Raw genomic sequence first — 72,089 nt, forward strand, 5'->3', positions numbered from 1 at the left:
TGCTGGGAGAAGTGAGCTCTGCATGTTTCCCTAGCATTACCCTTACTCCATACTTGGTAATCCAGATTAATGTTTTCAAAAACGTCCAGCAAATCAGGGTATCAAATTCAAATGTTTTTCTGAAGACACCACTCTATTCTCAACAGCTTTTTTCAATTAAGTATTTAGAGTTATTTTCTTTAATTCTTAGCTCTGAGGCTTACTGGGACTATAGCGTGTTCATTCAGTAAAGACAGCAACTGGTTTTTGATAAAGCTCTTCCTAACAACTTGCTCTTATGAGCAAAGCAAGAAGCTTGAACACTGCATATTTCCTTATAATCCATCTACTCATCATAGAATAGTTTGAGTTGGGAGACACTCTTAAAGGCCATCTGGTCCACCTCCCTGCAATGAACAGCAACACCTACAGCTCCATCAGGTGCTCAGGGCCCCGTCCAGCCTGGCCTTGAGCATCTCCAGGGACGAGGCACCCATCACCTCCCTGGGCAACCTGTGCCAGTGCCTCACTTACTTAGTCTGCATTGAGCTCCGTCTTGATTTGCATGGACAATATGGTTTCTGTTCACAGCTGGAAACTAATGCACTGGAGCGGCGGACTTTGCAATCTATAGACTACGTTGTCATCTTTGTTACAGACTGGAAACCTCCTTCTGTGGTTACATGCAACCTAAAGGGCTGGAGGTTTGTTTTTTCCTTTTGAGCAGCTTCGTTTTGAGTACTGGAACAACACTGAGAGAATCTGCATGGTACCATTAAGGGGAAATGTCAAAACTGCTGCAAGTCACAGCAGTGCATTTAAACCCTGTGCCACAGCAATCCCAACATCTGTCAGCAGGGTTTGGTCTCCAGCGGCAATACTGCTATCTGAAGTGCATCAGTGCACTCATCTATGTGCACACTCCATCAAGGCAGAAATGGAGATGGACTTGGCCGCGCTGACCTTCGTGATGGCCATGGAGGGCTGTGGGGAGAAGGGGCTGATGCTGCAGTGGCGTGAAAGACTTGATGTTGGCCACGCTACTTTCAGCATTTGATGTAAGACAGAGTGATCCTAAAAACACTGCTGTCTGCTTTGGGTTTCTGTTCCACTCCCTGCAGCTTTATCCCTGAGGATAAAGCACTAAAGATGGCTGCGCTCTTGCAAGAACGTGGCTGAGCTGCCGGCTTGTTCTCGGAAGGCCCAGGAGTGCCGATGCTCTTCAGAAATACTGCTCAGCTCCCATCCTGGCGGCTCGGCTGAGTCCCTCTCCATGAAGCACAGAGCTGCTGCAGCTTTAGCTTTTGTTTGAGGTTGGTGTGAGAGCACTTCAATGGGGGAAATGCTCCCAGCGGTTGGAGCCTTCCTTCTTTGTCTCCTAATCCCACTCGAAGCTTTCAATAATCTTGGTTTTTGGTAGTGTGCTGATGGAAGAAATGATCCTTAATACCTTCTTGTTTTCTTGCTGGATTTTGCGTGGCATGGTCTGACGTTCTGAGGTTATTTGATGATGTACAAGTGTCCTATTAGTCCACAATATATTCAAGAGTTTAAAGAATGATTACCATGACAGAATAATAAATGTGACTTTTTCCATGTGATAAGGACAACAGGTGATCAGGAAAGAGGTCAGGAATGACTTTTACATGCTTATCGTTGCGCGTGCAGGAATACTGAAGGCAATGATGAAGCATACTGAAAAGGGATGGTTTGTGGAAGAAAGATGGTTAATGTTCACGCAATCCTCCCCGCTATAAGGAGGACTGCATTTTGTAACTCCATTTCATAAGCAATTGCAATCCTGGTATGGGTGCACACTGTCATACAGAGGTGTGTGGTTTGTGGGGACGCAAGAGAGAAGCACGAGCACTCCTGGTGCCGGTATGGGGCTTCATCTGGGTGAAGCTCTGTGGGTATTGATTTGGTGGTGCTTTTTAACAGCCGTAGTTAATTGACTTTGGATGGGAAATGCATTTTGTGGCAGAAGGATGTGAAAGAGAAGCACGGACTGTGGATTTTGTGAAATAAGGTGCAGAGGGAAGAGTGCTGAGGTTTTGGTGGCTATAAAAAAGGATGAAACAACAAGCAGGAGGCTGAGCTGAGCTCTGTAATTCCTTCCTCGTATCCCCCAGCACACAGGGCTATCTGCAGTGCCAAAGGACAGCCTGGGAAAGGAGAGATAACTGCTATCTGAGTATTTGCTGATACGAAGCAAGAAAATGAAGGGAGAGCAGCTTCTCCAGCAGAAATTGTGTGGAGGATATTGAATACCAAATGCAGATCACAAGATTGTAAAGGAATGAATTTCTGCTTACGCACCATTGCAGGAGAAAGGCTGGTCAGCTGGAGTTCAGCCATGGTAAAAATGGTCAGGGTTAGCAGTAAGAACTAATTTTATTTATTGATATTTGAAGTATTGTAATGTGTGGAGAACTTAATCTGTTTATCGAACCCTACCACTGAGTTTATGTACAGCCCTAAAAATCTAAATTTCTAGGTTTCAATTTGGCTTGTTTTACTTAAAGATGAGAATCCATACATAAAATTTTGCTTTGCTTCCCTATCCTAAATTCCTGCCAAAAATTATTTATAGACTACAAATGGGTGTAAAGCTTTGCACTGAGGCCTACATGCTCTCTTGGGGTTAATGTCCTTGTGGCTATTCAATTTCTGGTCCACTCTTCTACTTTCTTGCATCTCTCTCTCCTATCTGTCCATGTTCAGTCAGACCACGCAGCAACTGAGGCACAGAACTGAGACACTCAGTAGCTCTGGAGGTCAGCCAAGGGATGAGTGTTTGCTATGGAGCTGCTCATCTCAGTCACAGCCATTCAAGTCAGCAAGGTAGAAAAACACCATGTGGGATTCCCAGCAATAGCACACCACGCTTGTCCTGAGCTGCAGAACTGTGCAGTAATGATGGCAGGTTGGCAGCAGAACTAATGGGCTGACCCCTTTCTGAAGAAGACCATTAGCCAGGCTCTGCCAAGGGCTGGGAGGGCAGTGCTTGAGGATGTGGAGAGTGCGTTGTTAGGAGCATTAGGAAGAGCTGCTCTGATTTACTGCCGTTAAGAGGAGTTCTGAAATCGTGCTGCTTGTGTCTAGCCCTGCTGCTTTGCAGGCTTTGCAGTGTAACAGGTAACAGACTGCTTCTAGTGTTAGCTACACAGGCAGCAAGGGTGTTTCAGGCCTGCTCGTTCCCTGGGACAGCTTTAGAAATCGATGGTCACAGCCTAGAAATGGCTAGGGCACCTCATTGTCACAGGGTCATGGGAACGTAGCTTTTAGCAGAGTTTGGTCATTAAACAGAGCTGCAGCTGTACCACAGAGTGAAGCTCTTCCAGCTTCAGGGACTTTTGGGCTCATTGTGAATCTATGGCTACCTTCTCCACAGCTTTCATGTGGTGGCTTCACACCCCTGAAGTGGGTTGGTAGGGCTTCTCTGAAGAGGCCGAGTCCTCAACATTTGCCATTAGGGGTGGGATGGTTTCCTGTGTGCAAGGATTTTTTTTTTCCAAAATCATCTGTTGTCTTGAAGATGTTCCTACCTGGATGCTTTGCAGAAGCAGCGAGAAAGAAAACTGTCAAGCCCTTATATCCTGATTGGAATTAACAAACTCAACTAAGCCTCATTTTGCTTTCCAGCCTTCACTGGAGTGAAGGGCTCAGCACAGAAATGCATTACCGCCGCCCACACAGCTGCTTCCTCCTCCTCAGGGACCTGGTTCTGTGGGCATGAAGCGAAGCGGAACAGAAGTGGGGCAGCAGGGGGGATGGCTTCTGCTGTGGATGAAATTATAACGTTAATGACAGTAAAAAATTGAATGCAGTGCATTTGGCTTCATGCATTTATTTTCGAAAGGGGATAAAAACGATCAAATTTAAGTACTGCTTGTTACTAGAATCTACAATACTCATCACTGTCTTTATAGGGAGTTGAGAATTGAGAAATTAGCTGCTGTTCATGTGAGCCAGAGAGGCAGCTCTCAGCACAGTGTGTGGTTGCTTGGGTTCAGTGCCATTCAAACACTGCTGTCATTGCCAGATGAGCTTTCGTGTGCCATCCAAAACCGGGTTAGAGCTATGGAAAGAGCCCGAGGCTCCTTATATAATGCAGGCATGCTGCTGTTACATTATCATTTTCAGCTGTAATGCTTACAGTACCAATAAATCAAATTACTTTTTTCCTTACTGCAGAAAAAAGATTGTAGAAACTGCTCTCTTTTCCCTATTACTGCCTATTTTAGTAGACTTTAATATCTGGTTTGTTTTATCAGGCTTTAGTTCGACAAGTTAAATAAAATCTATTTTTCAGACATTAAGATTGAAAGGCACATAACTGCAGGGAAAATGTCTTGTGTTGTGTCTTTGAGATATTCTCGCTGACTTTCCAGTAAGCCTTGGGACACTACAGCTGGGACCCCAAGCCTGCAAACTAATGGTAAGGTTCCCGGACGTTGTGGCAATCCTGAAAGCATTCTCAGTCATTTCCAGAATAATGGATTTGTACTGCTTAAAGGAGGTGTATGAAACACAAGCAAATTTTACATGAGAACTTGTACAAGAAAGTCATGTTCGGTTCGTCCTGCAAACTGTGTTAAAATTGCCCCAAGAGATCTTAGTACTAACTTGGAAACAATACAGAAGTACACGTCGAAGCTGTACACTGTAGAAAAGCAAGGGGAAAGAGATGAAATGACTCTGGTAGCTTAAGCCAGCATCCAAATAAATTACCCTTGAATGCCCCTTCCAGCAAACCTGGGGGAGGGATCACTAGCTGCTGGTAGGGGGCCGGGTCCCAGTGCCACCCGCTGGGGTCCATCTCCCAGCTGTGTGCCTGCTTCTATGTGACCATCACCTCGGGGCTGGCCACCCTTGGCTCTGCATGCATGTGAACAGCTGCTCCTGGCACATGGCCGGCCTCAGGCGGACTGGGTTGAACTGGGTTGTAGCAAGCACATGGGAAAACACCCCTTCCCCTTGCTTGAGTGTGCAGGGAGCTGTGGGTGACCTGCTCAGCCATGTGACAAGACAGGCACCAGAGTCACGTCCCTCTGCTTTCATGGGTCAGCAACCTCGAGTCTGGAGTAGATTAAAAACATGGCCTGGAAAGTAAGGGCTGGTGTGGGAGCAGAGTGCCCAGATGTGAAATGCCAGGGTTTGTTGGTGGAGTGCTTCATGGCAGCGGCCTCTGGAGCAGCTCTGGGGAGCACTGCAAGCTCACTGCACACCCTCTGCTGTTCATGGGGATGGCGTTGTTGGCTGTGACAAAAGGAGCAGATGAAACTAGGATTCTTACTAGCATTCTTTTAGAACTTTCCCCACTATTTTTTTTTAATCACGCTGAAATAATATATTACTGCTGTTCTGACCACTGGATTAGCTCAAAACCCAGGGCCATAGAATCATTAAGGTTGGAAAAGCTTTCTAAGGTCATCCAGTCCAACCCCAGCCCAAGCCCACCGTGCCCACTGACCTCGTCCCTCAGTGCCACATGCACATGGTTCTTGAACGCCTCCAGGGACAGTGACTCCACCACCTCCCTGGGCAGCCTGGGCCAGTGCATCACTGCTATTTCTGAGAAGAAATTTTTCCTAATATCCAACTGAACCTCCCCTGGCAAAACTTAAGGCCGTTACCTCTCATCCTCTCACAGGCCATGCAACTAAAGAGGCAGGAATACGCAATGTATGGTGACTGATTATGTCCAAGCAATACTTAATGAGGTGACAGAACAGCAGCAAAGCAGCTGATGGGATTTGTTAACAGTTCACATGGTGACACGTGGGAGCTCATTTCAGAGAACTGCTACAGATCAAAATCCTGCCTTCTGCATAGCAAAATCATGGACTGCCAAACTGGAGATGCTTTCTAGACTGATTACCCAGAAGGAAACAGGCTACAGCAGAGAACTGCAGCTGACCTACCTGTCCCTAAATGTGATTTGTGAATACTAACATGCTGGATGAAAGGCTGTTGTCAGTCTTGGATTCAGCTTTGTAGCTGAAAGTGCAAGAAGAGCAGGTGCTCGTGGCATGCAGTGCTTCCAGTGCTGCTCTGGAAGTCACTGCCATGAAGATACAATTAGAATATTTCCCTCTTCCCTGGAGCAAGCATTCAGGCAACTGTAAGATCAGTTTCCATCCCTTCCAGGAAGCAAAGCTGGTCTCCTGATACTTAGTCAAGGTACCTGACGTAAAAGGGATGAGAGAGGTATAAGAAGGAGGGCAATTTTGTGAGTGCACCTGGGCTAAAAAGATTATAAAAGCCTGGTCTTCAGCTTCCTAGGGATCAGGGGCTGCAGTGCAACTAATTTGGTTAAGAGGAAGCCTTCAAACTACGGTCTCAACCCCAAGTAGGGAGATTTGAGCCAGAGGAGGCTAATCTAAACAAAGGTATGACACAGATCTGAAAAGGGAGTGTTTCTGTCCTGTGAGAATGTTGCTGGGAAACCCACCCTAGAACTGAGGAACTGATTTGTGCAGAGCTTTGCAATGCTAAAAGGTGATGCACTCTGTGTGGTTAATCCGTCCTCAAGGCAATACTGCTCCACATACACTTGTGTTTCCCAAAGGGCTTGGTGATAGTGGTGTTGGATCCTCATTATTTTCAGGGCATGTTCCAGATGTGTCATGATACCATAGATACACCGAGGTCTGAGGGAAGGAAGCAGCGCCTGTGGGTGAACACAAGAAACTGGGAAGTAGAAGGAAGAGGTCTGTTGTGCTGAATGGATGTACTGAGGTGTTTCTGCAGTGCCCCATTGGAGACAATGCTCTGTATGCTCTACACAAACAAGACTTGCATTTCACTGGGAACACAGAAAATCCTCTTCTCCCATGTCTATCAAAATAAAGAGTTGAAATAGACAGAGGTAAGTTGGCAACTGCGTAATGGCCAGAAGTTGTGTTACACATCAAAGATGTTTATTTGTTGCCTGTTAGTATCATCCTCTGTGAAGCTGACTGATACCACAGTAAGTGTGGAATAATGGAACAATCAGTACACAAAGCAGCACTTCCTTTCCACAATATGTGGCCACTCTAACAAAACTGATGACGCAAACGATGTGACATGCTTACAACAAAGCATCTTAAGTAGTTCATAAATATTCCTATGTGGCAGATTCTTTATGCAGTGTGAGCAAAAAATCTTTACTGTACCCCATCTCCCCGGAAAACCTGTTAGGCTGCTTACAGATACACGATGCAGAAGAAGATATTTGATTTCTCTTAGAGATATTATACTAACTTCCAGACTGTAATAAGAGTTAATTCTCTCTTTTTATTTTTATTCATCCCTGATGATTGTATGAAAATAGGAAGATGGCTTCATAGTTAAACCTGGAACTTTGGGAGATGTGATTTTGATGGCTGAGTCTGCTGCAGGCTCCTTCTGACCTCAGATAAGTCATTTAATCTCTATGTTACTCCCGTTTGCCTGTGGAAAACTGAGATAATATCCTCTTTTCATCAATTCTCCCTTTCATTTGCTTAGATTGCAATCTATTCAGGTCAAAGATTGTTCCTCTTATTTTATATGGTGCTCAGACCAATTTCACTGAGGGCCCTGAAGCCTGATCTGTAGATAATTCTGTTTTCTAATAGTATTATCTGGAAAATATCTGTAATTAGTCCATGAAGAGGTACTAAAATCACAGTGAATAACTATTCTTCCCAAACTGCTTGAACCTTCTATCAAATTGCAGAACGACAATATGATATCTATTGATTAGAACAACAGCGCACAGTTGGAAGATGAAGGACCCCAGTGTGAGTACAGTCTGATTTTTTTAATGCTGAAGAGCTGTTTTTACTCTGAGATGGCTGGTGTTTGTTTTGGCTTTACACTGAGGCTTAAACAGCTCGTAAAGGAGGAAAGATAAGTCCCTGAACCCTGGCAGCTTGTGCCCACTGTCCTGGGCAGCCTGTTCCATGCCCACCGCCCTCTGCTGCAGACCCTTTCCCTAACCCCCAGCTGCCCCTCCCCTGACACAGCTCCATACCGTTCCCTCGGGCCCTGTCGCTGTCCCAGAGAGCAGAGCTCAGCGCTGCCCCTCCGCTCCCTGTGAGGAGCTGCAGCCGCCATGAGGCCTCCCCTCAGCCTGCTCTGCTCTGGGCTGAGCACACCAGGGGCCTCAGCTGCTCCTCACACACCGTGCCCTCCAGACACTTCGCCATCTTCATAGCCCTCCTTTGGACGCTCTTTAATAGTTTAATGTCCTACATTATGACACCCAAACCCACACCCAGTGCTGGAGGTGAGGCTGCACAGCGCAGAGCAGAGGGGACAATCCCTGCCCTTATGTTCCTGATTCCTTGCCCGTGAAGACAAGCCCATGTGGACATAGTCACAAGAGCAGTTTGAAGAGAAGACTTCAAAATACTCATTAACAGGCTTTCACTGAAATGCATAATTCATACTTAGGAGAACTGTGTACAAATCCTCATTGCATTTTAGAATTTGTGCATATGATGTTCTCTAGCTCCTTAGTGAATGTCTCTATTCTTTTTTTTTTTTTCTTATTAAACAAAACGTGCAAAGCTCTCACTTTCTTGGAATTTGCTGCTTGTTGTTAACTGGACTTGTCTTAGATGCATCATTCCCTGTTCTCACTGGATGAGATGTGCCTGAACTGAGAGCACAAACAATTATCATCTCAGCACGTGAACACTTAAAGGCAAAACACCCAAGTCTTTTGTATGTGATCGTGCTTGCCATGCCTAATGGCTATGGTTCACAGTGGTGGTCCTACAGATAACAGCCTGCTGCTCCCTGCCCAGGTTTAGCCATCTCTAATGCTGTTGGTTACCCATAGCTCGCACCAATTTGGAAAGATTTTCTGGGTAAGCAGTGCTCTAGAAGTATAAGGGAAGTAGGATTTGATTAACACTCTTCATTTGACGACAGCTGTTTTTTTCTACCTTGCCTCTTGGTTTTTGAGAGGCAGAAACCATACACTTTGCTTTAATATCCTCTAATTAATGCAACCTTCTATCCACTACCATCACACCTGACATCTCTTCTTCATGTAGTATCTAAACATGATGCCTGTTTTTCACATCAGCAACTGAATTTCTCATTCATGTCATGTACAAACCCATGCAGGTTGGATCCTCAGTGCTTTCCTGAGCAGCTTAGTCTATTCTGTGTCCTTTCTTAATATCCTTAATCTCTGCTTCTGGCAAATAAGATACTGACCTACTTTATTTTTCTGCCATTGGAAAGAAAAACAAAGTGCACGTGGTAGAGCAGCAGCAGCTGCTGTTTCCTGACGGCAATAAGGAGGCAGATTGCCCTGGTTCAGGGTTTTGTTAAAGCCACTCATGCTTTTACATCCTCCTCTCCCCACCATGTGTCCAAATGCTCACTGCACATCCCTCCGCTGCCACTGCATGTGTGCTGTTACATAGGTCTGGATAAAACAGGAGGAACACCATGAGATGCGATTGCCCATGGAAGAGAATGGGTTAATTATGGGACAGAGGACTTGGGGGCTGCAGTTCCCTGTGTCAGTGCTCCCTGGTGCAGCAATAACTCCCTCATGCAAAACTGGAAACACCAGCAGCTCCAGAGGCCACTGCTGTATGCCACACAGTTCCTCTCTGACCTTCACCTTAGCTGCCAGCTAGCTGGGAAATCTGTGAGGAGCAGGGATCATGGCATTGCATTCTCTTTGCATGTGAATGGCAATGCTTTGTGGGAGGGGGAGGAAATGGGGACATCTTTCCCATGGTTCATCTTCCCCTCTTTCTGTAGTGGGTGATGGATAGTATCAGCATTGACTGCTCACTGCTGCATGGGCACCTTCCAGGAGCTCACAAGAGGCCTGCCCTATAGAGATGAGAGCTAGGCACCAAAATAGAAAATCAATAGTATGCAGGCAGTCTCCTCCCACATACGCTTTTGAAAATCTCCCCCGCAACCTTTTACATCAACACTAACCAGATTTCACCTATAAATCTGCTGCAGTTAATCTCCCTGAGTACCTCTGCAGCTCTCGCCTCTCATCCCCAACTTAAGCTCCCTTATTGACAGATGTACACAAACAACTTTTCCCCCCCTCAGTCCTCCATTGTTCCAAACCAACGCATGTGACTGCTCTGGCAGGGCTGCCTCCACCCTGCTTGTGCTCACTTGTGAGTAGTTTGAAATGGGATGTGGAGCCTTGCTTCTACCCGGCTTTCACAGAGCTCCTTGTGAGCAGCAGCCAGGCAGCACTTGGACCCCAGTGCAGGGGCTGCTGTGGGCACTGCTACCTTCCCTGCACAGCGCTGGCACATGTCGGCACGGCTGCACAGCAGGGCTGGATGTTCCACCCTTGGCTGTCTTTAGCAATGTCTTCAAGTGATTGTTTGAGAGCTGCCTGCTGCCACATCAAAGCAGCAACCCAGACAAAGCACATTCAGGCTGGGAGCTGGGGTGGAAAGAGGGAAATCTGCAGCAGAGCGCTCATGCAGGGCAGTTTTTCTTGTGCTTCAGTAGGAGTGAAGGGCAAGTAGGAGATGTGCTGGCAGAAGGGAAATTTTATGGGTGTGAGCCTGGCCAGATAGAAAACCCGTCCCATCTCAGAATGCTGCTAGCTGCTTGTTTCCTTCTAATTCTCCTTTATTTTTTGATTGCCAAAATTTTTAGCAAATACTGGTTGGAAGTGTTGGAAGGAATACCAAGACCAGGACCATAGTACTGTTAGCAGAATAGCTGAAGCTAACTGTGTTGGCTCTTTCATGTAGTAAAAACAGATGAGTAAGCTGAGAATCATAAAAAGACCTAATCTCCATTTCAGATCTTGTTTAAGAGTTTAATTATGGAATATTGTAGACATAATTAAACACAATCAAGGGCAAGTAGGTGCAGCCTTACACCAAATAACAGAAATGTATAAAACATGGTGCTGGAACAGGCTGTATTCCTATACTTAGAAAGCAAGAAACAGCTACAGTCTTCTAGTCTACATCTTTCATGTAGAATAAAACAATAGCGGAAAAAAAAGGCTCTCATTAGGTTAGCTTACAAAATCTACAGTAAATAACAACTAATGACCTTCTATAGCCACAACTGCCATGAGTTTAGTGGGTACGAAGAATTTGCACATTAATTATTCTTCCACTTGCACAGTGTCGTCAATCTACAGAGCCGAAGTGGCCACAAAAACATGCATTCAGCTTATTATTAATCTGTTGAATAGTTAGAGAAACAGAAACCTGAGTACTGATGTGGTGCTCCTGTGTTCTCCCAGAAAAGTAGCAAAAAAAAAAAAAAAAAAAAAAAAAAGAAATATAAATCAAGAGTCTTGACATTTGGTTGTTCTTTCAAGATTTGAGGATTTAAGGAAGTTATTTATTTGGTAAACATTCAAAAAAACACTCCAGGGGATGTGAAATCACAGACTGAATTGAGAAAACTGCTTCCAGGCTGCTCTCATCAGCAGGGAGCACTTGGGCTTGAGGTTCTGCTTTTCACTGAGCTCTTATGAGCTCCTTGCTGACTCTCCAAGTGTTCGTCAGTTAGCAAAACTGGCAGATTTGTATTTCTTAATTCCTTAATGATTTTGTCTGTCACAAACCCATCAGTTTGGCCCTCTGCAGTCTGCAGTTACTCAAATCATACTCGACCATTGAATCAATCGCAGCCTCGGGCAAAGGACACACACATATCCATGGCTGCCTGTGCGTATTACACACTGGCTATTTAATTCAGAGTATTTTTGATGCCCTTTTCTGCTCCAGAGGGAAATGGTGCCAGTACTTTGCAGCGTGGGCATGCGGTGACCAATTGTCCATTGGTGCACATGCTGGAGCAGCCGCTGCCTTGCTTACAGATCTCCTTGCTCCCAGCACTTGGGTTGCTCAGGGCACTGGTGGGATCTTCTCAGGACGCAGCATTACACTGTCACCATTGTGGCCCTTTCCTTGTCTTTCCAACCCACCTGTTTAATGTCTTCAGGCCCAGCCATTAGTCGGACTGCTGATGCACACTGGTTTGTTCCCTGCTTTTCACCTGTTACTCCGTCTCTTTTTCCTGTTCATTTTCTTGCCTTGTTCTTTTTTTATAACTGGTTTGTGTGGGGCACTGTGTTTTATCCTATGCTCCTGGAAGTGGCTCTCAAAAACATTTGTCCTTTCCTGTTTCTTTGCTACTGCTCCAAAGAAAGAAGGAAAGGTCCAGGCTACTTCTGAGGACAAGGATATGAAGTGTCTGTTTGAAAGTGATGTTGAAGGTAATGCCTCTCATCCACAGGTGTGGGAAGAAAAGGAGTGTACAGACTAGTGGTGTTACATTCAACCTTTGAAGAGCATCAAGGATAACTCTAATCTAACAGAGTGTGTCTTTCCCTCTGGGGATTTTTAAAGGACACAGCTGAGAAATGGCCATAAGTAAGGGAGTGACCAGAAACAGAAATCAGATGAAGGTGTTTTTCCAGGGACTTCCTGTGGAGCTCAGCCACTTCCCTCACTGCTCAATTCCTCTCTTGACTGCGTTGCCTTTTAACAGCAAGAGGAAACTGTGAGATAATAATCTGGAAGAACCAGAAGATCAGTAACAGGTGAGTTGAAATAACTCACACCAGTGATGATGTGGTGGATGCTCCGTCCCCGGAGATTCTCAAGGTCAGGCTGGACAGGCTCTGAGCAAACTGATGGAGGTGTAGGTGTCCCTGTTCGTTGCAGGGGAATTGGAATAAATGACCTTGAAAGGCCCCTTCCAACTCAAACAATTCTATGACTCTATGATGCTTCTTCAGTCAGATATGGGAATACTGGACCACTGCTGGAATATGGTCTGTGGCAGGCCAGCTCTGGAGCCCTTTGGGTCTTAAATAGTCTCACTTCATTTGACAGTATTTTTTTCAAGATTCATTCATTTATAAAACAAATATCCTGTCCAAATGGGTTTGCCCTTGTCTGGAAAGGACAAAAGAGAAAGGCATGAGTCTATTTTTCCTTCTTCTTATCCTCATTCAGCACTAGCTGCAGGTTAGGTGATATGTCATTTCCTTGCTTTTCAGCCATGAGTCAAAACCAGGCTGGCCTCAGAATCTTAGGCACTTCTCACCTGCCAGAGGAGCGCCCTACCAGCAGCCTCCCCCAGCCCAATTGGGGAGTGACACTGCAGCCCCAGAAAGCAAAAATGACCTTCCCACAGGAGACTGAAGTTTGGGGCCCCCCGAGTCCCCTCAGAGATCTCTGAGCTGCAGGCTTTTTCTAGTTTGTTCCTGTGCCACCAGCCCTCCTGGGTAAGATCTGCCCACACGCTGGAGGGACAAAGTAACCCAAAGGGTGCTTTCCTCAGCTCCCGCCATGGCTGCTTTTTGTTTAACTCTTCACCTCTTGTTTCACCTTTTCTCTGCTCTTTCTTCTTCCATAGACACAGATTTCAAGGGGTCAGGTTGGTGCTGAGCCTCTGCAGCCCAGAGAGGTCTCAGGAGTGATATGGGAGGAGCTATGTCTCTCCAGGACCGTCTTCCACATCTCCCGCTGCTTTTCCAGTTTATCTTCAGAGGACAGCGAAGCCGACACTATTCTGGTCCCACTTCCCATGCCTCCAATAGTCAAGTACCTCCCATGTTTGCTTTCAGTATCAAAGTTCTGCTGATTGAGGCATCAATGTTCCTTTGCAATGATGCTAGTAAGACTGGCATAAATAAATGCCCTGAATTTACATTTAGTCATTTCAAGGTGACTAGTGACTGCTCTACTTTGGAAATGGGGAAGATGGTTACTGCAGTTACATTTCATGCTAAAATCTATGGCTCTGCTTAGCTTTCGAACAGAATGTGGAGAAAAGTGAAAAGGTGCTCCGCTAACATGAGAGGTGCTAGAGCTGGTTTTTCCCGGTGCGGAACTAAGTCTTGTGTTGTTTGCTTTAAATAAAATGAGTGGTTAAGATTTGCAAAAGTGGAAATGTTGATGGAAAGGTGGGTCCTGCAGAGCCATCAGCAGTGTGGGACGCATCCAGACTCACCACCTTGTCCTGCCTTGCAGAAGCCGACTGAGATGACTGTTTCTGTTCTGAGATTCAAGGCACTTCTCCCTATATTTTTGAAAGCAAATGCCATCCATTTCTGCTTTGGAAATGGTGATTTCTGATACACTGCATTCTATGGGACCAACAGAAAGATGTGCAAAGGTCTGCAGCATCTCAGGGCAAAAACTCAAGAAACGTGCTCAGAAATATGACTTTCACAAACACAGGAGCCAGCACGCGTCCATCTGAATGGCTGGGGGCTGGGCCAGAGTTAATGAGTTTTACAAATGTTTCTTTTAAATCCTGTTAAAAATTTATTGCCTTAATAGGACAGTAATCCACATGTGCTGTAATGCTGGTTACTAATTAAATCAGGTTGAGTCTTAGAAATGCAAATAAAGCAAGCAGGGATTAAACCAGCCTGGTAGTACTCGTTTCTTTAGGAAATTCACTGTTGAATTTTTACAAAAAACTGTTCAAATGACAACAGATGTATAAGAGAATACCTATCGAAAAATCCCTGTTTACTATGGAGGGCTTGACTATTTCTAGTAGTGATCTCATTACATACACTGAGGGAAAAAGCGCAATACATGTGAGGTTAGTACTTGCTGTAATTCAGTAATAAACCCACTCTTCCTCTTTGTTACTAACATAATGTGTCATCCCAGGGCAAAAACCCAAAGCTGGTGGGTTTGAGGTGTATCAAATGTGGCCCATAAGGATCCCAGAGACATCGTATGTAACTTGGGCATAACATGCCCTGCCAGGAAGGATGCATTCTGTTTCCCTCTATGCCATCCATAACTTTTCCCTTTGGAAATGCTATGTCCCTTGGAAGTGCTGGATTCCCCTTGGACTTGTATATTGACTTTGATTTTTGGTGTTTTCATTTAGCAGCTCATTAAGATACTTCAATGCAAATGTAGGCACTCAAGTTATGGTTTATACATTGCCTGGATCTGTACTTCTCGTTTGAAAATGTGGTGATGTAAATCTCTGCAAAGGGCAGCTTTCTGCATCTCTGGTACTATCTTACATAATCAGGTCCCCGGGGTGTTACAGATGTCATATAAAAATAAAGACATTTTAAAGTCATGCCTTTGTAATTTAGCCCAGTGGTGTGATTGCATAGCTATGGCCAATAGCAGGAAACCCTCACATAACAGGAAACCCTCTCAGCAGAAATTCGTAGTGGCATTCTTCAGAGCCTTCCCTCCTCCAAACACGTAGAGTGAAAAACATGTTACCAGTTTGAAATGGAGGAGGAGGGAAATGTTTGGTTATTGCTTCCTGCCATTTTGAGAGGATCTTGTGTCATTCTTGTTCTCATTAATTCTTATTAAATTTAAGTAAGAAAAACATGACAAACTATGCACAGACACCTTGTAAAAATGTATAGAAATCTCTCCCCAATATTACATTCACATAACTAGTAACAGGTTTGTGTATTTCCTTAGGGTGAATGGGTTTTCACTTTTGATGTTAAGAGAAACTGTTCCAATATCTTTTTCTTTCCTATCCAGGAGCAAATACTTTGTAATGGTTCACTATAGTGGGACATCTGTAATGTTCATAAAACAAAAGAAAATCTTCTGGTAAATCTCCTATCAATACTATACATGATTAATAGGAAAGCATCATTCCCTTAAAATGCTTCACCATATTTGCAGTCCAAAAGCAAGAGTCAGGCACTGGAGTCACACAAAATTTACAATGGCACGTGCTCCTGTGTTCTGCTCTACCTACGCATTCCTGTCACTGCCAAAGTGATATCTAAGTGCTTTCTGAGTGTTCAGTACGGGAGCTAATTGATGCGATTTTGTCCTTTTCTTACCCTTTTACTTGTGCACTGAAGTAGGGTTGGTATTTTTTCAGGATACACAGAGCTATATATTTACATTGGAGAAACCTTGGGGCAGAGAATCATGACACTGGCTGCCCCCCCCGTGGGAAACACCCAATGATCTCAGGCTGTCCCAGAACAAGTGTTGTCTCCCTCTCCTGCAAAATTCACCCTGTGCATAAGAAGTCCTGGTCTGCCAGAAGTGAGTTTCTGATCATGACCTTGACTTGTGGTCACTTCCACCAACACCTCACCACCATCCAGCAGTGCTGGATGCCCACTGGCAGCCTCACATGCTCTGCCATTAGAACTGGGCCGCTGGTTTCTGAGCACACTTCTCTGAGAGCTGAATTTGGGTCATCATATTTAGGTCTGCACAAGCATCTAGCTGTCAGCTCGAGCCCTCCTGCCTCCTGAGATAGCATCACACCTCTGTGTTCAAAATCTTCCTAGAGAACGGAAGGAGCAATGATTTAAGCCGATTCACAACAGCTTTAATTAAAACTCAATTAAACCCATTCAGATTTAAACATCCAGGAAACAGACACATGATCCTCACTTAATTACTGCAGCGCAGCCCAATGTCCTCTTCCACACACCCACGAGTTCTGGGCTTGTGTGGGGTGGGCCCTGGGGTGTGGGCCTCTGCTGTGCTGCTGGAGACCCTCATCTCCCTCTCCCCTGCTCCACAGCCACCCTGCCCCATCCCTGCACAGCATGCCAGCAGCTGCCGAGCGGCAGAGTCACTGCTGCTGGTGCCGTGCTGCTGGGAAGGGGCTGCTTTCACAGTCACAGCGGCTGGTGGGGCCTAGCAGTGGCTGCAGCCATATGGCTGCTCCAGGAGCTTCCTGACACAGCACCCAGCAAATCCTCTTAGTTCAGCTTCACCCCCCTCCATTGGTGCCAGCCTTGCCTGGCTTCCTGCTCCGGTCCCGGTGCTCACCATAAGCCCTGAGACTTTCGCAGCCAGGTGGTGGACGTGGCCCCAAGAGCTCACAGCTTAAGGGCAGGACACTGCGGTTGTGTCTGCTCTCTGCACAAGGTCTGTGGTGAGACAACTGGCATAAACCTGCCCATGGTGGTGCCATTAAGCCCAGTCATCCTCCAAACCCAATGGATGCACCCAAGTTAACTTGCCTGCTGTTCTGATGTCTCTCATGGCCACATCATGGAGGTGAAGCAGCCTAAGGGGACCAAAAGGGCATTTTGTAACAAGAGGCGCTGTTTGGAAGCAAAAACCAGAAACAACGAAATTAAATTTTCTCCAAGTACTAATTTTCCTCTTTGATACCTCAATAAGGTACCTCTGTGCTCCATGGACATCCAGTACATTCAAATCTACTTTCCTAAGGCTGCTCTGAGGACATTTGTTACACTTTAGAGAATTTGAAAAGCAGGAAATAAAGTGTTCTTGTGTGGAGAGGAGATAGGTGCATGGTCTCTTGTACCAGGAAGGATGTATTTATATAAACAAGGGCGTGGTGCAATGTATTCTGTTCCTCAAAACCTAGGTAAAAAGAAACAAAAATCCCTGCTGATGCCTTGTCAATTTTGAAGCAGCACGATAAAAAAACATCTGCTGAAGCTAATGACTGTATTTGCATAGATTACACGTGACAGTCCAACACACAACAGGGTGCCCTGCCACATAGACAACAAGGCACAAGGGCGGTCCACTTCTCTGGCAATTGCTGCCAGAAGTCAGATGCATTTCTGCAGTAACAGCACCAGCTCACTTCCAGGAGGGCTTTGGCTAGCAATGATGGGGAAAATTCCTGATTCCCTCCTGTTTTCCAAGCTGAAAGATGGAGGGATTTCCTCTGCCAATTGCGGAGGAGAGATGCAGGGGTGAAATTGGCTTTCATGGTGGCATCCATAGAAAATCCTTCTGGAGTGGCAGGGGGAAGGAGCCCGATCTGGTGAGCTGTCCCCGGGGACTCTGGGCTGTCTACAGCTCTGCAATGAGCCAAAGCCTGGAGAGGGAGGGCCGGTACTGTCTGTGGGGCATCGTGGCTGGATGCCATGCTGGTTCCAGGCAAAAAAAATCATTTCTTTGTGTTTCCAGCACAGTGTCTGCATTTATGATGTTGCTTTGTTATTCCTGCAGTGCTGGCTATGGACAAACACAAGAGGACAATTTATATCCCGAGGCAAACTGGCTCTGATATGGTACTACTGCTTTTTGCTTTGCTTAATTGGGCTAACAAAAAAAGACAACAGCTGCAATAGTGGGAAGGAAAAATCCCTTTGCTTGTCCTCCTTCTGACAGCACTCAGTCTAGCAAAGGTTTATCAACTGATTTGAGATGAATGTTAATGCTGAATACAGTTTGGTGTCTGTTTACCCCCTTTATTGTTTCACAGATAGAACTGCACTTCAGAAAATATACAATTATTGTGAGGGAGGGTCTGTTCAAAAGCATATTTAAATAACAGCAGAATGAGAAAAGGAGAAGAATCTCAAAAAAAGTGCTTTGGGAGTTCTGTGTGTTTACATATGTACACGTGTGTACATGCGTGTCATGGAGAGAGCAACTAAAAAGAGGCACAGGCGGTGGGCACTTGTTTTTGAGAAAAATCAGGTCATTTCCCCCTGCTTGTGTCTTCCAAGACTGCGGATCCGACACAGTTCTTCCTTCTGGCCTTGCAATCCATGAGTGCAGGCAAAACTCTGCGACCACCTGTCACCCTATTTTTTGTGAAGTGCCATGAAAAAATCCCTTGAAAATGACTGGATGGTCTTGACCATCCTATCTGATACACATGACATCTTTTGCAATAATGCATGGGTTTCGCATTCAGTTTTGCTGGGCACAGAGAATGATACAACTTGGCCAGGAGTCAAGAGAGATGGGCCTGAGTGACGCCAGGAAAACCTGTGCTGCTGGTTTCCAGTTTGCTTGTTCCACATCCCGGGTACCCCACCAGGCAACTCATAGGGCCTAAACCTATGGTTCCTACATGCACTGTGTGCAAACAATACCTCTCCAGAAATTTGCTTCCTCCAAGTAAGAAGAGCAGGAGTGCAAACCCCAGTGATTATCCTCTCTTGGTACTAATCTATTCTTAAACTGAACTGTGCTCTTTTGGTATTTTAGTAAAGCTGTCATAAATCAACACCCACTGCTCCATTTATCTTCGTGACAAAAAAAAAAAAAAAAAAAAAAAAAAAAAAAAAAAAAAAAGAAAACCAGAGAAGCCATCCCTTAGCTGATATTCAGTTAGAATTGATCGAGTGATTTGCTTTCGGAGCAACAGCTCTTTGTCAAAAATAGCCCTTTGGAAAAACTCTGGTAATATTTGTACGGCGTGTGCCACACAATGCTCTTTAGTGAGAGCAGGGTGTCGGAGACCAATATTAAAAAGAGATCAGTGAAAGTGCTGTGTGGGAAATGAATCATGTGCCTCTATAAGCTACCAGTCCCTCTGAATGTGTCAAGCTAATGAGCTCACCGATGTGTTTCAAGGCATCATTTTTAGAAAGAGCATGGGGTGCTGGATTTCTGTAGAATCCCTCACGGCCCTGAGGGACCAATAAAACCCAAATCCAGGATGCACCAAGCCTTTCCAATGGTGCAGCTCTGACCATAGACCCAGTCCTGCCAGCTCCCAACCATGGCAGTAGCTCCACTGGGGCAAGGAATGGGCATCAACAACTGCACATGGAGTGGTGCACGTTTTCACTAGAGTTGGTGGGAAATGCTTTATTTCCATGTAACATTTTCTCCAAATGGAAAAAAATGTTGGCTGAAAAATGTTGGCTGATATTTTTGGGGAAGGGAGGAAACAACTCTAAGTCCACAAATGCTGAAACATTTGGAGAGAGGCGGATCTGAGCAAACACAGGTGCTGTTGTCTGGATGTTAAACTTGGGCTCCCTTTGCCATCAGTAGAGACAGAGCTTTAGGATAAGATTTATCTCACTCAGCTGATGTATAAAACAGGTCAAATAAATTACACTCTAAGAATACCTATCTTTTTCCACATTCGAGAAAGGTGATTTAAGCTAGCAAGCTGCAATATAGCTGTTTACCCTGTAGCTGATTAAAGCACGGGCAGATGAAACCTGCTCTTTGGTCTGAAACAGATTGAAACTCATGGTTCCTACAGGTTTGCAAGGCATAGCTAAGTTTTTAATAGCATCTTGCATTCAGCTCTTTCAGATGCTACTGAGATGTACCCTATTATAAATATAGAACGTGTAATGTCTTGAGTGTGGCTTATATAGTTGCTGTTCTGAGAGCCATTAGAGATAGTGAATCCAGACAGCGAATTCTGTCATTAGTTTTGGAAACTCGTCATGATATGATAATAAGCATAGCTATTTCTCTCTTCTTCTGCCATGGTCCAAGGCACAGTTTTACTTTCAAAGCTTTTTAGCAATTTCCTTGTTTCCCATGTGCTCAGGTTTCTTTTCGCTATTTCACCTTTGACCTCTGTGTCTTTTCAGCATGCTTTATGCACAGTGATGTGGGGCAAAGAAAGAAAGAAAATGAGACAAATCACTCCTGAAATCAAACCAATAATGTATCTATCAGTAATTATAATGAAATATAAGCAGCTGAATCTAGCAATGGCATTGATGTTGAATTTAAGAAGCATTTCTTATTTAAAAAAAAGCAGAACAAATATGACCACACCTACATAGGTATCATATTTAGGGACGTTGAATCTTTACTTCAGGGCCCCATTCTGACTTGTACATCCAGTTACACCAATCAGAAGGATTTCTGCTGAAGTCAGTGGAAGGGCCTGTGACAACACAAGTGTGAGAATAAAGCTCAGGCACCCCCAGGGATTATTTGAATGCTTACCTCTCAGTAAAAACTGCCCTTTCTCTCCTCCCCACATCATTCCCATCTGTTTGAAAAATACATTCATACCCAGCATACCCCATCCTTCCCCTAATCTGCTTAGACTTTTGTTTTGAGCATTTAATTAATGGTAGTGGGCAGGACCCTTGCCTCCTGTGATACTATTGTCTGCCAGGTCTGCTGGGACTGCACACCCAAGAGCCTGTTTTCATTAATTTTTGAAATAGAAAAGCTTAAGCAGCATGATTAGAAATAGAAAAAAAGTTACAGATGTATCTGAGATATTGTGAACACCTTAACAAGAAAATGAATGGCTGAGTATCTATGTAAAAAACAAACAACAACAAAACCCAAAGATACTTACAGGATTTTGTTTTTAAACATTTCTCTTTTCAGTCCATTAGGTGAGGGAAAATAAACTCTCCACAGTTCCAGTAATCACAGTGCAAGTAAATCTGGGATTGGGCCGGGTTAATTCTTAGAGGTTCTAGCTGCAGTGTTACAGCGGGATTAATCTAGAGTGGGCTTTTTTGGTTTGTTTTTGTTTTTGATGCACTGGGCAAGGGCACTGACATGATATTAATTAGAAATAAATCTGTCCCTTGGGGGGACTACATGTACTGCCTGCATTTTTAATTTGTTTTTAGCTTTAAGACAAATGAAGCGCATTTTTCCCCTCTCATTTTCTCGGTTCCTTCCTTATTTTCATGTAATCCCTTTGTTTTGCATTAAGAAGAACAGTTGGATAACACAGAGAATGTGCGCATACAAGCCATTTTCTTTCAGTGCTAGTTCAACCAGGAAACACATAATTATTTTCTTTTGGGTTAAACTCACGCTTTGTTTCATTTTGGGAGAGTTACCATTTTCCTGTTTTTCTCTTTAAAATAGCATAACATAAGCATTTACACAGAGATGTTGTTTCAATTAAAAACTGCAAAAATTTTGAACAGAGTACAGTCATTTCCTACTTTCTCATTTCAGATTTTTAGCCAATCTCAGAAAACCCATGACTGTTTTGCTCAACCTGAGCATCCATGTAACGTTGAATTTATTTATTATTCCTATAAAATTGCACTCAGAAAGGATGCTGAGGCTGAGTGACAGCGGTAAAAGAAAACTTTGCTATGGCCACAGGATTTCTTTCACATGTAAAGGTGTTGATGGCCTTTGCCTCAGTGCTATTACTGATGAGAAAAAGGGGTATTTCTCCTGGTGAAATCCTCACCAGCATTCTCCGGGCTCATACATGGTCTTCCAGGCTCATGAAATGAAAATTCAATGGCTGTTTTTTCTTTCCTCCACTTTTGTATTAAAGAAGCACACAATCACTTACACTGATTTAGTAATTCAGCAAACAGTGTCTCTTCCATTTTCTGATTCTGGAATGCACTGAAGTGCTTTACTGTGTTGTAGCACACCTGACCAAGACAAAAGAAGGAATGGCAGTGTTTGCAATAACTTTTCAAGTAGTGGGCCTTCTTTCCCTATCAGGCTGCAATTACTCTGCTTCTCCCTTCACTCAAATTCTTGAGCAGGCACAATAATTGTTTATGGCTTTTCAAAAGCCTGCTGACTTTCTCCCATCTCCAGTCTGGGTCTAGAAGCAGGCACCTTGCTGGCTGGAGCCTTGCAATTCACTTTTTGCAATTTACATTCCCTACTCATCATCAGGAGAACCTACCAGTTTTAAATCATTGTAACTTTAAGTCCCATTAATTATATATGCACTGTAGTATATATATGAATGTAGAAACACAGCTCTAGAGAACACTAAACAAAATAAAAAAAATGTAAGCTAAAGATCTTCAGAAGGAAATGGCTAAACTCTGGCATAAAACTGAGCATACTGTGAGTAATATGTTCAAAAGTTTGCTCTGTGGAGTCTCCGAAGTTGCTTAGAAATGAAACTGGAAGATAAAAATTCCTGCACCTGCAGACTTGCAGACACCTCAGTCTTGTAACACAACTTTCTGTGCCCCCGTTCAGCCCATGAGACAACCTCAACAACCCACGAAGCTTGGGGGGCTTCTGTCAAAACAAGGGAAAGGATGGCTTGAGAGCTGTCACTTTCATCATTAATTCATACTGGGTGAATCTTAGGATTTTTATTCAGTATTCTGTGCTGTATTCTGTGCTGTATACTGCAGCCTTCAGGGGAAATGAAGGAGCCTGTCTGGTGTAAATTCTGGAGAAAAATAGGGTGATGGCTCTGCAGTACTGACTGGTAGTTGCAGTTAGTGGTGTCCTGGTGGCTCCTGCATGCTGTAGGAAGTGAGGATAGGATAGGATCTTAGTACCTTGGTCATAGCAGACGGCAGCCTCAGCTGAAATGGAGCAAAGCAGTGGCTTCCTGAGGGTCTCAGCATAGGCTAGTGATGGAGCCAAGGCTGGGAGCTGGACCAGCAGTCTAGTAACCCCAAGCAAGCAGCCCGGAAAAGCTCTAGAATACGTCCAGGGAATAAGGAAGAGGATAGCTCTCATCTTGGAGTCCACAACTACTATCAAAGTTTAGATACCTATAAATGCCACGTGTTTTTTAAACGATCTTTTCTGAATAATTTTGCTACATAGTGTTATGAGTCTGGTATATTCATTCTACAGATCACGACCAATCCACTTTTTGAAACATTTCTTCCACAGATTCTTTTCTGGAAAAAAACCTGCTGGTGTGGCCACGACATGTAGCCCAATGTGGCATCTCACCAACTGTACTAGATGCCCCCTGGGATGAGATGAGTCTTATTTAAGTTTTGTGCAAGATTCCTAGAATATAAAATCAGGTAGAATAAAAGAGGACAAAGGGGTGAAAATGTCCCTGATTCCCTTTCATTCAGGTCCTCGCTGTCCTGTTCCAAAAACCAATGTGGTTCACATGAGAAATGCATTGAGCCTGTACTCCTTTACAGTTTTGCAAAAATGACACTAGATGATTTGTTTCCAGAGGACTTCCTAGCCAAAAGCAGGGGGAACAAAAAGAGCAAGGAAACTCCAGTCAAACGCTCTGTGAAGGTGCCATTACGCGTGTCGACTGGGACACAACTGATCAGAGAATCATAGAATCAATCATAGAATCATAGAATCATAGAATCATAGAATCGTAGAATCGTAGAATCGTAGAATCATAGAATCATAGAATCATAGAATCATAGAATCATAGAATCATAGAATCATAGAATCATAGAATCATAGAATCATAGAATGGCTTGGGTTGGAAGGGACCTCAAGGATCATCGAGTTCCAACCCCCCTGCCAGCCACTAGATCAAGTACTAGATCAGATTGCTTAGGGCCCCATCTAACCTGGCCTTGAAAACCTCCAGAGACAGGGCAACTGCAACCTCTCTGGGCAGCCTGTGCCAGCACCTCACCACCTCCTCAGTAAAAAACTTCCCCCTGACATCTAATCTAAATCTCCCTTCCTTTAGTTTAAAACCATTTCCTCTTGTCCAGAAGAGAACATTTTACCCCAAATACCTTGATCTCACAGCTCTCCTGTGCCCAAACATCATTAATTGCAAGACTGAATTTCATGGATATAACCACTTCCCAGCATTACTTGCCTTTACTTAGAAGACAGTGAACACTATGTTGAAAGGGCCCATTACCCAAAGCATATCATGAGTTCATGCTGAATTCATAGATGTCTTCACATTCAAACAAAACATTTTTTTAAAAAACGAAATAATGGAAATGTTTAATTTGTCACTTTCAAAATCCAGCGCTTTGATTTTTCATTTTAAAATGACTATCCACTTCCAAAGGTACTTCAAGATTATTTAAATCACATATTAAAAAGTGGAAAAGGACTGAGAAGAAATGTGTAGAAAAAATTCAATTTGTCAAAACACTTCTTAAATAGTAATTTCAGACTGACCTCAAGTCACTTTTCTCCATTAACGCTTGGATTTTAAGTTGACTGAAAAAAAAGCTAAAGTTCACCCTTTCCCTCATGACTGCAAATATTCACACAAAAAAACGAAGAGGGCACAATAACTTGTCTGTTTCTGTACAGCTGTGAAGCATTAAGTCATCTGGCCTCATCCTTTTGTATTTCTGTAACCCACTCCTTTGGACTCACTGTTTGAAGAAGAATTGGCATAACGTAAAGAACTGGTGAAATGCAGCAAAACACTAGTACGAAAAGTGCAAAAAATCACTAAGTCCAGCCATTTGGCCAACTCTTATTTATTAAATGTTCTGTCCACTTTTATTCAAGGTATGTGACCAGGTTTTGTTCATTCAGATTTTCGAAGGACATATGTGTATTTGCATTTGCACAAGAATATTTGGTATTTTCTCTTTTTTATCAAGTTTCATCCATCTGACTAGAGAGCAGAAATATTCCAGGTGATGGGGGAACTCACGCTTGATGGAGGCTCAGTGACCTCCTGCCTCCATGGCTCCTGGGTGCTAAGCAGATGCATGCAGTGCACATTGTACAATATAACTCAACCCTCTTCCAGTCACAGTCTTGGCTTCTGTCTCATTTGTCCTTTCCTCTATCTCTTGCAGAGGGCAGGGGAAACATGTGTGTTCAATTATGTGCTCATATTGCTCTTATTGAACATGCAGTGATTGTGAATGCAGAAGGGCTAAAATCACTGGATAAATCATTCACAACCTGCTCTTGTGGGAAAGTGCAATGAATGTCCTATGATGTTAAAAAAAGAAAATACAGCTCATTCTTCCAAGCAGTGAAGTCAATGGCAAAATCTTTTAGTAACTTCAAAGAAGCCAGAACCTAGCCCCAAGCCAGAGGATTGACATGTAACTTCTCTCTAGTAGGTCTCAATTGTGTTTAGAACTGCTTAAATGCCAAGAGGATTGTTTCTGTTTTTGGAGGGGCACAGACTAACTGTACAGTGGTCATTGGGCAACCAGGTTATATGGATTATACCAGCTCCAGCTGAAAGCATTTCTCCCACAGCCAGATGTGGTGCACTGCTCCCATCTTGAAACTGTCCTGCCTCAATAGTGCCGTAGAGTGGTGCCACCAAGCCAGTTTGGAGCTCTGAATCACAGGGTCACGGGATGGCTGAGATAGGAAGGGAACTCTGGAGATCACCTGGTCCAAGCCCTGCTCAAGCAAGGACACAGAGCAGGGTGGCCAGGGCCACTTCCAGAAGAACATGTCAGGTCAGGTTAATTTCATAGAATCACAAAATGGCTTAGGTTGGAAAGGACATTAAAGATCATCGAGCTCCAACTCTCTGTTGTGGGCAGGGTTACATTCACCAGATCAGGCTGCCCAAGGCCCCATCCAACCTGTCCTTGAGCACCTCCAGGGATGGGGTATCCACAGCTCTCAGGGCAGCCTGTGCCAGTGCCTCACCACCCTCTGAGTAAGGAATTTTTTCCTAACATCTAACCTACATTTCTCCACTTTTAGTTTAAAGCCATTCCCCCATGTCCTATTACTATCAGACCATGTAAAAAGTCGGTCCCCCTCCAGCTTGTAAGCTCCCTCCAAGCGCTGACAGGCTGTGATGAGGTCTCCCCAGAGCCTTCTCTTCTCCAGCCTAAACAAGCCCAACACCTTCAACCTTTCTTCAAAGGAGAGGTGTTCCAGCCCTCTGGTCATCTTCTTGGCTCTCCTCTGGACATGCTCCAACAGCTCTGCACTCTCCTGTGCTGGGGGCTCAGATCTGAACATAGTACTACAGGTGTGGTCTTCTGAGGGCAGAGCAGAGGGGGACAGTGCTCACACTGGTGGGCAACCCTCTTTTGATGCAGTCCAGGATATGGTTGGCCTTCCAGGCTACAAGCACAACTTGCACAGGGAGTAGCTTTGCAGTTGATGAGAGGCTCTGTGGCCAGCATGCCACCTGCCACCCTGATGTGGCCGTGCCACCACAGCGCTGGCAGCAGTGAACCATGGCCACGAGTGGGGACTGTGACCACATGCGGTGGATGTGGGGTGTGGGTAAAGCCTTGCACGGCGGCTGCCATCCCACAGAACCTCCCTCAGCAAGCGAACGAGTGGCCACCGCTCCCCTCCAGCCACCGGCGATGGGGACACATGGCCCTGGGCACCGCAGAGGGACAGGGGACACGGGGCTGTGCGGCACGAGGGCTTCCCTCAGCGCCCGCCCGCCACGGCGGGATGCGTGGGGCGAGAGCCGCGCAGGACCACACGGGTTAAGTTATGTAAGCCCTTTTGGGGAGGGGTGGAGGAAAGGGGCGCTGCCGGCGTGGCTGCGGCGGCTCAGGTTGATTGAGAGCGGATGACAGCGGCCTGGCGCAGGCCCACGGCGGAGGAAAGCGGCTTAGCCCCCTCCGGGTTGCCATGGAGATAGGCGGGCGGCGGCGGGAGCGGCGGCGGCGGCGGCGGGGCTGTCAGTGAGGCAGCACCGGGCACCGGGCGGCGGCGGAGAGGAGGAGGAGGAGGAGAAGGAGGAGGAGGAGGTGGAGGTGGAGGAGAAGGCCGCGGCGGGGAGCGGTGGCGGCAGACATGGACTCGCACTGCGACTGTGCCGAGCCTCCGGCCGCCGAGCAGCCGTCGGGGAAGATTAACAAAACCGCCTTCAAATTGTTCAAGAGGAGGAAATCCGGAGGCACCATGCCGAGCATCTTCGGGGTGAGGAGCAAAGGTGGGGAGGGGAAGGGCGCGAGCAAGACTGGGATGGTGCGGAGCAGGACGCACGATGGCTTGGCCGACGCCGTGCTGGAGAGCAGCAAGAAGGAGGACGCGGGCAGCGGAGAAGCGCAGGGGAAGGATGCTCCGAGCCGGGCGGCCGGCGGCCTCGGCGGCTCCGCCAGCAGCTCGGTGGCCAAGTCACACAGCTTCTTCTCCCTGCTGAGGAAGAACGGGAGGCCGGAGAACGGCAAGGCGGCGGAGAACGCGGAGCAGCGGGCTGGCGGCAGACAAAAGAAGGGGCTGAAAGGGATCTTCAGCAGCATGCGGTGGCACAAAAAGGACAAAAACGGCAAAGAGGAAAGGGGAGAAGCCTCAGAAATCCCGTCCGGTCTTATTATGCCGGGGTCTCTGACTGCCAGCTTGGAGTGCATCAAAGAGGAGACACCAAAACCTTTGTCTGAAACTCCAAACGGCGCAGGAGACATCGGTCTCGAATCGCTGCAGGAGAAGCGTGGCGGAGACGCGTGTGCCTCGGCCGAGGAGCCCGAGGTGGGAGGTGCGGAGTCGCGGGACAGCAAAACTCCCCCCGGAGAGGACCCTGCTGCTGCTGGAAGGCGACTCGAGGAGCTCTGCGGTGAGCGACCGGACCCGGGTGCTGGAGAGGTTGGGACTGCGAAGGATGCGGCCATAACAGGTGACATTCCAATAACGACTATTCCCCCTGTTGAACCTCACTGTGATAGCGGTCAAGAGACGGCAGCCGCCCCTGACCCTTCCTCTGTTGATCCACCCTCAGAGCAATCGATTGATCGTATTTGTTTGATGTTTGCTGACGTGACTTCACTGAAAAGCTTTGACTCTCTTACAGGCTGCGGAGATATTATTGCGGACCATGAGGAGGATGTGGGCAGCGGGAGTGGTGGCTGTGAGAAGAGCACCCCTGGGGCCAGCAAGCTGGGCGCCTCCAAGAAGCACCCCACCATGGTCGCCTACCAAGGAGGAGGGGAGGAGATGGCCAGCCCGGACCAGGTGGATGATACCTACCTGCAAGAGTTCTGGGATATGCTGTCACAGACAGAGGAGACTGAGACTGGAGGAGGAGGTGGAGGAGGGACAAAGACACCTGAGGGGCTGAAGGAGAACCGAGGTACTGAGAGGGCCCAGAACAGGGTGGTGGTGAAACGTGGTGGCCTCAACCAGATCCCCATTCATCTCAACCACAAAGAGGAGCAGAAGGGCAGGGAGAAGGAACAGCATGAAGGTGTCCCAAACAGCGATGAGGGCTACTGGGATTCCACCACCCCTGGTCCTGAAGAAGATAGTACCGTGAGCATCCAGAAGGAGACCCTTCCCAGGGACAGCTACAGTGGGGATGCGCTCTATGACCTCTACGCTGAGCCTGATGAAAACCCACCAGGAGCACCCCCAGAGGAAGAGGTCACCTGTATGCCACGCTCCAAGCCCGTATCTCCAGTAACGACCACATGCTCACTGAAAACGCCCTCAAGCACAGTGAAGGACTCCAAAATACCCATCAGCATTAAACACCTTGCATCGCATCCTGCTAGCCATGGAACAGATACCAGTAACAGCCATCACGTTGCACACCATCACCTGGCCAAAAGTGAAATGCACAGAACAAAAATTCCTGTCTCTAAAGTACTAGTACGCCGAGTTAGTAACAGGGGCTTAGCTGGGACAACGGTGAAAGCTGCCACATACCAGGACAGTGCCAAAAAGTAATTGAAGAGTAGGTGGAGTCAAAGATGGACAGTAAGGTCAGTGTATGAAAATCTGCATAGGAGACCACAAATAATGTGTTAGTTTTGCATCACCTGAAGGAAGGCACCTAAAAGGCTTACTTCACTGTACTACATAGGCCTGCACTTCTGAATCTGTATGGCTGAAAATGAGAAGACAACTTTTCAGGCACTTTTTTTTTTTACATTTGTATCTTTTTTCTGCAGCACTAAATACTGGGGAGGTTCATTTTTACATGCCTTTGTGGAAGCAGAACTTGGATTATGAACCTAAATGAGTATCTTCCCTCATGCAAAGCAGTGCCATGCGTTCTTCAAGGGAGCAAGAGTTACAAAAGGAGCGACGTGAGAGGTTCCCCACTACACTTATCTCTTAATCGTTCCTGGGGGAGGTGTGGAGGGAGGGTGCCTGGCGCCGAAAGTGGCGTTTGGTCTACAAGATGTTGGAGAAAAATACCAAGCAAAAAACAAACAACCTAACAGGTATTTTACCTGATGTAGGAATGAGAGCACTGCTCAGCAGCAGACTTGATTGACTTGTGTGCAGTAGCTAATTAAGGAGTTAGGTGGATTTGTCCAACAGGAAGACCTATTTTTGTTTGTCTGTTTGGTTCGTTTTGATCTGCTCTAATGTAATTGGGTAACAGAGACACCTGACGTAGGTTCGGATGTTTACATCAATACTTGTCCAATAACACATATAATCAGGTTCAGGGAAACAACTTACTAAATGCCAATATATACACACTGTTCACATTTATACAGTAACTTGCTTGCCATTTGTAAATATATACATATTTTAGCAGATTTACTCAATGCTACAAATTTTTTATAAAAAGAAATCACCTGTCTGTATTATCTAGAGTTTAAACAAAAGTTAGTTTTTATAGGTAGATAATTTTACAGTTCTAAAATGATAGAACTTTGTGTAAGTACCTTAAATTAGAGCAAAACTCTGTTTTGTATGGGCTCATGCATCCCCAGTTAAGTAAGTCTGAAGTGCTGATTTAATTCGAGTGGCACATTCCATGTCAGAGCAGAGTTTCTGACAGCATTGCCATTGCAAACCTCTATTTTCAGGGGTTTAGACAAAGTTGCTCTGGGCTTAAACCTTACAGAGAAGGAACCCAGGAAAGAAACAAGTTTTTTAATTATTATTTTTTAAAATATATAAAATTAGTTTTTGACTATTTAAAGAAAGTCTGGGTTCTTGTTGCTTTTTATTTTCATTCTTAATAATAATTTTACTTTAAGAGATAAAAAAAAATATGGTAGGCTAATGGTCCATAAAGTGGTCTGATGAGCTTGGATCTTATGAGAAATGTATTAATGGCCAGGATGTTTTTGAATAGTGGCTACTGTACATGGACATTGACAACATTTCCAAGAAATTTAATAGGGTTTTAATGTGCCTGAGGACATATTTTTATGATACGCTAAAAAAGCTCCAAAAATCACTGAAGATTAAAAGCGAATATTATGTATTTACAAAATATTTTGATATAAGTATTTAATCATCAGACCACAGTTAATATAAAATATATGCTCCGGTGTATCTGACAAATAATATACATTTTAAGAATATAAGTCTATATTATGCAGAGAATCCTAAATTCACATAACTGAAGCTAATGGGTCTGATCTTATATAGCAGTTGGTTTTGTTGTCTCTTAAACTGAAAGAAAAAAAGGAAAGTAAATATACAGGATATACATTTGAAGGATATTAAGGTTATAGATAAACCATAAAAAGCCAGGAATAACATATAAGTATGTCTTATATGTGTGGTTCACTGAGGTAATGACCTTATGGTCACAGGGGAGAATTGGCATCTGGCTCTGAAATCACTGCAGGATGGAACACCAAACTGCACCACCTCAGTGACTACGGAGAAATTGTTCTTTTCTGCTCGGTCCCTGTTTTCATGGTTTGAGTAAGAACCTTAATACACTTCACAGAAGATAATTTTGTATGTCTCCTTTGTAACGTATCTACATGTGGTTTCCTACATGCCTACTCACACGGACACGTTGTACATATGCATGTGTAGTCAGAGCGCACCTCCTCCCCGCGTACATGCACACGGGCAGACACGCACCCTGCACACTCACACCTGTGCAAATATGGTCATGCACACACACCCCCACATGCAGACTGAGGGGATGCACCACCCGTCTGTTTCACAACACGCTGGTGATGGCTGCCTGAGAGAGAGGTTTGCATTTGGCCTAACTCTGCTTACGCGTTTTAGAAAGTTAAAGCTAAATTACCCTCAAAAGGTTGGATGTACAGAACGTGGAATGTTATCCTAGTGTTCAGCCCTAAGCCTAACATCCCTTTTTCTGTTCTGTTTTCATGTGACTATAAGGAGCGTATCTTTCCTTGCATGACAACTCTGAAAAAAACATCTTAATTCTCCATTATGTTTATGGATAAATTGTACAGAGAGATGCTATAGGGTACTGGAAGTCGAGAGGGAGGGAGGATGCAGTGGGTAATACACAGATCTGGAAGCACTGATTGCAGGTAGTACGAGGGGTGCTTCTTTGAATCACTAGAAGATATCAGCTGCCATTTCTGCAGGACTTGTCTGTGGCAAATTATTCATTGTATGCGTTTCGTTTGCATTGTGGCATGTATGTATCAAGAAACCAATTGACTAACACTAGACTAGCTCCCTCTCACCTACTGACTAACAAGAATCATCATTAAAATGCTTTGGCTGCCCTTCATTTTCTCTCTCTTTTGTTTTCTGCCCTGTTTTTCCTCCTTCCCCTGCATGCTGGCTGCTCAGTGCTGACCGCGGTGCGGAGCCAGCAGCCCTGAGCTGGTGCCCGGTGTGGGGTGGGAGCACGGCTGTGCTCGCCTGCCAGGCCAGGTGCTCTGCGGTCATTTCTGTCGTGTCCCTGTGTAAGTACGTCCTCTAGATCTCTTGGTGGTTCATTCGGCTGCTTGCTATGTACATATTTTAAGGACAATCATATCCGTAAAAGGAAAATGGGAAAGTAACTGTGGAAGGGCGTCAGTGTTTTGAATCATTGCGACACGCTGATGTTAATTCAGGGTAATGGTCGTGTGAGAGTAAAAATACAATTTAATGCTTGGATTAACTTTGTATTTATAAAACTCGCTTTTGTCTTTAAGCCATCTATGTTAATATTTCAAAAGGTAATTGAAAATTTAATATTTACTAGGGCTTTCAATTTTCAAGGAAATATTTGTATAACTCTGCACAATGCCTAAAACAATCACTGAAAGGAGGTTCAAAGGCTTTCTTTACACCTATATTTAATTCCTGAAATATCTCTGTAAAATACCGCGAGATGCCTAATAACAAACAGTTAATGGCTTGCTGGATTTAAAGGCTGAGACGTACAGAGGTAATAGTCCTGAGGCATTCTGTGGTGGTTTGCATCCTTATTTATATTACTGTGTTCAGGCATATGTTTTCCTTGGCTTCAGTAGGTATCGAGGTAGAAGTGGTGTTCTGAGTCCCAAAGATAACATTCCCAATTCTGTAATTGTTTCGATTTTCTTACTGAATACTTTTGTTTATTTGTTTTCTTTGTTGTTTTGTGGTCCAAGTGATGCTTTGTAATTACCAGCTTGTATGTCATTCATAAAGGATTTTATAGATCAGAACTTGGCATTTAGTTCTATATACTCTTTGCACTTTCAGGTCACTGCTGATTTTGTATGTTCTTAGGCTGTTTCTATATATTGCGTAGCGTTTTTAGCTATCTGCTGTGATTTCAGTGGTATACATTCCTGTCCTATATATATCAGCACAAAAGATTTCCCTTTTTTAGCATGAAATGATGTTTTTGTGGACTTCTTTTGTCATGATAGGAGTTAAATTATCTGTACTATATGTGTGGCCTGCAGCAGACATTAAGGCTCTTACATTACCTGTAGCGCATATGCATTTTGCTCTTGCCGGTAATAGGACTCAAATACACGTAATAGATTTCAGAAGAAATTTCATGACTAGAATAAGAAACATCTATGTTCATTATTACTCCATCAATCACCAGCACTTCCTTCATCCACTGTGAATGTCCTTGCCATCATTCAGGGTAGTAGAGGACTGAATTTTAAAAATTACGTGCACAGATGTACACTATGAAAATTAATTCACTGATTATTTTTTAATGAATCTCTTACTAAATTATTTATCTAAGTTAAGCGAATATTGCACCAAAGTCTTCAAAACGTCTGATACAGATGGCATTTTCAGTAAGATGCTATAAGTGCAGATGAGCCAAATTAACAGGCTTTGCTTAGCAAAGCAAACCCTAGTTGTTTTTAGATTTGTAGTGCTGAACAAGCTTGCAGATCAAAGGGAGCCATTGATTCTGCTACGTGGCCATGCTGAGGTTTTTTTTGCCTGCTCTAATGGACTACTTTCAGAACAGGCTTTTCAGCAAGATAATGGTACAGACAGTTCACAGTAACAATAGCCACTTGTAAGGCAGATGGTTATCTAACAGCGATAATGTGGGAGTTGGAGCAAGGTGGCCTGGAAATGCATTTTCATAGTTATTGATACGAAAGGCCAAGGCTTCTGTCTCGGAAGAGCAATTTGACTACACTTAAAGATGTTGCAGAATTGACTCTTGACAGAGTTTATACATGACAGTTTCTGCAGTATTTTTTTTTTTAATGTTGGCTTTTCCCTTCTTTATTTTTCTCTTGGTTTTGGTTTATGCTTTGTTTTTGTTTGTTTTGCTTTGTTTACATTTTCATTACGATGACATAACCCCATTTGTCCTGGCAGTACTGCGCAACTGACTCATCTGAGAGCTGCTGCCAGTTGTCCTTTGGTAGCCTGGGACTGGTCCCCACGGAGCATCCCTCCCTTCCATTGGGGGTTTCCCTTCCAGTGGTTCACATGCTGTTTGCTGTGAGCAGAAAGCATCCAAATCTGTCCCACTGTTTGCTTTCAGAGGTCAGCTGATTTTTAGTCTGACTCACAGAAAGTTTTTAGATCGTCTTTAGCTCACATCTTGTCTTCCCAGTGAGCACCTCAGTTGGAATGGTCAGTGTTGATTTGGCGTTTTCTAGCTCCATTACTTGTAAAGGAAAATGGAACAACTTGCCTTATGCAAAGGGATATGCCATATGCAAAGAGCTATAACCACTCAAGCCACAACCTGGGGTCTTTACTCCTGCAAAAGCAAGTTTGTTAAATCTCTTCCTTGCGGAGCTTCTCCATCCAAAACTATTGCCTAGGAATCCCTCCCGCCCCCCCCCCCCCCCCTCTGTCTCTTGTTCTCACTCAGCCATACTGCACTTGGTTGGGAAATTGAGATTTTTGCCCTAGCCCTCCATCACTCAAAAGGAGGAGCTGCTGCCAATGTGATCTTCAAAAGGGCTTTACTCCTTGGAATGGAAAAAATGAATTTGCCTTCAGAACAGGCTGCACAGATACTTAAAATGTGCTGTGTGATCTCATACATGTGGGTGAGGATGCTGAGTGATGTTTTGTTCAGAGTGGCATATATCCTTCCACTTCTCTGTTGTGCACAATTTATCAAATCTAGCAGGGAAGCATGTCACGCATGTGGAAAAGGCTGGAGGCTGTTTGTTATGGAGACTTTTCTCAGATTTTCTTTATCTTTGGTAAGAGCTGCATTTCTTTTTCCTTTCTGTATAAATTTAAATAAATAGAGCCAAAGGTGTACTGGAGAGGGGAAAAGGTTCTATACTTCACAAGGCAAGGAAAGTAAACTGTTCTGTTAAGAATTCTTATAGCAATGGCTAAAGGAAGATTGCTTTGCCTATAATATCACATCCAAGTGGTGCTCTGAAGTAGAAGCTAATGCAGGTATGGCCACAAAGCTAGAAAAGTTTGCCAACACAATCTGACAATCTCTTTCTAAGGCCCAGTTCTGCTGTGGCAAAGCTTCCACTGAACCCAGTAAGAGCTGGAGAAGGTTCTTAATCTCTTAATCCTTAAGGAAATAGGAAGTGTTTCTTAAATAAGTCTTCCCTTTTTCAGACGATGAACATTATTCAGCTGATTGTGCAGTCTTTAATATTACTGTAGTTGTACTTCCACTGATCTGAATGCAAAACATGTCTTTCCATTGTTTTTGCATTTTAACAAGCAGACACTTCTGTATGGAACTCCAGTGCTCAGCATGTTTAAATTACAGTTAACACAATCACTGCCTTCCTTAATTTAACTTCTGATGGCAAAAACAGAACCAGATCCTTTCCAGAGCACTAAAATCCCTGCTTATGATGTCTTGGTTTTTTTTTTTTTTTATATGGTAACTGATTATGACTCCCTTTAATTGTTTCGTAGCAACATCTTAAATCTGTCTTAAGGGAGAGCGATGCCTACAGATTGAATGGTAAGAACATGAACAGATTGTTATTATTTTGGATGATATTGCATCAAAACAGTTGCTATTTCAGTATCAGGTTGCTTCCATGGGCTTTTTATGCAGATGCACTGGAGGCTTTGAACATAATATGCTCATAAAAAGAACATTGGCTACCTCTGCTTTGAATTAAGCCTGACCTTATGGTGTAAAAGCTATGCATCTGGTGATGTTTCTCAGTTCATGGCAGCAAACCCAAGGGTCTGGCCCAGCCCACCTGTAACCTGTGGGCTGAGGGAGTAAGGCACTTAGCTTAGGTACTTCCACACCCTCTGTAGCCTATGACCACTGCATGGTATGTTTGGTTCTCATTTCACCAGGGATGTGTGAAGATCTGTGCCCCGGCAGGGCGGTGGGGGCTGCTGGCACCCTTACGGCCAAGGACAAGCTCTGGAGGGAGTGGAGTGGGATAAGGCAGCCCCAAATCCTAGGTAGAGGGCACGTACTTCTCTGCAGCATCTGATGAAGTAATGTTACCCTGCTTTCCAAAAGACGGAGCAAGATTAAAATTGTTGCCTTCATGTAAAGTTGAAGTAAATGCTCTGCTGTGGGATGCTGCGCAACAGCTCTGCCCACCAGTGTTCCCTCTGAGATCAGTGGGCCTGTTAGTGGTGTTGGTTGGTATTGAGGCTGAGCAGAGATCCCATAGTCCGGCCCCATCTGAATTTTCCTTGCTATATTTGTCAGCAATCTGTCTCAGAAAAGCTCTAGTCTGGTGGCTTGTGGCTCTGTTGAAAGGGAAAATGAGATATGGAAGTGGCTGGTGGAAAACACAGATTCAGCAAGTCCAGGAAACATAGAAGGTCCTCAGCCTGTTATCACAGCTCAGCTCTGCTTAAACATCACAGTGTGCCTGAGGAAAACGTAGCAAGGACTGCTCCACACTGCATCTGACAAACTGATGCTCCCGGGGCTTCCTACGTGCTGAAAGGGACAGATGTGTCCTGTTAGAAGTCACTTCATCTGTTTTTACTTGACGTGTTATAGCTGACAAATCATTGCTTATTACAGTTTTCCCCTGCGTTTTCTGTCGACCACCCCCAGCAAGGTAGCATGTGACCGATTTGAGATAACGAGTGAGGAAAGCCAGACCTCCCTGCTTTTATCTAAACGGTTTGCCAATGATCTGGCTAGGTTGCATGCACCAACTTTTTCAGAGTGAAAGATCAGAACACTCCAGGAGGTGGTTCTGTACCGGATTGTTAGGTGTATCTTCTCCTTTCCACCTCTGCAAACTTCCATGAATACGTGTCTCCTCAAATCACTCTATTCTTAGCATATGGAAAACTTAACTGATAGCAATACGTGACTTTCTTCCCTGGCAATTCACGAGGATATACTAATCAATGTTTGTTTTATTTTTAATTCTGTAAATATTTATTTTGGTACTCTGCATATTTATTGGCACTGGTTCTGGTGTTTGCTTATGTGTCATTGTAAATGTTGATGGTTTCAATAGTCTTGCTTCTAATGAATGTAAGGAACTCAGACTAACTGCACTTTTCTTCCATTCAAAAATCTTACAGTGAAAAACATTCCCACTGTCATATTATGTGTTATAATGAATACAGTTAATAAAATCAGTTGTCACTTTTCATTGATGAATGTGGAGGTTACTTTTTGATGTTTGAATTAAAGATAGAGTCGATCTACTCAGTGCACTGGAAAATACTAGGCTTTTGAAAGCAAGACATCAGGGAATTATGTCCCCAGAATAGCACAGAAGAGAGTACTCGGGCATGTGTGCACTTTCATTTTAATGTAGAAATGCCCGTAGCAGTTTTACTAATAACATCACAAAATAACTAGATTGAATTTGCTAGTTAGGGGAGGGCTTTCGTAAATCTTAATGAAGTTTGGTCTTCAGGTTCTTCTGTTTCATCAGCATGTTTTTATTTTGTTCGGTTTTGTTTGTTTGTATTGCCTTTAAATCACCAAGACAATGGAAATGGGCCGGGTTTCATTCTATTTTTCAAATCACCTTTTCTTCCCGGTTTCAGTGGTCAGGAAGCCAGCAGGGAAGCTGGTTCTCTTGGCGCAGATCAACTTCGGAGCCACAGTTTTGGCATAACAACCAGACAGGGCAGTGCACTGAAAGCTTCATTTCTTGCCTTTAAACCTGGAGCTTGACCACTGTGACTGTGAAGTGACATTTGTTAGAACTCTGTTTTGTAACTTTCTGTACATTTCATGCATTTCAAAGATACATGAAGCATTTGCATCAATTTAGTTGTAACTCTTACATTTGTTTTCTTCACTCAGCTGAGTTTCAAAAGGCCTCCCCCGTGCTACCAGTTGTCTATTTAGATACTGAACCTGATAGAATAAGAACAGAAATAAAATCGGCTCAAACATTTTTGAGGAACAACAAAACAAAAGGTATGAGAAAGCTCACAATGCAAGTAAGGAGCAGGACACGGTGACACGGTATACATCGGCCCTATGTTCATACAAGCGTAACTCTTCTTGCCAGTAGCTGGAATGAGGCTGAAAAAAGGTTGATTTAACGCATAAGCAATTTTACATTCGGGCCTTCTTGCCTATGTTCCCTGTTGTACTTTCATGTTTTATCCTACACATCTGGAAGAAAAAGAGTCGTTGATTAAATTATTCCCTGCTGCAGAAGATTGCCTGATTGTGTCCAAGCACAGCTACTGGGTTTTTGAGGAGCAAAGGTGTTGCAGTGAAGTGTAGAGCAAATGCACAACAACCATGTTAGTCTTGGTAACCGCAGATGTGTGATGCAGCTGTTAACTTGTTCCATGAAACCAGACTACAGTAGCCTGGCAGATCCATTGTGATGAAAAAACGTTGAGAAGAGTGACAAAACCAGGAGATTTGGTCCAAAAATTCTTTTCTGAAATCAATGTGCTGAGTTTCTATTATTCAGCTAAAGGTCCCTGCCCACTTAAAACCCAGGTCATTCACAACAGTACAACTCTATGATTTTCATGGCCATCTTATTGGAAAAGTGGAATCCCCAAAATGTTTGCAACAGAAATAATGGCTTGGAAATCTCCCTCTGGCCCATTTGTTGAATCTGAATGCTTCATTTTGCAAAGTTATCCAGTGAGGGAATATTCTTGACTCCTAATAATTGGTAAGGAATATTGACCAGGCAACTGACTGTAAGTGACTATTAGTCTCATTTTAAATTATTTCCTGTGAATCATGGTATTTTTACCTTCTGAAGTGATCATACAGAAGTTATTTGCTAGGAGCTCACACTGAGCATACGCCTGCTTCTACCTACCACACTGCACATCTGCTTCCAATTAAAACCATTCCACAGTGACTCGAGGGGGCTGTGGGAGGGAGGCTCAAAGGTTTCTGCGAGGGGTTATTTCAGCAGCCGTGGCTGCTGCTGTGGCAGGTGAGGAGTAAGAACCTGCTTCATCTCTAATGACACCTCACTCCTTTTGCTCTGTGAACACCCGGAGCACTTGGCTCAGAAACTCAGATGCTGGGAACAGGAGGTCTCTTCTTCTGACTGATGAGGAGGACTTGTCCTTTACTACTATGTGTATTCTTCCAGGTTAAGAAAAATGATTGTTTTAAAAGATAAAGACAGAAATTGAGCCCCTAGACACCATTTTAAATAGAACAAGACAAGTGCAAGGAGGAAAAGACTGGAGCCTGTTGAAGTATATCTCCCACTGCTACTCCAAAGACTAACATATAGTCTGTGCTGATAACAAATAACCTGTGCATTGCAGTGAGAGTCAGGGACAGACTCTTCCTCCAGCTGTGTTGGCCCTCTCTGTTGGTGTCATTTGGAATTCATGGGCCCCTTGGACAGAGGAGAGATCTGAGTGAAGATCTAAGTCGAAGCCCTGAATAAGCAGAAGTTGACTGGTTAGAGGTGCAGCAGCATCATAGAAGCGTGGGGTGATGGGAGACATTTAGGCAGCTAAACTCAGGGCAGCCAAGAGTCGTATGGGTAGAGGTGTCCTTGCCTGCTTCACAGGCAAGTGAAGAACCACCACAGGGTGGTGGTTGCCTCCGAGTTTTCTTTGTGTATCAGAGTGCTTCAAGAAGTAACTGAAGGCATACACTTCACTTCCACATCTATAATATGGGATAAAAGCAATTTTCTATCTCACAGGAATACTAAGGGCAAAGTTTATGCTGTTCAGGCTGTCATGCAGATGCAGAAGTAGTGAAGGCATTACAGATACTGTGCTACATCAGACAGTGGAATTGGTGGGTTATTTACATGGTGTTCTTCAACTGTAAGCTACCAGAGCATGGGAACAAGCTCTTCTCAGCTCCTTGCTTGGGGCTGAGAGCAGGCAGGGCAATCTCCAAACACCTATATGACCAAACAGTATAGTAAGGACAGAAATTGCACCAAATCTGTATGTCATGTAAAGCACATCTGTTCCATTCCTGCCCAGCTACATTTGATCACCTGTAAAGATGCAAACACAACCAAATTTTGCAATAAAATGGTTTTGAATAAACAGTCGGTGTGTCTCAGTAAAAAATCTGACCTTGATCGTGACTGTGAAGATACTGATTAAAACCTAATGTAAGCACAGAAAACACCTATTCTGTTAAGAAAATCAAAGGATCAAAAATATGACAGTAATGAAAACTGGATTGTTTGAATATTACTTTGAAACAACGGCATTCAAGAATACAGCTAGTCTTGGTGTATTGTTACAGTAGGAATATATTGGATCTACCTCTGTATTTCTCTCAGTTTCTACCCTTCACATTATGCACTGTTTTTTTTTACTGACAGATAACATATCATACAGAAGTGTAGCACTTACAGTGAAGAAATCAGTCCTGCTATTCTTCTGCTTATAGATATAATTTTTTTCCCTGTGATAACAAATTAAGCTTTTGATCTTTCTAATTAAACTATATCCAGTCACTATCATACCACATTTCAGATCTGATTTTGCAGCCACTGCATCTGAACAGGTTCATTCAAATCACTAAGAAATGCTCCTGTGCAACAATTGCGTAATGGATGCTTGCACCCATTGCCGTGCTGCCTATTGCTTTCTCAGAAGCTTATGTCTGTGACCACTGCATAATGTTGAATTTGCCTGATGTTGCTTTTTTTTTTTTTTTTTTTTTTTGGTCATAGGTTCTGATAGAAAATCCATAAATGTGCAAGTTATATATAGAAACACTTGGACCAGATTACATGGTTAAGTTGACTTGTCTATGCTGAATCCTAATTCTCTCTCAAGATGTAACATGTATTCAGACCTATTTAAAATAAATGACTGTATCAGAAAACAAAACAGACATCAGAGCACAAGCACAAAGGCAAATGTCAGCCCCTGGCTCTGAAACAACTGGGATCCTCAGTCCGAACTATGAAACCTTGCATTTCTGCCTGAGCTCAGGAAAACACTCAACACTATTTATCGCACAGCCTTTTACTACCCTTCTGTTAGAATGGGCTTCATCGGAGGATTTACATGACTAACAAAAAGCAAAAGCCTTTTGTACTTTGTTTCCATAAGAGAAGGCCAGTGTGAAGCTGGTGTTCACTGGGCTGAACTGCAGAAACTATCAGTTACTAGAAAACCAATTACTAATTCAAAGGCATCTGTTACCATGGCATAGGTCTCCTCTTCCTTCTCCATGCCCCAGATTTAAGATCAGTGATGGGAGCTTGGGGAAAACTCAAAGAGAACAGTTCTTACCATTCTGTAAGATAAAATGCATAGTCAAGGAAGACCACAGGGTTTCATGGTAACTAAGGTGTAAAGGGTTAAGACCTAGGAGATGGCTCTGAACCAATGAACAGCACAAAAGACTGCTGTTAGTAAATCAAGAGCGCAGTGTGCTCTTGTTTCTCCCTTTGTATCTTCAATTAAGCTCTTTGGGCCACAAAGTTACTGTTCATGCCAAGGACAACAACCAGCACAAGGTGATTATTTTAGATTCTGCTACATACCCCGAAGTCTCCTGAAAATGAAAACTGACCCTCCCTTCATCCTCTGTTCCAGTTTCCACGGGCCAGGCAGGCCTACCAGCTATTCCCTATCCTTTCATCTTGCAGTGCCAGCTGCAAGCAGCCAGGCTTTCCCCAGAGAGCCACGCTTTCACAGACCCATGCCTCTTCCTGCCTTCCAGATGGCAGCAAGCTTCTTAACAAGTTCCCCAATTCTTCTTTCCCCCTTGGGATTTCAATTCAGTGTTATCTTGTCACCTCTGTTTCTCTCCAGTTGGATGATGTGCAGGAGTATGTCATGTAATGTTTCCTTCAGGGGTTATTGACCTGTAGCTCCCATGGCAGTTTCAGACTTCCCAGTGGAGAAGTGCAGCAAGCAGTGAGGATCACTGATGCCCTGGTGGACCAGGAGCAGCCCTGGCTGTCGAGCAGAGGTTAGGATCACTTTGTTGATCTGCTTGTTGCCTTGTCTTGATCTGCATCACTGAACTGACTCTCTCATCCCTAGAGCTTTTCTGCAGGGCTTCACGAAGCCTGCCAGCGCTGTTTGACCATGGCTGGGGAAGGAGAAAAGCCAGAGAATGGCAGGGGACTGCAGTCAGGTTGTGATAGCCTTTCACAGATGTCCTCTGTGACCTTCCATGCAAAACTCAATCTCTTTGCTTTTTCCACCTCTAAAATGGAGGTGACAGTGATCCTGTTGCAGGAGAGGCTTTGCAAAACTAAATACTTCACATTTTACCCCACTGTCTGTGATGTGAGATGTGGCTAGGGGCATAGTGCAACAGCACTCTTCTCATCTCTCCCATCCTGCCCAGATTCACCAAGGGTGGATGTGGCTATGACCTGATTAAGAAGAGGGGATGAAAAACCTTCGTTCCCATTTTTTTCTGCACAGGATGACAGTTGTAAATCCCCAGCATGACCAAGTAGCCATAGAAAAGCCACTGAGCTGCCTTTCCCTCTCCCTGACTGCAATGGTGTTGCTCTCAGGGCTCCCCAAGTAGACTTGCAGCTTCCTCCTTGCTCTGCAAAGGAGGGATTAAAGAGCTGGAGAGGAATGGGAGAAGAAGGGTGTTGAGGTAAATTGGCAACATCATGGAGAAGTGTCACAGGGGTGTTCCAGTCCTTCCTCAGTTGAAGTGAGAAGATGCTGCTAGCATGCCTTGAGCCAGACCTGGCTACAGATGCTCATGACACCAGATGGCATTTCTGCTGGGTCCTGCATAGCTTTGATCTGCCTATTGCTGCAGGCTCTCTACTTTTATGAAACCAGTTGAAGAAACACCAGACTAGGAAGTAATGCCAGTGACAGAAGGATATTTTACTTCCTTCCTCACTTCCACATTTTGACTTAGGGCAGCAGCAATAGTTACTCATTGCCCCCACTATGCAGCCAGAAAGCAGCCATTGTTGACATCTGTCTGATGAGCCAAGTGTTAAGCCTCACGAAGTGACTCGATGATCTCCAAGGAGACTCCACAACCTCTCTGGGCAACCTGTGCTAGTGCTCCATCTCCCACCAGAAGTCCTTGCTGGTATTCAGATGGAGCCTCCTGTGTGCCAGTTTCTGCCTGTTGCCTTTTGTCCTGGTACTTGGCACTGCTGAAAAGAGCCATGCTCCAGCCTCTTTGCAACCTTTTCTTTAGATATTTGTACACACTGATGAGGTCCCCCCGAACCTTCTTTTCTTCCGGCTTGTCAACGGCTTACGGGCAGGTTCGGCCCTGTTCTGTGACGAATGGGGTGGGGGACCCACGGACCCACACCCCGGGAAAGGGAAAAAGGGTAGGGAGATGGGCCTAAAAATAAAACAGTGGCAAAGATCTGAGGAGAAACAAACTAATTTACTAAATAAGGTATCAGAATGCAAAATAATATACAATATAATTACAATTTAAGCTAATGAATCCAATAAAATGAGAGAGAGTGTCCAAAGTTAAGGTAGGCCTTACTCTAATACTGACGGTGAGACAGCTGGGGAGTGAGATGCTGCCGGGATGAGAGACGGGACGAGAAGAGAAGGGATCACCTCGTGATCTGCAAACAGTTTTCTCTTTCCCTCTGACCGGAAAACGGTAACAGGGCAGCAAAGTCCCCTGGGGAATGTAGTAGTCCTTCTCTTCTGAGAACCAGGTACATACACTACATGATGTTATGATGTGGAATACCAATAACCAAAAATCATAAAACCATGACACGGATGAACAAAAGAGATGTTTTCCAGAAGTGTCACAGGTCACAGCATTGCCAGAACCACACTGGAGAGAAGTGCTGGGGCTGGGGACTGTCCAGACTCAGCGCTGTCCCCACAGTGAAGGGGGACACACAAGCCCTCAGGCTGCGCGGTGTGGATTGTTGCTTGGAGATGGTGGAGGTGTATCAGGAGGGACGGACGAATTTCGTCATAAGTAGCAGCAGTGCCAGCTTGTTCTGCCTCAAACTGGGGCATAATGTCCTGAAGGGGCTTACAGCAGGTATACTGAAGCTGATGCTGCTGATATCACACGGGAATGTTTTTCTACAAGCCTCAGCTCACCCTTCTTTCTCATGTTAGGAAGGGAGCCTGCCTATGTGACAGCCTGCCCACCTCATCACTGGGTATTCACCCACAGGTGTCTCACAGCAGCTGCAGGAGAGGAGCCCAGTTCCTGGCTCCACGCAGAACCATTCCAAATCCATACCCTATGTCTGAGAGCAGTGTCCAAATGCTCCCTGAACTCCGGCAGCTTGTGCCCACTGCCCTGGGCAGCCTGTTCCATGCCCTCCGCCCTCTGCTGTAGACTCTTTCCCTAACCCCCACCCGCCCCTCCCCTGACACAGCTCCATGCTGTTCCCTCGGGCCCTGTTGCTGTCCCAGAGAGCAGAGCTCAGCGCTGCCCCTCCGCTCCCTGTGAGGAGCTGCAGCCGCCATGAGGCCTCCCCTCAGCCTGCTCTGCTCTGGGCTGAACAAACCAGGGGCCTCAGCTGCTCCTCGTGTCTTGTCCTCCAGACCCTTCACATCTGGGTAGCCCTCGTTTGGATGCTCTCCAATAGCGTTACGTCCCTCTTACACTGTGGCACCCAAACTGCACCCAGTGTTGGAGGTGAGGCTGCACAGAGCAGAGTGGACACCCACGCCCCATGCGTGGTGGCAGTGCTGGGCCTGGGGCACCCCAAGGCATGGTTGGCTGATGCACATTAGCTGCACGCTGTTATTCACAGGCGGAGCTTCACTTCCCCTCTGTGAGATACCCAGCTACCTTTTATCTGCAGCTATAACCATCCCTCTGGTGCGGTGTGAGAAGCACACAGGCATGCAGTGCTGCCCTCCCCACCAGGCTCTGCCCTCAGCTCCCAGTGCCCGCCTGGAGCTTTGAGCATCACTGCGGCTGGGAGAGGATCAGCTCCTCACGGAAGGCTTTCAAACCCCCCAGTGTTAGAAAAGCTACCATGCTTGCAAGGCACAACTTCAACTTCTTTACAATTTTATCATTTCCTTTAATCGCTTCAAGCGCTCTAATTTTTATACCATTGTGAAAGGAACTTTGTTTACACTGATTGCGGAGGGCAATATTTCTAGCACGGGTAACCATGGCAATGAATAATTCTATTCTCAGGAACTGTGCCAGCTGCACTAATGCCTTATAGTAGAACTCCATCAGTTTGCTAATGAGAGACTTCTTGTCTGTTGCAGGAGGACATTTTCCCTTGTCTACGCATTAGCCTGCAGTTTCTTAAAAGCACATTCTTTATCAGTAATGTTTGGAGAGAAAAATAAAACAAGCAAATCTCAGCTACACAGCTGTCCCTGCAAGTAAGGTTTTCCTGTCTTTTCTTTGAGACTGCATTGTGAGATACATTATTTAAGGAAGCGTGTTATGCAATAGTCTGTTTTGTTTTAATTGCCATGTTTGAAAACAAGGATGAGGTTAGGATGCTCTAGAGCAGCTGTCTGTTGCACAAAATGATTTCACCCTGTAAACTGCTCTGGTCAGACATGCGGCTTTTATCATTTAGGAAAGCATTTAACAATTCTAGAAGATTCTTTTTATAACTAATCTGAGTAAAGAATCTTTTAGAATCTTTTAAATCCATCATATTACTTTATAAAAATAGATATTACCCCTTGGAGTTGAATTACTTTGACACGAGAGCACTGAAATTGATTGAAATATTGTCTCTCGTCAATGTATATACATAATTGTTCTATATGTAAAAAAAAACCCTGTAAAATAAGTAAAAAACCATACTTTATACAATTCATTATCAAAGTGTTATTTAAATGATTTGAACAATAGTAGGTCTGACATTGAGTATTTTTAGCTTAGATGTCTTGGGGAAGCCCTCAGTTAACAGCTAAGCTACAGTTCCTACCATTGCACGATCTGTGGTCTCAGAGTATAAGGTCAATCAGCTGGAGAAAAGCATCCTCTCTTGTTTGCAGAAGAACATTAACAGTCCTGAGTCTGTTATCTCAAATAGATATCCTTAAGGAAGAGTTATGCAACAAATATTGAATTAGTCAAAAAGGTCTGGGATGGCTGTAGTTCAAGGTTTCTAGAAAAGCATTTCTTAGCCTTGTGCCTTGGATCAGACAGCAGGCTGAACATATCCAAATAAACACCACAGCACAAACCTTAAGCTCTTTTTTTCCCACATGTTGCAAAGTGAATTGATCTCTCCTTTGTGGTTAGTGACCCAGTGCCCTAATTTGAGGCTCTGTTGTCACCAGTCTCTGTGACGGACATCTGCCCAGAGCCAGCTGTCATGCCTGGCCCCCTCCTGGGGCTCCTCTCATCACCCGCCTGTGCTCTGCTCTCAGAACAGGTGCCTGCCCATGTCCCTGATGACAAAGCAGGATCCAGCAACCATACCTTCCCAGAAAATTCAGCTTGGGTTGCTTTAAGCGGGAAAAATGACCCCAAATGGCAGTTCTGCTCAGACTGGGTCAGTTTGGTTCTTCTGCAGCTCAGTAACAGCCCCACCTTTCCAGCGCATAGAAATCTAGGTCAGTCCTGAAATGAAAACAGCAATGAAAAGCTGTAGTACTTTTCCATAAAGCTGTTGCAACTCAGTGGTTGGCTTTTTTCTTCCCAGTTTTCCCAGGTGAGAGCATTGCTTCTGTGTAACTCAGACCATCAGTTCCTCTGCCTCCTGAAACAGAATCATAGAATCATAGAATTGTTTGAATTGGAAGGGACCCTTAAAGGCCATCTAGTCCAACTCCTCTGCGAAGAATAGAGACACCTACAGCTCCATCAGGTTGCTCAGAGCCCCATCCAGCCTGACTTTAAATGTCTCCGGGGATGGAGGCATCCACCACCTCTCTGGGCAACCTGTCCCAGTGCCTCACCACTCTCACTGTAAAAAATTTGTTCCTTATATCCAATCTAAATCTCCCCTCTTATAGTTTGAAACCATTTTCCTTTGTCCTACCAAGGGGATGCAGATATTCATTTTCTGAAAATATGCCCTTTGGGGTCCCTTCCCACCTCAGCCACCCTGTGATCCTGTGATGTCTGAAGGGCTAGCTCAGATAGCTGTCCTGACTTGGGGGCCTTCTCTTTTTTGTTGTTTTTTTTTTCTTTTTTCTTTTTTTATGAAAAATGTACATAGATAGGGAGAGGAAAAGTGGAAGAGACAGAAGGGAAAAGAAGAAAGAGAGAGAAGGAGAGAAAGAGTCACTTCATGCAGCTCTTTGGAGTGGCAGAAGCCCAAACCCAGGCTCTTTACTGAAGTGTAAATCCAGGCCAATGCTCTTCAGAAACTCTCTCTCTTCCAGGCATAGGGATGGAATGCCCAAAAAGCTTCCAGTGAGGGGTCCGACACCACAGAGGGTTAAGACATTGCTGTTTCCCAGGCAGTCCCCAGTTTATCCTTTTCGGAGGGCTGTGGTGCTGCTCATTATAAGCAATTAATCTCCAGTGCTGCTCTCTGCTGTCAGCTCGTGCCACCGTCACGCACCAGCTGAGCCGTGAGGAAGCGGCCACGCATCCCACGCTGCCTGGTGCTTCCTCCTCCAACTCACTTTGCTCTTGTTCCCCACAGGTGGTTTGGGTAAGTATGTATGTAAGCACGTGTTAATGGTGGTCATATCTAAGTGTAAGCCCAATAAGTGAGGCAGAACCTGGGCGGTTTCAGCTCTTGCTGAAAATTAGGTTTGGGGTTGAATTAGATGCAGTCGTATGAGCAACGTGAGCCCTTCCCCATTGCCCGGGAGCTCTGCACCAGCTCTGCAAGGGTGGGCTGAAGAGAAATTAGCATGCTGTCTGGGAAGTTTTCTTATATAACTCTTTTCATTTATACTGAAGTCAACTGTACTTTGTGTTCTACATTGTCATTCTTCTCCAGGTAACCCTCTTTCTGGCTGAGTGCTGCTGTCACCAACCTTTGGTACCACTAAGACTGCAGGAGAAGGCATTACTCAGCCAGCTGAGCGGATGGCTTTCAGCACCCTTCAGCCATGTAGATCTTTGTTGGACCTTGCCATAACCTGCTTTCCCTTTGCAGCTATGGCTGATGGAAAGGAGCTGGAGTCAAGGATTTCATTTTACCAGGTAGCATCTGAAGTGCTCTGAGCAGTTCCCAGCAAGCATGAATCAAAACAGCTGCCAGTAGCCAGCCATGGCAGCAGGATCTGGCCTGGTTCTTTCTCTCCCATTTATTGATCCATCACCTGTAATACAAGCCCCAGTTTTGAGATGTTACAGTTATTTCTACCACAGATCTCAGTCCTTCTTAACACCATGGGAAACCCTGAAACTATCACCTGGGAAAAGGCCAACTGCATACATCCTGGGTCAGAACAGCTGCTGATACTATCATGTAAAAATGTGTATTTCCTCAGAACTTCACACCATCTGCCTCACCAGAGCACACTGACATAGCTCTGGTTTGTCCTACACCCATGTGCCTATTGGTGCGCTCATCTTTTATGTTATCACCAGGAGCACCCACTGATACTCAGAGGTGAGTTTTGCCCCTGCTGCTGCCTCTGTTTGGAGGAAGAAAAAGATGAAAGCCTCCTCATCTCTCACAAGCCAAGAGGAGAAGAAAATCCCAACTCAACAAAGTAACGCTCATTAGACTTGTGGCTGGTGTGCTCAACACTTAAAGAACTAAATGCACCTGCAGAGCCCAGTGCCTGCAGCCCCAGAGGAGGAGCAATGGGAATGGTTTTGGCAGTGTTTCCTTCCTCCCCAAAGCCAGACAAGTCAGGAGCTGAACACCAGGAACCGGCCCTTGGCAGCTGGTGCAGCAGGAGGGACAGACAGCAGATGCAGATGGACAGACTTCTGTCTGCAAGCTGCTGCCTTCCAGCCTTGCAAAGCTGGTTGGCTCGCTGGTGCATGCTGTGATGTATTGCTGCTCCCTTCTCCTGCTGCTGCTCTCATCCTGCCCCCTGACACGCTGCCTTCATGCTGCAGCTCCAAGGGATGTATGTGTAACTCTCTTGGGGAGTTAATAACAGAATTTTCAATAGGGAAAATGAACTTCTGAATTTAGAGAAAAGGTCTTCCAAGTTGAATCTTTCCTCATTTTTTTGGTAAATGAATGCCGTTGCCATTATCTCCCAGCTGTTCTTGAGGCATGACCTGGAATGACCCATGGTGCTCTCAGATGTCCTTGGAGACCAGTGGGACCCATGGCTGGGAGCGGATGGAACAATTTGCCCCCACCCTGCTGCAGCTGTCTGCTGTGCAGTAGCAGGAGGTGGAGTGTGGAAGGGGAAGATGCTGGGGTTGGGGAAATACAACTATTTTGCCTCTCCTCTGCCAGTAAGTCAGCCACCAGGAAGAGCCTCCTCAAATCAATAGAGTTATCAAATCAAATGTCATGCAAAGCAACAGCATACCCTCAGCACCACCCCTCCTTGGCACAGGCTTTACTCAGTGTTCATGCTGGAGCAGGTCCTTCTCTCAACTCATTCTCGTTCATCTATTCCCCAGACCACCTTTTTGGTTGTTTTTTGCTGTCATCTATGTAGGCTTCTGAGTAGCACAGCACTTGTCTGAGATTTCTCTTCTGCACATCAGGTTGGGGTCTCTTGGTTTTGGGGCACTAAGGAGCCTGACGTGGACAGGCTGCCCCGTCTGAACGTGAGGGCTGCAGAAATGACTGAAAAACAGAAGAACAGTGGGGAAATAATGGTTGCTTGGCCATTAGTTGTTGATTTCCATTACAAAGGAGCACCATATATAATCCTAGTATTTCAGTGTTGTAACCCAGCCCTTTGGCCATGGGCAGGATCTGGTCCTCTGATTCTTGGCACAGGAGGTGGAGGGAACCATGTAGGAGGGATCCACCAGGGTGAGTGCATTAACTTGATGTTTTCGAACATAGTTCTAAGAGTTAAGCCGCATGAATAGAGATTTTACACTGAAATGTATGATTTCCCCCAAATTTTCTTCTTTTGTGCCCCCTGCATTTGAGCTTTTGTTAGTCAATCGCTACATGGCATTTTACAGCGTGCTTTTTGTTCAGTGGTCCTTTCAGCTGTCACACTCTGATCACATCCCACTTAGATGTATAGAGAGCACTTTTTGTTTGCTTTGGGACTATTTTAATGAATGTTTCATTTAATATCCAGCTTTCCTTGCCATTTATCAACAAGATCAACATCCTGTTGAATTTCACTTGGAGCAACATCAGTGCTGCATCACTGGGGCCATGTCTTGCTTCATCAATAGCTGCAACCAGCCACAGGACTGTCTGTGCCAGCCCTGAGTGGAAGGGAAGACAAGAAAGACCGAAATACAGAACAGACCATAATGGGAATTCTCCTCTTTTTCCTTCCCTTCTCAGGCGCTGACCCATTTTTCCCCCATATCTCTTTCCTAGTGCATGTCTAGAGCTCCATCTAAGGGTGTCCTGTTGAGGGAAAATGAGAATTACCTTTACTTTCTTTCCTTGTTTATGTTGCATGGTACATGGCTGAAAGGCTTTTCCCTCTTTATCCAGTAATATTCTCTGGCTTTCATTTTACAGTCACCCCAAGGGGCTGTCCTGATGGACTTGCTGGATAACTGAAGTAATACAGATATATATGAAAACTACATTTCTGAAAAGTGTAATGATTTTTCATTAAGGATATTAATGTCCTTCTGGGATTTTTTTTTTCTGTTTTATTGAAATGTTTAAAGTATGTAGAAGAAAATACACTCTTGGTAAATGCTTGGATAAATCTGCCGTCTTAGCTAAGAGTTGGACAAACCCTATCTAAGGTATCCTGCAAGTTGTTAGGCAAAAATAGGGAAAGCCAAGTTGACATTTTATGTATGTATTTTTTTAGATCTATAAGAAAAATCTCTCCCAATCCTCTGATGTCTTTTCATACGGAAATAGAAGTACAAGCAAGAGAACAAGCCAATTCCATTTGTGTTCCTTGCTAGGTCACAGCTAACAGAGAGAAGTTTTTGAAACCGGAGCAACTGCTACTAATCCTGACCTGATTTGGAGTCTCTTCAAAGCACACAAATAAAGACAGGCTGATGAAGCCCAGCTCAGAGGCTGCTTTTCCTTCATTTATCTCAGCTGGGACTGCCGCAGGGGCAGGAGGAATGTCTCTGGACAGATCAGGTGGTGGTGTTGCTTTCCAAATAGTTTATTACTCTGGAGAAGCAGATCCAAATCCCATAAACTTCCTGGGATTGTGGAGCATTGGCTGTGGTAGCAGCACTTGCTGTGCATGAACGCTGACCTCCAGAAACACTTGTTCTCCTTTTCTTTCCCTCTTAGCTTTTCTCTTCCTCCCAACACCCATGTGCGCCTTTAGTGCCTGCAGCACTGGCCTTCCCTAGTGTTTGTTCCCTCTTCTGCATGTTTATGTCTGTTATTTCAGTTGGGATTGAAGATCTCAAAAAAGCCCTGGGAAAAGGCTTCTCTTTTGCTACAGAGGCTGTAAATTTGCCATATTTCTCCCACACTGCAATGGGGCTTCGGGCTCACTTCTTGTCAGTCATTCTGACAGGATTGGTGATGTTGGGAGAGGAGGTCTGGGTGGGCAAAGGGATCAACATCGAGTACTGTAATTAACATCCTGGCTATAAGCACATACATATCCCATTTTCTGCAGAGACTCTCATTAAACACGAGACCAGCTCTGTTCACAAGGGAGGCTGGGAATGATGATCAAGGATCAAGTCAGGACAGCCTAATTTAACATCAGGTGTTTGTTTTGGGTGTGTTGCATCATCATCCATCCTTCCAGTAGTTCTGGGACACTGATGTTTTATTATCCTTCCCAGCTCTTGTCTCTAAACCACAGGGTCTCTCTAAATATTGATATCCTTGCTCTCTCTGCTGCTCCTCCCATAGTTCACCCCAAGTCCTCCTCAGACAGAGTACTGCCAGATGTGCTGCCACCCGCCCTTTGCACATCAACCCTTTGCCAGAGCCTTCCCCTTGAATTAGAGGAAAGAGATTTCCACCCTAAGGATGAGGCTTATCTTCATCACAGAGCTTTTAATGTTGTGTAATACATCTAATATCTGTCTTCTTTGTCTATAAAATAAAAGCACTAATGTCCCCATCTGTCAAAGATTATATATAAACATTCATTTGCCCCAGGATGTGATGGACATCCCCATTTCCTTATGTATAAGCACCGCCACTTCTGCCCTAACTCCCGATCCAGGGCAACAATCTCAAAGAGCATTTTAGAAGATAGTCATGCTCTACTTGTTCATTCTCACTTAAAGCATTTACCCAAACATGGATTTCCACAAGTCATCAAGTACTCAGTGTCCAAGCAATATTTTAGTGCCATAAATGGGTAGCTGATTTGAAGCAATCACAATAATTTCAAGCTCTGGGGCTGTTTTCCAGCTGATAGATTAAAAGCCTGCAGCCCTATGCCTTTTTCCCCACACATTTTGTATTCTCTCAGCTCAAAACCTTGCTTGGTGCACTTTCCATGATGGTTGTCATTGCTCTATTAATTCTAGCAGCTCCAGGGTAAATTCTGCCTGCATCTATCTGCAGCTACACAGCATATGATTTGTTCTCATCTACATAATCCATCTGTCCCCTGGCCTGAGAGCTGTGTAGCCCTAAGTGCCAGGGGGCATGGGCTCTGTGTGCTGCTAGGAAATACACAGACAATAACCTTGCACAGATTCTGACTTCTTTTTCTTAGCATCTGATTAAATTAATGTGATTCTGCGCATGAGTCACATAACGCACATCTATTTCTCAGCCATGGCACCTGTTTCTGTGAGGAGATGGATGTCTGTAAATGGGATTACAGGTGCTTATCTCAGGGCCTCATCTGAAGCAGTACCATGGTTTTGGGAGTGTCCCACATCATGTGTTGTGCCCCTGTGCCCTGAGCATATGGTGGGTCTGGCCCATGGGTGCCAACCCACCTGGTTTCTGCACCCTAAGGACTTTAATAGGGGTGGAACCTGCTCAGCCTGCAGGAATCCTGGATGTGTGCAGAAGACAAACTGAACGGCTTAAGCTGGGTGATGGTGGTTTGGGGTGAGAGATGATTACATCTGGCATAGAATCATAGAATGATTTGGGTTGAAAGGGATCTTTAAGATCTCCCACCACTAGGGATCCTCCCAGGGACACCTCCCACTAGACTGGGTTGCTCAAATGCCCATCCAGCCTGGAAGCCCCATGCATCAGGAGTCTCTTCAGAGAGGCCAGTACAGGAGCTGCAGAGAGAGCCCAGCCCTCCTGCATGGGTGCAGCTGTGCTGGATCCATCCCTTAGCCAGCTGCTCATAGTGGTACAGGCAGTCTCCAGCAGAATTCTGTTCACAAGTGTGACTCCCCAGTCAGCATCTCATGTGGCCATGCTTTATTGCATGTTCCTCTTAAATCATACTAATTTACTTACAATCTGCAGAGATCTATGGTATCTGGTCCAGATGGACTAGGAAGCTGACATCCCCCATCACTGTCATGGCATCATCTGGCTCTGGCCTACTTTATAGCAGGTGTTTAATGAAACGTTCACAGTGTATGCACAGTGGTAACCCTCTCCCTGTTCCTCAGAACATGGTGTTACTGCTTTCTTTTTATTTTTATTGGATTTTTTTCATTTAGGTAGGGGTGGCTGTGTGTGGACATAAGGCCAAGGACAGACAGGAAAAGATGAGAGCATCCAACTTGTTGGATCTTAGGGAAAGATGTGTAGAGATGCCCAGTAGTTATACATGCTGGATGAACTTAATGCAGCTATTACGGAGCCCACAGAGATATTCTGTAAAATGCAATTTGGATGAAGAAAAAGGATGTGCTCACTCAAAAGTTGAGCAAAACTGTTTTTGCTCCTCGTGATCTTTTTATGGCAGTTGTTGCTGCTTTAAGACTCTCCCAGCAAGGAACAAAACGTGTTTTCTTTTTCCGGAGAAGTGTCTGTCTCCCTGTGCTAGAGCCAGTAGGCATATTCCAGAGTTGTTCAATCTCGTGTTTTGAGGAGGAGAGGAGGACTCGCAGACTGAGCTGGGTACCAAATGTGTGCCAGCAGCTCACTGCTTTCCCCTGGGCTTTCTCTCTCCACAAGTGAGCATGATGCTGTCTTGCTAAAAGATCTTTGAAATGTTTTCTTGAGAGTCACTCTGGAATTGTTCTGTGTTATTGAAATGACAGTTTTGTCCTGAAAATTTCCTGGCAACTCACTCTCCTGCCAGAGCAGGCGTTACTGGTTAGTTCCCAGGTTTGCACAAAGTTGAGGTCTGTGCTAACCTTGTCTCTTTTCACTGACTGCTTCAGTGCTACAGGGAAATGGATGTGAGAAGGGACCAAAGGAACTGGGATGTGAAACAAACAGCAGGAAATAATAGCTTGTGAATAAAGGTGGCCTCTGAGGAATCCCAGTGATGAGAGGGTGGATCTGCACAAATTAATCAGCAACAGCAAAACACACCTGGCAATTAAGGAAAATGAAAAACAGGTAAAATTTCACACAGGAGGGTTCTTCTGATGGCCAACCCTCCTGGGAGCCATTAGCCCTTGAAACCATCTTCCCTGGTGGATTCCCATTGCAGTGCAGCTCACAGTTTCCTAGATACAAGACCCAGCAAACGATTTGGTTTCCAATCTAGCCAGCAGTTCACCAGACTTTTTTATCCATGAATCTTTGAGTTTTTCTTGGTGGCAGGGAAACATAGCTCTGGCCCCTCCAGAACCTTTCTCCTGATGTTTGAGCCATGCACACAAGGTCGTTTTGGGTCCATGTCCTTAGGATATCACTAGGGCATCAAGACATTGGTCTTCTAATGACTGCTTGCCTCACAAGAAGCACATCTGCAGGTGCATGGCCATCTCTCTCCCCTCCATGGCCCCCAGGACCAGCTTGCAGCACACTGGCATATCAGCCAGCCAGGCTGATTGGCTTGACTTTCCCGTCTGGTCCAGGAGAGGGTGCACACCTAAGAGGAGAGCTTGAGGAGGAAAGAGCCAATTTTGTGTGTCATAGAACCACTGCAAGAGAGAAGACTGGCCCGGTTCCAGAGATGAACATGAAAGGAGATTTTGAAAGAGTAGGTTGGAACCAAAAGGAGAAGCATTTTTAGTCCTGTGCTCTCTTCACTTACTTGAGTAGGTTCAGAGTATATGTCCATAGCCCCATGAGAGTCCCCATTTTGCATAGCATATCTATAACTTCACTCCAGAAAAAGGCAGCTGATTCCCCCAAAATGAAACACAATGCCAAGAGCTGGGTTCCTCTTGCTCCAGTACCTTGGCAGAAGACCTGCCTCCTGGCAACAGCTAGTGACTCATTTAGAGGTTGGAAACCCTCCCTGAAGCAGGAGGATTGGAACTAGATGTTGCTTGAAGTCCCTTCCAACCCAAGGCATTCTATGATGTTTATGATCTCTATGATCAGTCCATGAAGGCAATCCTAGCACAGGGCAGTACCCTGCATCAGGATCCTTTTCTTCCTCCGCATCCTCTCTTGGGGTACGGGACACCCCTTCTCACTTCTCCCATGGCCCTTGAGACATGAGTCACCTCTACTCTTCTCCAGCCCTTCCTGAAAGAGGCGCCAGACCATCCTGAAAGGCACAGTGGTAGCAGGAAGAGGTGAGCAGGGCCTGACTGTGTCCCCTCCCATCCTCATCACTGTGCAGAAAAGCTGAGTGGATTTTGCCATTTTGGCACTTAGGGAGTGTATCCTGAGAAACAGCAGGGCCAGAGGGAGCAGAAGGGAGAGCAGTGCTGCTGGGGATACAGTGGCAATAGCTGTCAGCTCATAATACTACTGGTTTTAGATCTTTTGTGCATTTGGAGTTGTGACATTTACCACAGTGTTGATAAATTCCCAATCACTAAGGATAAAAGCATTGCTACAGCTTGAGATTGTTCTGGTTTGAGGTATGATGCTCTTGGGCTTTTTCTTATTTTCTTGTGCTAATGTCTTTGGGTCAGTCTGCCAAAATTAAAGTTCCACTTCTGAAGACTCGCTCACTGGTCTTCAGCATGTGACGTGTGACACGGCCAGTGCCTGTCCTTGTGCTTTGATTTTAAGAATGCTTATTACCAGGGGGAAAACAGATGCTTCCCATCCAGACTAATCAGGGTAGAAGTTTTACCCAGGGGATGCATCTGTCTAAATGTAGTTTAAATGTAATCAAATTGGCCAAGACTGAGAACCAGCCGAGCTCTGCTATGAGGGAAAAACAAAGGGAGTGAATAAAAATATTAAAATCTGTGCCCACGTGATTCTGGAGACCGTGCTGTGCACTTTACTAGGAACTGAAATACCCTGAGGATAAAACAGCAGCTGGGATTATAACAAAGCTGGCATCATTCCAATGAACCAGTAAATCATGTGGGATTATTACTTTGCAAGAAATTTTACTGGTATGGAAAAAAAAAGAAAGTAGAAACTGATTTCTGATAAACAAAGGAATTAATTAACAGGAATCCCCAGTAAAACTAAGTCATAATTCTGCAAAATCTCAGCCCAGTTCCTAACACTAAAATTAACAATATTTGAAACTCTAAATCCACTATATCCAAACGGGATTGGGGTCTGAAAATGGCTGTACCGATCCAGAAGGGATTATTTCCTCCATGTAGTCTACAATGTGACATATGAAAGGTGGGGAATAATCAAATGTATATGGATTTCTTATCTACAAAATCCCCTTTTCTTTTCATACAGATTTTGAATCTGAACACAAGGGAGAGCAAGCATTTGGTACATCAGAGAAGAAAGGCAGAAGAGAAGAATGGAACATGTGGTAAAAAGAATAGGAAATAAAATAAATCCATAAAAACACACCAGAGCAGAAGTGTCAGAACAGAAACAAAAAATAGGCTGGCTGATGGATGTGACAAGTGGCACAGAACCAGAGCTTGCTGTAATCAGGTGTGCAGATGAAGCATCCCACACTGACCATCTTCCTTGGGAGGCTCTGCACCACTTGCTAGATACTACACACTGCTCATAGCTGTCTCAGTGCTAATGTTGAAATAACTGTGTTTGAAAGTTGGAATTCTTGTAAATGTGAAAATTAAACCATCCCCACTTACTTCTGCCCTCTTTTACAAAGGTGAACATTATTAGATCAGCTATTCTACAGGTTTTTGTCTCAGCTAAGGTTGAACATGCCTTGGGCTTAGTTTTGCTGAGAAGCATAGATTAATTCCATGCTACTTTTTCTACTGAGGCTCCAACACAATGAATTCAAAGGAAAAGTGTTACTACAGCCTGCATTGAACCTTGCATTAATTGAGCTTGCTGCAAGGCAGATGAATACAAAGTGGCTGCAAGTCGAGCATCACTGGAAGAGGGGAATGTGAGTATTCTGGGGTGAGAATTGGTCAGGACCCAAATCTGGCAGTTCACAGCACATCCCATAGCTTCTGGCCCAGATATTTTGCTAAATTCATCATCTTTCAGTTTATTATAGACAAACTACCAGGAATCCAAACATCTGAGTGGCATACAGGATACTGATACTGTGAAGGCAGTCATCTATTATCACTTCAGTGCCTAATTGTGAAGGATATGTCCACATAATACACATTCATATGAAGTTCACACCATCTGTACTTAAGTTTTTTATCATCCCTTATCTTGGTGTCTGACTCATACATGGTTGACAGTAACAGGAAACTCTCTAGTAACTATGCGTAGCCAGTTCACAACTTTCCCCCTCCCTGTGCTTCTATTTTTCTGTTTTTTTTTTTTTAATTTTCCTCATTTAAATAAATAACTTTCTGTTTGGTGCATTGGTTTTACTGTGTATTTGTGCTCCTCGTGGAGAAAAAGATTTTAAGAGCTGTTGATAATGAGTGACTGAAATTGCACAACTTCTTTTAGCAATGCGCTCCATATCACAATTCTTTGACCAAGGTCATCTTAGATCACAAAAATTAATAAAGAAGAAAAAAACGAGGATATTAGTTCCTCTGTTTCTTTGTATTTTCATGTTCCTTTGTAGGGTATGTAATCAATGAGGCTCAGAATGAAATTCAGGTACCCTTTATCCCATCTTGAAGTCTCTGGAGCATTGATGTACACAGTGTAAGGCCACGGTTCCCTTCACTAAATATCTGTGCAAGTTGAAGGCACATCTGTATAATCCTGCTCTGTTTTTTCACTGATGTAATGACATTTACTGAAAAGCATATTAGGAAAAAAAATAGTCTGGGATAATATCGTTCTTCTACAAACCTGCAATATAAGCTTCATGTCAGAAGATGGCAGCAGTAAAGCACAGTTACGGTCTTTTTGTCCATTGGCTTTTTGGTTCAAAACATGTTTTCGTTCCAGAAAGAGGCAGATTTATTAAAAGGTGTCACTTTTAACAGTCACATCAAATATGACAGGCATCTCTCCAGTACACACGAATGCATCACTACCTTTCATCTAAATGGAAGGCATGTATCAAGAACAGAATATATTTATTATATGCAAGCATGCTGCTAGAGAAAGCACTCTGCTCTTTTATCCTCTAGGAAAAGTGTTCCATTTCATCCATAAGAAATGATAACACGGTTCTGTAAACCTCCACATATATATATAATTATCCAATATGTTGAACATCTTCTGCATTTCAAGGACTATTTCTTTTAAATCAAGGAACCTATTCTTACTGCAAGCAGTTCTCTGCTGAAGACCGCATTTTAAAGTTCAGAAAAAGCAGTGAGAATCTGCAGGGGGAATATTCATCAGCTGAATGAATGTTCAACAGTTTCACTGCACTTTGAAGATCTGTGAGTCTGTCACATTCACCCATAGCTTAGCAGGCTGTCAGGATACAAAGTGTGTTTGATTGAAGCTTAATCTCAGAAAGAAAAGCAAAAAGAAGAGGCATTGTCACTGAGTTTGTGTCCCCTCCTGCAATAATAACTTAATGTGTTTACTAGACCATATTCTCAAGGTTTGCTATCTAACGTGACCACCAATATGTCTTCTGAACTTCAACATGTCAAGTCTGCCCTTCTTCAAGGTCTGATCTAACCAGCGGGGTCACTTAACTGTATCCTCACAAATGTCATAGCATTTCAGCCTCACTTCAGGGAAATTCGAAGCAATTCTATCATCAGCTCTTTTCCAGCACTTTAAGGGGACAGTCCTGGAAATGCTCCTGTGCAATAGAAACCAGATGCCGCTTTGACAGTCTGTGTCTGAGGTATAAAATCAGTGCTTTATGTCTATAGATGACATTGTTTATCCCCTCAGCCATGTACTCCACTCTCTTCACTTCACCGGAGATGACTTAAACCACGATGTCTCTTTTTGCAACTACTGCGGAAGAACAAGAAGCTTTTTTGTAGCCAGTTTCTCAAGCGTTCTGCTCTTGCAGGGTGTCCTTGCAGTGTACCCATGCAGGGTGAAGCTCTGCTGGAAGTGATGAGCTCTGAGCAGCCTACTGACCATGCAAGAGAGAGAGAAAAGGCAGCTTAAATCTGGTGCCATCCTAAGTCTCAAGAACTAACTGAATTTCCAGTTGCTTTTCCGGGTGCTCAGAATGAGTATTTTTTAAGGAAAAAAAGTTTGTAATAAAAAAAGACAGGTTAGGTCAGAGATATGGAGACTTTCACTCTGGATTCTGATACATAAAGCCTTTGTATTGTAATCCTCTAATACAAACTTCCATAAAATAAAAGCATCTAAATGTAATGAATGCATATATCCCCTTAGAGTTGGGGAGAGGTGAATTTATGAAATCAGAGTAGACAGCACTACAAATATCATTCAGTCACTCATCTTCCTCAGATAAAGGATGAGGTTACATTAGCTCTGCACATGACCACAAGGATTTAATGATCTTCCCTGTTTTGCTGTATTTAAAAGCAAGCTTCAAATCAGATTTTCTCAGTAGAGTGAGCTTTTATATAAGATTTGATTGTTATCGGTTATAACAAATGGACTAATGACTGCTTTATTCCACTCAGCCAGTGGGGCCAGACAATAAACTAATCTCTCTCCTTTTCAATCTAATTTTGCCATGGGAATCATTGGTGCTACTTGGCAAAATCCCTACACAGAATGAATACATAGTGTTGAAGAAATGAAACAAAATCCTTGTACACTGATGCTATCTTGATAATGCCTAAAAATCCACCCATGTGCCAACTTTCATTTCCTGATCAAATCAGAATACATGAACATTACTCGTAAGAATGTCTGTAAAGTCTTTGATTTAGAATTTTGTCTGGGAAAACCACTCAGACATTCATGATGCTAATATGAATGAAATATATTTGTGGACCTTTCTAATGCATCCTCACATAATGTGATTTTCTTCACTATCCGTGGTTATACTTTCATTGTGGTTCAAAGTAGAAAATGATGTATCTGCTCCATCTGAGGCATGGCAGATGTTCCCACATAATAAATGAAGCCCAGTGCCATCCCAAGAGAGATCTTTTCTCAGTACAAGCTGTGATGTATAACAAAACTTAAACCACCCTTATTCATATTGATATCCACATGGAACAATCAAAAGATCAAGTTCATGAACAAATTGGCTTCTCAACATTTGTGTGTTCTGTCTATAAGCTCTTGATAATCTAGCTCCCCTGTGAGCTGGGACCCCGTATCAGCAAGTGCTGCACTGGGGTCAGTGAGCTCTCTGGTCCGACCGTGTGGGACACAGCATGAACCAGGGCTTCCATTTTCATTTCCACAATTCTTTCTGTTTCCACAGAATATACCACGGCCATTTCCTTCCTGCTCCAGGAAGGAAAATGCTATGCCACAGCAGTGAAGCTGTGCATAGAAACCCATGCAGACCCTCTCATGGCCTCAGATACAGTGAGGCAGGGATTCTCTGTTGAGGAACATCAGATCAAATCTCTCAGGGCTGCACAAGTGCTAAACTAGCATAGCCCTCAGTGAGCTGGATAGGAAGTCTGGTAAAAAACATTGAGGTTCAGGCATACAAACTACTGACCACGGAAAAGAGAGGAATCGGATGTTCTTGTCAGTTTTCAGACTATTGCAGTATGTCAGTAATCATAGACTGCTAGAATGATTTGGGCTGGAAGGAACCTTAAAGTTCACCCAGTTCCAAACCTCTGTTGTAGCCAGGGACAGCTCACACTAAATCAGGTTGCCCAAAGCCCCATCCAGCCTGGCCTTAATAACTTTTAGAGATGGAGCATCCACATATATTCCACTGCCTCACCAACATCTGAGTAAAGAATATCCTCCTAATGTCTAATCTAAACCTACCCTCTTTTAGTTTCAAGCTGTTACCCTTTGTCCTGTCAGTACACTCCCTGACAAAGTGTCCTTCCCCATCTTTCCTTTTCCTCCCCTGCAGGTACTAGAAGGCTGCTATAAGGTCTCCCCCGAGCCTTCTCTTCTCCAGGATGAACAACCCCAGCTCTCTCAGCCTGCCTTCACAGGAGAGAAGCTCCAGCCTTCTGAACATCTTAGTGGCCCTCCAGTTCCTTATTCCTAGAAATCTTGAGAAAAATGTCTTTAGCAATGAGAGATGCTATTAAAGCAACTTTATTTATTGGCATGGTACACATGAGAACTTCAAAACCTTCAGTTAAAGCTGGAGAGCTGAGAGTGATGTATAATCAAAGACTTAAGGAAGTATCTGCAACTGGTACGTGGTTCTAGATTATAATGCCATCACTACAAGTTGAGATACCCTAGATCAGAAATTGGAATGGGTACATTTATAGCTCTAAGAACAGCTTAGGCTAATAATATCAGCTCAGTTCTACATTCAACACTTGGAAATGAAACCTATTTCTCCATGTATGGCTAAAACTTGAAAGTGATAAGAATTTGCATATGCAATCCTTGTCTTGGTGCTCAGTGGGACGTTAGCTACATGCTTGGTACTGATAAAGGCTTCTCCATAACATGGGGAGAATATTGTAATTGGTGGTAATGCAGCCTCAACATGCAAGGCCTGGAATACCAATTTTTCCATGTTTGCCTTGATTGGCTGGTTGAGAAAATAGGATGTGACACCTGCCTGGGCTCGTATGTGCAAAACAGCAGCTGCATGAGATATGATAGGCAATAATTGGCTGCCTGCGGAGCAAGAAAACACCCACATAAATGACGTTTCCCTCTTCTAAAATTAGGCATGGAAGCCTTTCAACGAGGGTCAGGCCCCCTATCGGTAATGAGCTGTCAAATCTGTGTACATCACTCTGGCTCATTAAAACAGGAAATGCAGCTCTTCTACTCATTAGTTCAGACAGAGCAACATCTCATCGTCCATCAAGATGGTATAATTGCAATGTATTATTTGTGTCAGTGTTCACCATAGCAGAGTTCTTGGAGACTCCCAAAACACAGTTTTTCTCCTTTTATTGAAAAGCAGAAAAGCTATTTAAACTTAGTTATAAAATTAGAGATTCTTAGGAAAGAAACAGAAGACAACACAAAAAGCATTATTGTATTGCCATAGTGCAACTATACCTTGAGCACTGTAGGCTCTTCAAGATGATGTCACAGGAAGAATATGGGAGAATCAAAGTAGAGAAGCAGACAAGATGAAAGAAATGGCACCTGTGTTAGGAATGAGTAAATGATCCAAGTGTCTTCAAACTTGAAAAGAGACCACTTGGGGAGGGAGGGTAATATCATATTGCTTAACAAAGTCTATATGACATGAAGCAGGGAGAGATATTCACCATTTCTCACAACAATGCAATAACAGCTACACAATGATCTTGTTATACTCAAAACTGTTTGGTTCCTAACAGGCAAAGGGATGAATTTTTTCATTTAGTACACAGCCAAATGGTAGAACTTATGCCATCGAGTATTCTGGATGTCAAGTGATGAGCTCACTCTATGAGTTTGTAGAACTCTGAGAAATATTACACAAAAATAACTACTTCTGCAATGTCTTGACATGGAGCTTCTCTGGACTGCTGAAATTTGGAAGGTGTACTGCATGTCCTACTCTTACATTCTTATTTAAGCACTAATTTCTGTAGGCTAGATGGATCTCAATGAGAGCCAATAGACTTACTTTTATGTTCCAATAATATAAATAGATTTTATTATTGCTGACAGTCATTACTATTATTATTATTATTATTATTATTATTATAACAATGCCTTATATTAATAAAATTATGTGTTTTTAAAAACACAATGTTTTCACTAATGTCAGAAAACTCAAAGGCCTCTTTGCCTGGGACTGAAAAGTAATTTGGTATTACAGTCAATGCCTTGAATCAATAACAAAGGCTAAGAAGAAGACAGTTTTCACATGGCCTAATTGTAAGCCAGTTACAGAGGTGACCTGAATGACAATTTATTAGTGAGACTGCTCCATCAGCTCCTGCCTTAATTGTAATTGCTTAAAATGAAATGATTTTTCTCCATCTTTTCAGGGCATTCCTTGATTTTTATATTTCTGAATTTTGAATAGTAATGGTTTCTTCCACTTGTAGCCCTCATCTGATTTCAGTTTTCATATTAGAAAACAAAACCGAAACCAGAATTTAGAAGCATCTAAAAGATATATTTAAGAAAATATCTCATCCTACCTCTGTTTTGAACACCTATGAACAATACTGCAGGGAAGTCCTAGGAAAGAGGATATCTAGAAGTTGTCTAGAGCTTGCAAAAGCTCTGCTCCTCCTCAGTCATGTGTCACTTCCTCTAAAATTCCAAGTCATAACTGAAAAACAAAAATGGAAGTGACATTGTCAGCAGTGCAACTCTCACAGCTGTGAATCCATTCTGACCCAGAAGAAATTCCTGTAAAAGAAATGCAGCACAGACATGAGACACCCTCAATGTGAAAAGCCTTTTCCTTATGTCCAATCGAAATCTCCCCTCTTTTAGTTTGCAATCATTTCCCCTTATCCAATCACAATCAATCACCATGTAAAAGCCAGGAATTTCAATGTTTTTTTTTCTTTTTTTTTCCCCCTAAATATGTTTTATATTTGTCCAGTCACAGCCAACAACAAAGTTACTGTATTAAGAATACGGTCTGGGAGCTGTGACTGCTGAAGTCACTGTGGGGCACTTGGCACAGACCTCTTGCATCTCCTTCCTGTTAGTATTCTGCGGTGATAGTATCTCAGTGGGCTGCTGCAGGGTTTGATGTTAATGATTACACAGGATTTTGAAAGTTCAGTTGCTGGAAGACTATTGATATTAATGATCTGGATCCATGTGAATTAAATTAGTCTCACTGCCAGAGAGGAACAGTGAATACTCAGCAGGCGCTGGCAGTTTCTGAAGGAAAGATGCGGGCTGCCCTAAACCTGCTCTATTCCTCCAGCTTGCCGTCAGGTCAGGGCAGCCTGGTGGTGCCACCTGGGAATAGGACTGCACAACCCACGTTCAGCAAACACAGCTTTTTCCAATCCCTTCACCCCAGCACAAAATTCACTTGTAAAACAATAAGAATCAGTCAAAGGGAAGTCATTTCCTGGCAAGGAATGCCCCTGCTGAACTTGTACCCTCAACATGCAGCCCATGCGCTCTCACAAGCAATGCAGGTAGGTCTAATGGAGGGATACCTACTGCTAAATAGCCCTTACCTGTCCTCCCAGTTGGATCTGTTATTTTTTCCCAGTTCGAAATGCTGAACTACAGTTTGGCAGGAAGACAAAGCAATAATTCAAAGGCTGGTAATGATGATATCACCAGATGTCCTGGAGCTTTGCGTTATTAACATAACAGCAAAATTCATTAACATGTCAAAACACCACAGCAAAGTCTGCGTACAGACCAACATGAAGAATTAGGGCATGAAAGACAGCTTATGTGGGGAGTCACTGACAAGGAAAAAAAAGAGAATATTGTGCTTAGGGCAATTCTCATTCATCAGAGTTTTGTCAGTACAGTTAGAGACTACAGAATAAATGTGTCTAACCACATCTTGTTCGGCCACACAGAAAAAAAACAGAAGTGATGAGGGTATCTTCCAGTTTCCCCTATGCAGCAGCCAGAGATGCAGATGTGTACCAGCCCTCATCATTCTCTGTCTCATCAACTTCCTTTCTGCTGTATAGTACATGATGCCACAACATATATTAATAGGTATGTAAGTCAACACATCTTCTGACCCTCTAAATTGATGGTTTTGTATTTTCAAGTGGTGTAAATTGCTGCAACCTCCTTGAAGGCATCACAGTAGTGTGAATTTAGAGTGCTGAGGTCCCAGACCTTAACATGATGCAATCTGCCATGCTCTTGCAAGCTGGCTCAATATTTCCAAGGATATTCTTCCACCATAGATACTGGTAGTGGTAATTTACTACAGTCCCTGTGAGCTGCTGGGCTGTCAAGGGTCATTTCAGTGCCAAGGCATGCTCAGCTGCTTTATATGATGTTTTCCAAGACATAAAACCAACACTTTGCATTTACAACAACTGTTTCATGAGGAAGGGTAATGCTAATAGAGTCTATTGTCCTACTTACATCCCAAACCAGAAAATTGCCCCACTGCCTGCTTGAAGGTTTGTTTGCTTACCATGCACAGCTCTTTCGAGCCCTGCACAGTTACACTTTTTTTTCTGGGTGTAGTTAAACCTCTGGTTTCATTTTCCCCTAATTTTATTTTAACACTGTCTATCATCAGGGGTTGAGACCTGGGTACCTTCTGCTTTAAAACTCAGTGAGTACTCTGAATTCAGGTTGCACAGATTTGGCTGCGTTACCATTTCTATCTGTACAAGGCAACATGAAATGAGAGATTGTCTTACTAACATTAATGTTCAGTGGAATTGGAGCAGGCCTGCATGGAAAATGGATGGTAGTTAACTAGCAGGTGTTAGGTATGAGTAATGAAAGAAATGTGGGAGGAAAACTTTGCCCACTCACTTTGTGTAATACTTGTCTCTCTCTGCAAAGAATGATCTCTTTGTGCAAGCATAAGCATTGCATTCATTTCCTTCTCTGATCTTATCTAGAGAATTTGAGTGACCCTGATACACCATTAAATTTGGGTCCCTATACTCCTTCCGTTTTTATTCATGTCTTGGCATTACTGGGCATCCCATTTTTCTCCTCCACAGATAGATCAACACCCTGTAATATTCAAGGGCTAATTTTGTGCGTAAGTCATAATACAAAGCAAACGTGATCTAGTCATAACAACCACAGCATTTGAAATGGAGTATATGGTAACGTGATCTCATGTTTATCAGACATACACCACACTGAGCCTAAAGACCATCTACCTACAGTCTTCCATACCAGATTTCTAATTTCCTTCTGCAATACAGATTTCACAAGGGAGATTTTAACTACTTGAGTAGATGGGCTAAGAAAAAAGCAGTCCAGATCTTTCCAGTGTCAGTGCAAGTTGTGTATGTTGTTAGATACAGCATATTTTGAACCCAGAAACTGTCATACGAGATTACGTTCTAAATCATAATTCAGGATGGAGACACATCAGCCTCTCAAGGCAACAAGTTCCAGCATTTGAACATCCTACTATAAAAAATTGTTTTCATATCTTTAAATGTTATTTCCTGTATTCTCATTCTCTCATCTATTGCATGAACTGCTTGTTCTTAGACAAATGACTTTCCTTTTGACTTAGCAGAAATGAATTTCAGTGATCTTCTAAGTATCATTAAAAGCTGAGCTGAACATCTTCTGTGTTCCTGTCCTTAAGCAACCCATACAGTCACTGAATATATGACAGTAATCTGATGTACCGCAGTTACATGTGGAGGTTTAGATTGAACAGAGGGATCCAATCCTATCTTTTGAAGTTCAGCAATATGCAATGTTGGAACCACAACTCTTTAGAACTTTTCTTTCTTATATATATATGTATATATATATTTGTTTTTCTCATTTAATCTTAAATGCCATCATGCTTAGAGATGAACATAGAATCATAGAATCAGAATCATAGAACCATAGAATAAGAAAAATGTTTGAGTTGGAAGGGATCCTTCAAAGTCATTTAGTCCAACTAACAGGGACACCTACAGCTCCATCAGGTGCTCATAGCCCTGTCCGGCCGGACCTTGAATGCCCCAGAGAGGGGGCATCCACCACCTCTCTGGGCAACCTGTGCCAGTGCCTCACCATCCTTACAGAATTACAGAATTGACATGACAGTCTGCTTTGTCTAATTGAGATCAATGCACTGGTACAACTCATTTTTCTCAATTTTCTTAACATATATAGAGACATAAGAATGAAATGTTCAATTCAATTATAATTTTAATATTTATTATTGTTAATATATTATTAAGTAGTCTTAAAATGATGTTTCCTTCCATGAGGTAAGAGTCACTTGACCTGTCAGGATGCATCTGTCTTTCAGACCACACTTCACAAATAAAAGAGCCATTAATTTGAAGTTCAGAGATAAAATAAAACACCCACACTGAATATTTTTATAGATAACCATGAGAAGGTTTCAAAAAAATGTGTCTTCTATAACATGTGGATTAAAAGTACTGCTAATTATGTAAGGAAAAGAAAACTTCAAAGTGCATCATGGTTTCCTCTGGCAGAACTGATTAGCTGCTGGCACCACTGGCAGAAAAGACAAACTTCAAAGTGGAAGTGGTCACCTTGGAACGCTCAGAACAAATGAGATGCTCTTGATGCACTTGGTCTGTGAATGAAGAGAAGAGGTACGTTTCCATGGCTATCTATCTCTCTCTTTTTAGTTCTCTTAAAAGCAGAAGTACTAAAAGGAAAAGTACTGCACAGACCCAAACAGCATGAAGTTCCTTTTTTATTCAACAACTTTCAAAACATTTTAAATAAATTTCTTCACTCATCAGGTACAAAATACTGACCAGCTAATCCGAGCAGTAGCAACTTTCTATATTAGCTGAAGTAACAAACCTATGCATGAATATAACTGACTACAGGCTTGCATTTTTTTCAAGCAAAATAGCCAAGTTGAATGCTGACAGTTTTGAGTTGCACAATTCTGATGCTTCTGCATAGCTTACGGCTGCTCACACTGCTGCAGCCCCACATGTCCATGTATCAGCTGGGCTGCACTCAGCTCCCCAGCAGAGCCTTCTCTTTTCCATTCGAAGAAATCTCTGGCTGCAATTCCGAGCAAGCAGTAAATGCCCCTAAGTGACATTGTTCAGCATTCACAGAAATGCAGTGAGAGCAGAACTGGATGTGTTGCAGGAACTGCACCCCTTTTAATTATTTTAAAACCACACTTCTCAAATTTTGTGTCTCTAGTGTGCATCTACTGCTGGAACGGGAGGATTAGGAGAGGGAGGAGAGGAGAGAAGCAGCTTTCTTCCGAAAGGCAGCAGGAGATGATTGCTTCCTATAGAGCTGCCAGGACTGGTGAAGACCTATTTGAGCTGACGGATAATGTTGCCAAAAGACCAAGAGAGTACTAATTGCAGGAAATTAGAAGATGATTTTTAACTGCCAGAGCAGTCTGATTTTAGAGGAGCCTTCTTCTAAGAGAAATGAGGGCAAAACAACTGGTCGGCTCTAAAACTCAACTTCATACACTGTAACAAAGTCAGCAGCAATGTTTTAAGCCTGTGCTCTGCAGATATAGAAAGAGTCTGTATCACCATTGCATGGTCTCTGCAAGATTCCTAACCAGGTCTCCTGGTATTCATGACCTCCACCTTTATGTTCTCACAAGGCTGCAGGAGGCTGTTGCTATGTGCTTGCAGAGACACACTGTGCTTCCTTTAAGGGGAAATTTATCAGTGTTCTTTCTTTTTACTTGTTAAGATCACAGCAAGCAATTTTATTTATAACTTAAACTTGTGAAACTTGTTCAGAGAACTTTGATAGAAGGTTTTTTTTGGAGCAACGTTCCCAGACCAAAGATGAGGTGATAAACTGAGGAGATATCAATGAAACAGTAAGACTACTTTTGAGAGTGGCAGTTTTAACTTGACGCCAGTTGTGGTAACTCTCTGATATTCTCTTGATATTAGACTCCAATAAAGAAAATAAAATAGTTGCTGATAGCCAGGTTATGTGTCTCAACTCCGTGCAGTCTCTTGCTGACATCAGCAGGACACAAACTCTGCAGGTACCTACTGTTAGCTCTAATCAGTAAGCTCATATACATGGGAGGATATGAACTAGAACAGACCCTCATGGAAGTTCACAGTAGGGATGTCACATCTTGCTTAATTACTCTCTAAAGTGTCAGATACCACATTAGTTTATTATTTCTCTTTCAATATCGATCCTCTGTAGAGGCCTAATGAACAAGGTTTTCAACCGATTATGCATCAGCCCCAAGTGAACAGACAGGGATGAGAGGAGGAGGAATATCGTTCTGTGTAAAAACTGGGAAAGGAGGAAGAATATCAAATAGAAGGAGAAAAGAAGATCCTCTGACAGGAAAATTTTGCAGGAACACCTAAAACTGCCCAGAGATGTATTTTAAGCTTACAGATTCTGAACATGACAAACATCTTTCACAAGGAAGCAGGACTTTTTAGAACACATACAGACAGTTTCTGCACACCAGAAGATCCAAGGATGCTGAGGTATACTGGATCTGCAGGATTTTTTCTTTGAATCTGGCAGGGAGACATTGCTATATTTTTATACTCTGTGCGTCCTAAGCCTCAGTGGGGTTCAAAAAGTAGTGCTTGCTACCCCAGTGCCTCAATTGTCAGCAGGATGCCATGCAGAGTTGTTCTGCGCACCCCAGATGTGCTGGACTCTTCTTCCTGAGCAGAAGCAGCAACTTCCTGATGGTTGTCCTGCAGAGCTCTTTTGTAAGATCTGTGGAAAAGACTTCAGTCCTTTGGGCTCAATTTCCTCATCTCAATACTTACGATTGCAAGAGGAAATCTGTGAGTGGTTGAAGGACAGAGCTTTTAGAACGAAACATGCTAAACAGGCAAAGGCTGAAGCATAAATTCTTCAGGGCAGACATTATTATTTGCTTGTAATATGGAACTCCTGTGAACACTCTTTGGTAATAATACTGATAAAAATGAAGTATTTATTTTAGGGTCCATGAGTTTTACTTGGTTCACCATGTGGCAGTAGATTTCTAATATGAGCTGTGAACCTGCAAGTTGCTTTGCACAGATCCCTACATGCACACGGAGTAGTTTGCAGCTCTGGACCCATGTATACTTAGAAATGAAGAAATGTTTTTTTTGAAAGTTAGAGTGAATAAATAATATTTGTTGCATCTTGGCATGCACTTAAATAGTAAATGCTACAGATGAGTCCTGCTTGTATTTAAAGGAAATATATGAAACAAATGTGATTTGGTATTATTTATTTTGGCATGTAACTCTTTCAGAAAACTATTCTGCTGAAGACTGTGATTTTGCAAATGGACCACAGTTAGAAAGATCCTTGAAACTAGGCCAAATGGATTGAAACTTGGCAAAATGGATTTTTTTTTCCCTTTCCATGTATTTGCTCAGGATGGATTTATACCTCAAAAGCTTGTCTGCACAGTTTCCAATTCAAAAGCAACCTCTGATTTCCTGTCCCTAAGGGATTAATGGGGATGAAGCCTGGCTCTGCCTTTTGATGCACATACATCAGCCCTGGAAGTAAAGAGGGGAGCACAGTCCCATCCACATCCTTGCCCTCTCACTGTGCCAATGATGAAGGCTGGGTGTCTGGTTATCCATGGAACAGGCAGCTCATCTGTAAAGAGGTCACTTCAGTCACAAAATGCTATATTTTACATGTTCTTTGTTTGTTTGTTTTTAACTCTGTGCAATGGTTTAGCTGTTCGAGGTACCAGCCTTACACCCCTCTGGAGAGGATGGAGGTCACCTCTCTTCTCAGATGTTCAGCATGACCCTTAAAATAAGAGGTTGTCCTATGGATACACACACCTTGCCAAACTCTTCAGTGTATCTCACATTACTTTGATTTTGAATGATGTATTAAGGACTGAATATAAACCCAGATCTCTCTCTGTTCAAACAGTACATCAATCCAAGCCCTGCACTCTTTTCTTCTGCCTTTTAATGTATGTTTCTTGAGGACAACTTATTTAGGAGATCATTGTTCTTATTTCCATTTCCTTAGCTCTATTTTAAGCTCTGTTCAGCACAAAATGCAGACAGCATTCAGCAGAACTGATGAATGTTCACTCTGCACAGTTAGTCTGAATTCCACTGATTAAAAACAAGACTTGTCATTAATATTTATTCTTATGCCAGTAAAGGATATGTCAAATCAATAGAATCAGCTCAGCATTCAGCTCACCAAGACCAGCTCCATACCTAACCAAGCGCTTCCTACTACTAAAAACATGCTAAAATGACTTTATTTGAACATAATTATTTTCAAAGCAGCTAATAAAACCAGATAAACTACTATTCTACATCCTTAATATGGACTACATTATTAAATATTTACGTCATAAGTGTATTTTAGAGACCTTGGAGAAATCTGAACTGTGTTAATGTTTTCTTGTGCTGGAATGCACACCATGAGAGACAGCTTGTAGCTGGTCCTTGTTCCAAAGAGACTACAGATCTTACTGGGTAAAGTGTAGAAAATAAGACAGATATGGGGAATTGAAACAACTTGCCTGAGACAATCCATCAAAACTGTAAAGAAATTTAGATTTCATTAGGTATAGGTCTGTAGTCTTTCTGTCACTTTGTAGCTATTCCAATTCCTTAGCAATAGTAGAACTTTTATTTGAATCATTCACTTCAGCATACTTTGTGGCTGAAGTTCCTTGCAAAATATCCGGTAGTAGTTCTACAGCAGAAATATCTGACTGAGCAGTGAGTGGGCTGGTTTTAACCTTCTCATGAAGGAACTGGGTGACACATGTGCATTCTGGAATGTCTGAACTATTTGGATTTTGCCCTAAAGAAACATGTCTAAGTACTAACGGTGACTTCTTATTTTAATGTGTCCCATTAGGTGATTCTACTGCTACTGGAATAGGTAGTTCTACTGAATTCAAAAGCTTTAAAATTATTAAAGCCATATTGTGGAATATTTAGTGTGATCTCAGAGTACAGTTTGCAAAAATGAAAGAATTTACATGCACAGTGCATCCCATCATCCCATTTGATTGTCAACACGAAAGTTAGGGTTCAGCTTGGCTTCTGTCATCACATACTGTAGGACTGATCGTCTGGGACTCAGCTGCAGTGTGGCAATGCCACCATAACATTGCTCATGCTGGAAAGAAAAGCTCAGGAACTGGTCCAACACCCCTTGAAGTGGGGCACTGAGCTCTGGTGAGTTTTCATTCTCACCATGAATGATTAAAGAAGATTCTTCACAGTTGGATCTGAAGAGAAGAAAGCACTCAGGTGTGTGAATAGGAGTTAAGACAGTCAAGGACGGACTCTGTTTTGTGTGGGTTTGTTTTGTTTTGTTTGTTGCACATTTTTAGGCCTAGCACAAACAACTTTCTTTTCTTCCACTGACTGGAGAAAACCACTGGCTTTAGAAGCTGTCAGGACCTCCAGTGATTTACCTGGTTTACTTACATTTTTGCAAATTTCTGCGTTGA

General features: G+C 43.6%; 1 protein-coding gene across 3 annotated transcripts; it reads left to right on the forward strand.

Annotated features, from left to right (window-relative positions):
• Window positions 25,734-50,292, forward strand: AMER2 (APC membrane recruitment protein 2). 3 transcript variants are annotated; one of them, XR_002433089.1, is made up of 3 exons: window positions 25,734-31,855; window positions 44,931-45,050; window positions 47,588-50,292. XR_002433089.1 is itself a non-coding variant. In XM_021379247.1 (2 exons), the coding sequence occupies exons 1-2, from the start codon at window positions 27,060-27,062 to the stop codon at window positions 28,926-28,928; spliced, it is 1,695 nt and encodes a 564-aa protein (XP_021234922.1). In that variant the 5' UTR covers window positions 25,968-27,059; the 3' UTR covers window positions 28,929-36,935. The 3 variants fall into 3 exon arrangements, 1 of the variants encoding a protein (XP_021234922.1); XR_002433092.1 differs by lacking the exon at window positions 44,931-45,050; XM_021379247.1 differs by lacking the exons at window positions 44,931-45,050; window positions 47,588-50,292 and having other exon boundaries at window positions 25,968-27,879; window positions 28,054-36,935.

This window comes from Numida meleagris, chromosome 1 (assembly GCF_002078875.1).
Source record: "Numida meleagris isolate 19003 breed g44 Domestic line chromosome 1, NumMel1.0, whole genome shotgun sequence".
Taxonomy (NCBI): domain Eukaryota; kingdom Metazoa; phylum Chordata; class Aves; order Galliformes; family Numididae; genus Numida; species Numida meleagris.

Coding starts and splice junctions, on each gene's coding strand:
- AMER2 (XM_021379247.1), top strand. CDS start 27,060: ATGGACTCGCACTGCGACTGTGCCGAGCCTCCGGCCGCCGAGCAGCCG. Junction 27,880..28,053: donor GAAGGATGCGGCCATAACAG/GTGACATTCCAA, acceptor ACTCTCTTACAG/GCTGCGGAGATATTATTGCG.